Source organism: Nicotiana sylvestris, chromosome 2 (assembly GCF_000393655.2).
Source record: "Nicotiana sylvestris chromosome 2, ASM39365v2, whole genome shotgun sequence".
NCBI lineage: Eukaryota > Viridiplantae > Streptophyta > Magnoliopsida > Solanales > Solanaceae > Nicotiana > Nicotiana sylvestris.
In genome coordinates, this window is record NC_091058.1 from 48,736,326 (window position 1) to 48,808,414 (window position 72,089).

General features: G+C 40.4%; 2 protein-coding genes across 2 annotated transcripts in view; one reads left to right on the forward strand and one right to left on the reverse strand.

Annotated features, from left to right (window-relative positions):
* Positions 1-13,923: 13,923 nt before the first annotated feature.
* LOC138884893 (uncharacterized) lies at positions 13,924-45,588 on the reverse strand. Its single transcript, XM_070165757.1, has 2 exons — positions 44,951-45,588; positions 13,924-14,002 (listed from the first exon to the last, which is right to left on the reverse strand). The coding sequence occupies exons 1-2, from the start codon at positions 45,586-45,588 to the stop codon at positions 13,924-13,926; spliced, it is 717 nt and encodes a 238-aa protein (XP_070021858.1).
* Positions 45,589-64,718: 19,130 nt separating this feature from the next.
* Positions 64,719-72,089, forward strand: part of LOC138884894 (uncharacterized) — a 14,558-nt gene continuing 7,187 nt past the window's right edge. The window contains exons 1-7 of the mRNA XM_070165758.1: positions 64,719-64,947; positions 65,163-65,455; positions 65,711-65,874; positions 66,021-66,073; positions 66,122-66,302; positions 66,623-67,034; positions 67,843-68,208. Coding sequence (XP_070021859.1) covers positions 64,719-64,947; positions 65,163-65,455; positions 65,711-65,874; positions 66,021-66,073; positions 66,122-66,302; positions 66,623-67,034; positions 67,843-68,208 — 1,698 coding nt within the window. The remainder of the gene's footprint in view (positions 64,948-65,162; positions 65,456-65,710; positions 65,875-66,020; positions 66,074-66,121; positions 66,303-66,622; positions 67,035-67,842; positions 68,209-72,089) is intronic.

Genomic DNA, 72,089 nt, shown 5'->3' on the forward strand with positions numbered 1-72,089 from the left:
TCCACCAATAAGAGACGCACATCCTAAGTAAGTTTCACCAAGAGGAGACGCACATCCTAAGTTAGTTTCACCAAGAGGAGACGCACATCCTAAGTAAGTTTCACCAAGAGGAGACGCACATCCTAAGTAAGTTTCACCAACAGGAGACGCACATCCTAAGTTAGTTTCACCAACAGGAGACGCACATCCTAAGTAAGTTCCACTAAGAGGAGACGCACATCCTAAGTTAGTTTCACCAACAGGAGACGCACATCCTAAGTAAGTTTCACCAAGAGGAGACGCACATCCTAAGTTAGTTTCACCAAGAGGAGACGCACATCCTAAGTAAGCTTCACCAACAGGAGACGCACTTCCTAAGAATAGTTTCACCAAGAGGAGACGCACTTCCTAAGTAAGTTTCACCAAGAGGAGACGCACATCCTAAGTAAGTTTCACCAAGAGGAGACGCGCATCCTAAGTTAGTTTCACCAAGAGGAGACGCACATCCTAAGTTAGTTTCACCAAGAGGAGATGCACATCCTAAGTAAGTTTCACCAGTAGGAGACGCACTTTCTAAGAATAGTTTCACCAATAGGAGACGCACGTCCTAAGGAGACGCACTTCCTAAGATAAGTTTCACCAAGAGGAGACGCACTTCCTAAGAATAGTTTCACCAATAGGAGACGCACTTCCTAAGTTAAGTTTCGCCAACAGGAGACGCACGTCCTAAGGAGACACACTTCCTAAGTTAAGTTTCACCAATAGGAGACGCACTTCCTAAGATAGTTTTACCAATAGGAGACGCACTTCCTAAGTTTAGTTTTTCCCAATAGGAGACGCACTTCCTAAGTTTATTGTACCCAATAGGAGACGCACTTCCTTAAGTTTAGTTTTGCCCATAGGAGACGCACTTCCTAAGTTTACTTTTACCCCATAGGAGACGCACTTCCTAAATTAAGATTTCACCCATAGGAGACGCACTTCCTAAATTATTTTCATTCATAGGAGACGCACGTCCTAGTTCAAAATCATTAAGGTTTCACCCATAGGAGACGCACTTCCTAAGATTATTTTCCCCCTAGGAGACGCACTTCCTAAGTTTAATTTCATGCATAGGAAAAGCACTTCCTGAATTAAGTTTTCATTATTAGGAGACGCACTTCCTAGTCTGGTTCGCTTAGGTTATATTTTTGCTTTAGGAGACGCACTTCCTAGTCTGGTTCATTTAAGATTTCATTCGTAGGAGACGCATTTCCTGGTTTGAGTCATTGAGATTTTACGCATAAGAGGCACACTTCCTAATATTGATAGTTCATTTATAGGAGACTCACTTCCTAGTTTGGCTTTTTCAGGTTATATTTTATTTCAGGAGACGCACTTCCGGAATTGAGATTTCACCCTTAGGAGATGCACTTCCTAGTTTGATTCATTTTAAGTTCGACCATAGGAGACACAATTCCTAGTCCAGTTTTTGAAGTTTACCCGTAGGAGACGCACTTCCTAATCAAGGTCTTTCAAGTTTTTAGGAGACGCACTTCCTAAATCGAGTTCGACCATAGGAAACACAATTCCTAGTCTAGTTCTTTGAAGTTTTCACCCTTAGGAGACGCACTTCCTAGTTTAGCTCATTCCGATTCAACCATAGAAGAAGCACTTTCTAGTTTGAGTCATTGAGGTTTTTTTAGCAGACACATTTGCTAGCAAGAGTTTTGGTTTTACTCGTAGGAGATGCACATCCTAGCCTAGTCTTTAGTTTACTCTCATCATTGCATCAGTAGTATAAATAGGTTACAATTTTGCTAACGACTCACAAATCTTCCCAGTGCAAACTGGGTTAGGAAATTCTCGTTTGTTTTGTTTGTTTTGGTTGTAGGATCCCACCTGGAGAATAGAGGTTGTTAAATTCAAGATGATGAAGCCAGGCGCCCGCCCATAATAACAGAAGGAATACATTCCAGTCTTTACTTTTCAAGTGTTGAAGTTGGGAGCCCGCCCAGATAACAGAGGCATACATTTCAGTCTTTAATTTTCAAGTAGTGAAGTTGGGAGTCCGCCCAGATAACAGAGGCATACATTCCAGTCTTTACTTTTCAAGTGTTGAAGTTGGGAGCCCGCCCAGATAACAGAGGCATACATTCCAGTCTTTACTTTTCAAGTGTTGAAGTTGGGAGCCCGCCCATAATAACAGAGGCATACATTTCAAGATCAAGTCAGAAGACAATAAAACAGAGGGTTACAACAAGAATCTCCAGCAGGAAACAATAAAATCTCAGCACCGGAAACAGAAGGTTGCAACAAGAGGTCCCAGCACAAATTCAGGCGCATGACTCAAAAGGAAGAAAAGACGCGTCTTGAAAGAAGCAGCTGGTGAACATTAAATCATGCCCAGCATAACAAGTCTGATGAAGAAAGCCGTACCCACCAGAGGAACCGCCAAAAGCTTAATGAAGAAAGCCATGTCCCCAGCGGACCGAGCAAAATGATGAAAACTGGTATTCAGAAAAGCAGATGGCCAGTATCATTCCAAAATTCACGGAAGAAAAGCACCGGAGGAAACACAAGTCGACAAGAAAGCAAGGCAACAAGAACAAATTTCAATCTAGCCTAGCTTCTTGTTTTATTTTAAGCACGATGTGATAAGGAGATCAGTAAGCAGTGATAACAGCATGCAACAGCAGTAACATTGCAGTCCCACGGTAGTCCCAGCTACCAAAACTTCCCGAACTACATTAACCTGATTCCCCTTTAGCCAGGGATATGTAGGAAACCTTTGAAGCAAAGGTTCGGTTAAATCTTTTTCAAAAAATGCTTCACACGGAGTACTCGGATGGGCAAAAATCGCTCGCTTTATCTTTGCACGAAAACCCTTCGTGTCTCCGGGCAAAGAGGGGCAGCTGTAAGCACGTGATTTTTGCCCTATATGAGAAATACTCCCAAAAAATGCAAAATAAAATGATTTTCCTTGGTGTGCAATTTTGAGTACTTTTGTGATATTTTTAGATAATTATTTGTATTTGTCTGTGTTTGCTTATTTGTTAAATTAATAAAAAATACAAAAATATGTCGCATTTTGCATGTAGGATTTAATTCTACAATTGTTAGTAATTAAATTAGTTTTACAAAAATTAAAAATTACAAAAATAGGCATCTTTTGCATTTTTAGCATTTAATGTCCAAATATACAATTTTAGGCTTAATTATTACTTAATTATGCGTTAATTGTTATTGGGAGTTAATTTTCGCTTTTATAACTTAATTTAGTTCTAAATAATAATTTAAGTATTTTCATAATTTAGTTTTAGAAAATAAAAGAAGAAAAGAGAACAAAAATACAAAGAAAAATCGGATTGGGCCACTTCTTCAATTTTCAAACCATAGGCCCAAATAATTGCCCAATCTTTCCCATGACCCAGTCCACTTCAGACCGGATCGACCCGGTCCGCCCCATTAACCCATTAACCCAAGACCCACTCTTCATTTTTGTCCTAACACAAAACAAAACAAAACACAAACAAAAAACCCTAAAAACCTAAACTAAACTATCCGCCCCCACCCTCTCTTCTTCTTCTCCAAGATACCAAACACACCAAGCATCTATGGCAGCACTTCCGTCTAATCCGGCTCACAACCACCACCATCGTCCAGCCCCGTCGCTACTGCCCCATCTTCTTCGCGACGTCCTTCACCTCCGGCGATCATGGCTACCCGTTCCGTGCTTTGCTTTCGTCGGAATAGCCTCTTCTGTTTCACGTCCAAACATATGGCATTGCTATTGCGCTGCTTTCTGCTTCATCGTCCCTCCGTCACAGCCCCCACTCCCTCACGTCCAAACGCCATAACCAGCCCGACTCCCTCCATGGCTAACCCCTTCACCTCCATGGCTGACCCCGTCTTCATCGAGCTCTAACCCACGTTACTATCTTCCTCCTCACGTCGCACAAGCACCCTACCAATCGCCGCTGTTTCGTCTTCTTCGCTGCTGCGTACTGCCGTCGACGACCCCATGAGTCTGCTGTTTGGTTGCTCACCATCGTACTGTTGTTGACGACGCAAGGCAGTCCGGTTAAAGTCCGGCAAAGGTCGAGGGTTTTTCGTCGAGTCAAGATCCTGTACGTTGTGAGTTCATCGTCAAGTTTGTTGTTTGTTTGGTCGTTGATCGTCGTTTCGATCCGGTTAGTAGTTTTTGAGTTTTATTTTGTCCGTATTTTGTTTTGATATTTTCGAATCTAAAATCGGCAAATGTTTGTTTTGTTTATCGTTTGAATTAATTTTTAGTTCATGTTCATGTGTTGTTTGTTAAATTAATTTTTCAGATTCCAAATGAAAGATTAATTAATTGTTTTTCATGTTTATTTCATGTTCGTATTATTGTTCAAGTGAATATTTGTTAGTTTAATGTTTGTTAGATTCAAATTGGAATTTAATTAATTATCTCTTCAATTTGTCTCATGTTGTTATGAATTTTCCAGAAATTAGTAATGTTGTTTGAATCATTGAATCTGTCATGTTTTGTTGCTAAAAATAGATTTAATTCATGTATCTTTGTTTGAAGTTCATGTTTAAATCCAGTGATTTAATGTGAGTTTATGTTTGTCTTTGATTTGTTAGTTTAGTTTGAATCATGTGTTTTGTTGTTCGTATTGTTGTGTTCTTGCTCATACATTCATGGTCTAAATTAACCAGGATTGGTTCCCAATATGGTTAGTTCATTCCATTAATTTTGAGTTGTGTTGTTCATCGTGTTCATATAATTGTTGTTGAAGATTGTTGAGAAATTGGTCATCTTGATCATATTTTGGTCAAGTTATTATTAATTGAGTGTTTAAAGCTGATGGGGGTAATTTGGTAAATTGCATTGCATTTGGGGGTAATTTGGTAAATTGCATTGCATTCGGGGGTAGATTTGTAATTGCAATAAGGTCGGAGGGGTAGTTTGGTAATTGAACATTACTTTGATTCTTTATGTTAAGCATGGGGGACAAATATAATGGGGTGGGGTTTTTGATGTACTTGTTTAATATAATGGGGGACAAGACAAAACATAATGGGAGGAATCTTGTACTTATTTAATATAAGCATGAGAGACAAATTATAATGGGATTGGGTGGATGTACTTATTTAATGTAGGCATGGGGGACAAAGTTTAAAATAAAGAAAACATTAAGTAGTGGGACAAAGCATGCCATTGGGGGAATAATTTTGGGGTTGGGAATGGAAGACTTGTCTTGCTATATATAGAGTCATTCTTGACTTGAAATGGAGGATTTTTTTGGAGAGAAAAAGAAGAAGAGAGTTTTTAGAACTTGAATATTATTAAGAGAGATTTGGAGAGTTGACATACTTTGATACTTGAGAGAGTTTGTGATAGTAAAAGAGAAAGACAATTTGAACTTTCACTCGAACAATTCTGTTTGTTTTTCTTCGAGTGTTATTCAAAAATCCGAAGCTACTGCATCTCGTATCTTTTCTCTTCTCTGCTTTGATTGTGATTGCACTTTGGCACTGCTGATTTTTCAATCAGTTGTTGGGTTATTCTACTGGTTGTTACTGGTTTTGCGGTGTTGCTGAACCTGCTGTTGCCGCATTATTACTGTTGCTGACTCCTACTTCTTTTATTCTTGTACTGCTGTTTCCAGGTACACATTTGTACACTCTTGGCTTGAAGCAAAAAATGATATATTAATCAGGCTCCTGTTCCTGTTGAATTCTTTTGTTTGGATCTGTGTTTGAATATTAATTTTCCTCTCTTTGTATAAAAATGTAGTCGATTAATTAATGAATAATGAGGCTGCATATGTATGATTTCTTCATCTAATAATGCTAGTTTAAATTATTTGAAGAATAGTTAATCTGCTTTGATATTATTGTGTATCCCTCTCATGTTCTAGCATTAGTAAATAATAGAATATAAAAATGAAAGCAGTTTTTTCTTTGTACAAACTCGATCGCAATTTTCCAATCGCATTAGCCGTAAACTAATAACTAATAAGTTACGTTTTCAGCATGTAAATAATTAAGAGATTTTCTTTTATTTTAGAGACGAACTTAATAGAAAATATAGTCACTATAGGTTTATCCTTTAAAATAAAAATGAGACGAGCCTCGCCAAATAAATCACAAACCGCCGGGGCCCTCAATAAAATACATAACCATTGACTAGACTTTGGATTTGGCCGTTTAATGAACCTTCACGGCCTCTTCCTAAAATAACAATACGTTAGACTCTTTAGGACGCGCCTTAATAAATCTTACCTTCTTAAACTCGGGTGCACATTTATGTGACCCAAATCCAATTCTCAACGGAGTCGAAATGTGTTTCTAATCACGGGTACATTGATTGTGACGTGGTTCGAGATGCGTGTCCATGACGTTGCAAATTCATTTTAAAAAATAAGAATGAGATGAGCCTCGCCAAATAAAATACAAATTGCGGGGCCCTCAATAAATATTTGCTTTAAAAATTGTTTAGACTTCGGGATGGACCGTTTAGTAAAATTCCACGGTCTTACCCAAAATAAATACGCTAGTCGCTTTAGGCGCGCCTTTAATAATTTAATTTCCTTAAACTCGGGTGCACATTGATGTGACCCAAATCCAAATCTCAACGGAGTCAAAGTGTGTCGACGACCACGGGTACATTGATTGTAACGTGGTTCGAGATACATTTTTATAACGTTGCAATTCTTGATAAAAATAACAGTAAATGATAAAAGCGGTTGAAAGATAAAATTTGCACATAAGTTCATATTGTATTTAAAATCAGATAAATAAGCCAAATATAACAGTTGAGCGACCGTGCTAGAACCACGGAACTCGGGAATGCCTAACACCTTCTCCCGGGTTAACAGAATTCCTTATCCGGATTTCTGGTACGCAGAATGTAATATAGAGTCATTCTTTTCCTCGATTCGGGATTAAAATTGGTGACTTGGGACACCCTAAATCTCTCAAGTGGCGACTCTGAAATAAATAAATCAATCCCGTTTCGATTGTCCTTTAATTGGAAAAAACTCCCTTGTGCCCTCGCGGGTGCGAAAAAAGGAGGTGTGACAATGTCTGCTGATGCTTTGTGGAGGTTGGACAGGTTCACCAAGCTCTTCACTACTACTTATGGTGTTACATGTTCAGAGGATCCCTAAGACTATTTGGACAGTTGTCATGAGGTTCTTCGGAACATGGGGATAGTTGAGACCAATGGGGTCGACTTTGCTGCTTTTCTTCTGTCAGGTTCCACCAAGACTTGGTGGAGGGATTTTTGTTTGGCTAGACCATCTGGGTCACCAACTTTGACTTGGGATCAGTTCTCTCAGTTGTTTCTAGAGAAGTTTCTTCCAATCACTCAGAGGGAAGACTATAGGAGGCAGTTTGAGTGCCTCCAACAGAGTTCTATGACCGTCACTTAATACGAGACTAGATTCATTGTCTTGGCCCGTCATGCTCTTATCATACTTCCCACTGAGAGAGATAAGGTGAGGAGGTTCATTAAAGGACTCGCTCAACCGATTCAATTGCAGATGGCTAAGGAGACAGGGAGCGAGATTTCTTTTCAGGATGCAGCCAATGTGGCCATGAGAGTTGAAATAGTTGTATCACATGGGAGTGGTCAGGGGTCTGACAAGAGGCCCCATCATTCGGGCAGGTTCAGTGGTGCCTCATCTGGAGGCAGATTGTTTTGGTAGGGGCCTGATCGAGGCCTACCCTGTGCTACTATGAAGTAGCAAGAGAGGTCGAAGCAGCTTTTACCCGAGAAAGTCGGGATCGATTTCCACATGGAGCTAGATATTGGAGTTGAGTTTCTATCTAAATTGGTGTTGCGTATTTGTTCCTAATTGCACTTCTAAACATTGTTGGTTTTGATTTTACTTCTAATTTTATATTACTACAGTGCTAAATTAGGCTAAGTAAAGCTAAGATTAAACTATTGAGAGTTGTTCAAATAGATAAAAGGCACTAGGGCAGTGACTTTCTCCTAGGTGGTTAATTGACGGATTCTTGAGTCTAAGGCTAGATTGTCACAATTGAGGAGTACGGTATAACTATTGCACGATTCTACTCACTCTATACCTCTCGGTAGTTCGAGTGATTTTGCCCGAATTGACTTTCTCAAGACCAATTGGGTATGCAAATTTGTGCAAGCAATTGAGATTCAAGTCGGGTATTACTATCTCTAGGTTTAACCCTTTAACTGGGGCTATCAATCTCTTGAATACGCCCCAATTCCTTGTTGGACCAATTTCATGGATTTAGGCTCTCTTTCTCAAGAAGAGCCAAAGTCTACTAGGCATAAACTAGTATTTGCAATCACTAATTCAACATTAAAACCCCAAATTAGTCAAAATATCAAACACCCATAGACAATCAAGCATCAAAACACAAGACCCATCAATTACCCACACTAGGGTTGAGCCACAACCCTAGCTAATGGGTCTAGCTACTCATAATTATAGAAGAAAACAAAGAAATAGATGAACAAAAGCCCATAATAATTAATTACTAGATAAAACTTGAAGATCCAATGTTGAAACTAAGCTAAAATTACTCAAAATGGTAAAAGAGAGGAGTTCACGAGCGCAGCTCTGTCCCAAAATCTATATGATGACTAAAATAGGAAAATAAGCTATTTATACTAGGCTGAAAATTTTGGGCAAAAATACCCCTTCGGGGCTAGTGCAGACCGCACAAAATCGAGTGCGGCCGCACTTAGGCTCTTGGCTTGGCTAATCTGGTCTCTGAAGTTGGCTATGGTGGCTTTTACTGTGGTCCGCACAAAATGGACCGCGGACCGCATTGGGCATAATCCTCCAATTGTCACCTCTCTGAACTTTGGCTCTGTGGACCGCACGAAATTGAGTGTGACCGCAATGAAATCAATGAGGTCCGCACAAAATCCTCTGCAGCTGCATTGCCTGGCTGACTGAGAAGTATACTCTCTGATCCTCATCCTTGCGGATCGCACAAAATGGTGTGTGGCCACACTGGCCCTGTTTGACTGAGCTTGGTCTTGGTACTTGTGCATGTTTCACTCCTTTTTGAGCTGGTTCTTGACAAATTGTCATCTCTTTGATCAAATCCTGCAATCAAGTACAACTTGTGAGCCTTTGGGACTATTTTGTACACATTTCTAATCAAAACTTAAGCAAGAAGGAGTGTAAAATGCATTATAATCCCTAGTTATCAAACTCCCCCAAACTTAAGCTTTTGCTTGTCCTCAAGCAAACAAAATAAGACCCACCTTTTAAGAGTCAATCCAAGAAAATTCAGCCGACCTAAAGTGACCTCATCTAGCATCAATTGGGATTAACAATTGCCCTCAATTCAAATGAATCATTAACAACATTCACTCTTTTAGACACCTTGGATTCAGTGCGACACAAGAGCATCAAGAGTTGAATCAACACATCAATGAAACTCTTTCTATTACTTTGGTCATTGGGGAACCCAAACTCACATATCCTCAACTCTCCCTAAGCAAACCTCACCTTTAGGATAGTGGCACTCAGAATGAGGTTAATGGAACTACACTCATCTCTCTCAAGGAATAGTCGCAAGTCCGGCTCTAAGTACCATATGCTTGCCCTTTATGTAAGTCACCACTAATGAAAGTTTCATTCAACTCAAGATCATATAGGGCTTTTGTGGATACATAGTGAAGGCTTTTGGTTCAGGGTAGGAAATGTTTGGTCTAAGTAGGTTCCATCTTCCCTTTAGCACTTCCTTTGCTTCATTTTGGCACGCATTCACTTGACTTTTTGAGTCATTTCACTTCTTTCTAAGAGTCTAGAGAGGCACATTGTCACTCTTTCTTGTTCATTTCAAATCTTTTCTCCTTTTTCAACTTTCCACACCTTTCATTCTTTGCTTTTGTTGAATCCCTTTATTCATTTCTGCATTGAACATTCTTTTTCTCTTTTTGATTTTATTTCTTTTTCATTGCCTTTCATTTTCTTCATTTTGTACCTTTTTGCCACTTTATTGCAATCCTCGTCTCTCCCCCCAAACTTATACTTTTGCCATGTGCTAAGGAAAGATCGGGTGCCAAGAGAGGGTATCTTAAGAACGGGTAAATGCTTGTATCGTGGTTCTTAAAAGAAAAAGGTCTAAGGCTCAAAAGGGTTGACTAGGGATTTTATCATTGGTAGGCTATAGAAGTGTTCAAGATGTCATTTTAATCAAGGAGAGCCTATAATCATGTCTCAAGTCAAATTTACACTTAGGATTTCGCCTCGACAAACATTCAGGGCAAGTTCTAGACCAATGGCTCGGGACTTGGACTTGCATCTCACCACACAAGCTATGGGATTGCTTAAAGACATAGAGTCAGGGGCCCACAATAACCTTAGATAAGATTTGAGCATATAATGGTCCTGAAAGACCACTTGATAATTATCGTCCAACACAAGAGTCTCAAGGTCACAACTTTCAGCATCCTATACATAATGATTTGTTTTTGACCATAAGATCAAAGGAAAATGTGTTAGGCCCAAGTGAAACTTTTCTTGAGGCACCCTTACCAACTAACTATTATGAAGAAAAAAGAAAAACAGATTCAAACCCTTAAAAAGGTTGTCATGTCATCCATCATCGGGAAGAGCCACCCAGTTCACACAAATTCCACCTTTGAAAAAGAACCGTGGCATTAAGAAAACCAAAAGCTTATTGCAAAAACTCAAAACAAGAAGCTACAAATATAAAATAAGAAGCTAAGAAAAGAAAAAAAATGCGGAAAGTAGAATGAATATGTACAAGAGGGGATTTAATCGAATATACAATAGGAGAGATGAATATATACAATGAAACGTAACTTTTATATACAGACCCAAGGTAAAAAGTACGAAAAATGTAATGAAATGCTGAAATTATATACATACCAAAGATAAAAAGGCAAGAAAGAAATCATAAAATTTGTCATATATATACAATCATCCAAATCCAAATAGGGCCTACCCCTTCAAATGAAAGTTGGCATTGTCCTTAATGCCAACTAACCAAAATAAGCACAAAAGTAGAGGAAAAAGAAACTCCCTATGGGTCGTCCGTCTGCATGGGATCCTTTGTGGTCCTTGGGTCCCCTGTATGCTCGGGAACCTGAGACTGGCTCCCTGTAATCTGTGGCTCTACTGTTGGGACCTAGGCCTGGACTGGCTCCTGTCTTGCATCCTGAGGCTGACTGGAGAAAGTCTCCGGTGGGTCCGCCAACTGGATAACTGCATCATCAGACTGGGGGATCACCCTCTTCCTCTTGGGAGGCCTCTGGGACTCCTGCTCTAGCTGGGGCTGGGCTGCTAGTGTTGGGTCATGTAATAGCAAATCTAAAGGTAGGTGATCCACTTTCAATCTCTCAACCTCGACTCGCAACTCCTTCACCGACTCTTTGGAAGCCCTAGTTTTCCTCATCTTCTTGGCCTCCCTAGCAATATCCTTGAGAGCCTTTCCATGAGAATCGACAACGTCCGTAAGCAATTTCTGAGTCTCTAAGATCTTCTTCTAGTTGTCCAAAAGAGCCTTGAGAGTGTCCTCAATGGAATGTGGGACCTGTGGAGGAGGAGGTGTTGACTGAGCTGCCATAGTAGTAGATAGTACAAACAGCTTAGAAGTATCTGTCTGCATCTAGTTGTTGATGCTGGTGAGGGCCTGGCTCAAACTAGGGGTGTACATAGGTCGGGGTGGTTCTGATTTTACAATTACCAAATCAAACCAATTGTGTCGGGTTATTAAATCTAAAGACCAAATCAAACCAATAAAACTCGGGTTTTTCAATCTCGATTTTTCTCGGGTTTTCGGGTTATTCGAGTTTTTTTCGGAGTAAAATCTTCGTAGAAAAATAAAATAACTTGTGCTCAAAATATTTCTTTAATCCTAATAAGAAACAACTATATAAAGTATTTTTCAAGAAAATAATACAAAATATGATACGTGTCATGGCATTATCCTAAAATATTCAACAACAAAGACAATAAAATTATATAATATAAATATTGCTAATTAAAAAACCATATAAAAATAAACATGATCTAAAAGTACTAAGTCATGCTAAAATAAGTAGACTAATAAAAGAGTATTAATTACATGACTAAACGCTAAAGAAAAAATAAAAATAAGTTATGCGTTTTTATCTAAATTATTGTACAACAAATAATAGATATTCAATACATTCCCGTTCGTAGTATTGAATTGAATATATTTTGTTAGCATTAATATTGATTTGATTTGGTTTGGGCTTTTGTTAGTATTATTTAATTTACTAATATTAATGGCTATAAAACTTATTGGAACATTCAAAAGTTCTAAAGTCCAACTTTGAAATAATACCTTAAAAGATAAAATTATGAAAAAATTTAAGATATATTTATAAATTAAATCACAATAAATGTACTCTATATAATTCTCTGATTACTTAAATTTATATATATATATATATATATATATATATATATATATAATATGTCGGGTTGATTTGGTTTCGGTTTGACTTTCTTTAGTTAAAACAAAACCAAACCAATTATGGTCGGATTTTTTTTCCAACACCAAACCAAATCAAACCAAACCATAGTCGGATTTGTTTTCTCAGTTTGACTCGGATTATCGGGTTGGTGCGGTTTGTTAATTTCCTTTGTACACCCCTAGCTCAGATGGTGGGCAGTCAATGGATAGGCAGTGGTGGAGGGTATCTCTGGATCTGCTAAAGTGGATGGGCCTGGGGCCATGTCTGTTGAAGTGGAGGGAGGCTACGGAGTAGTCACTACCACTAATGGCTTTTCAGACTGGCCAGTTGAAGTAGTGAATTTTTCCTTGAAGTGCTTCCCCTTAGGGTTGTCATCACCCTGTAGGCTATACCACGAGAAAGGTTCCTCAGCCTTCACTTTCACGTCAAATCTGCGTTTCTCCACATTTTGGTCCTTCAGGTACATGGCCAGGAAGTTGGAGAATGGGTAAGACCTGTCACCCTCATTCACTACCTGTGTAATGATCCGGGACATCACATTCCCGATATTGATTGGGTACCCCGCCATGATGGATTCTACTAAGATCGCCCGATGAATTGGGTGTGAGTTGTAATGGGTGGTAGGATCTAGCCTGCTGCACATAAATGTCTCCCATCCCTTCGCCTCGAAGTTTAATGTCCTCCTCAATATCTTCACCCCAGCAGTCAACCACTCGGGGTGGTACCTGGTATTGCCAAGTACTCCTCCAACCACGGATGAGCTTCTTCACCCAACTTCATTTTGTCCAAGTATAGGGACCCATCCTCCTCCGTGAAGCCCAAATAGTCATTGATGGTCTTGCCATCAAACTTCACTTTCAAATTCTGCACTTTGGTGACCGTGGTACCCTTTTTGATGTGGGCCACATTGGTGTAGAATTCTTTCACCAAGTGCTCATTGGCGTCATCCATCTGCCCTATGAAGTAGTCCCATCCAGCTCTTTCTCTGAATTGCCTCAGCACATTGGGATTGTGAGGCAAAAGATCCCGGGTGATAATTTTTCTCTCAGGTATCAACCTCTTTTCTGGCCATCACTCTCTGAATTTGTGGTAGACAATCTCACTGACGAACCGGTCCTCCCATGCCTCCGGGTTCCTAGTCCGCTCTACCCCACCAACTTATGGATCACCCCCTTCTCCTTCTTCCCCTTCTTCTACTACTGCACCCTTTCCGGATAATGAAGCTGCAGGAGAGGTGGAGTACTCATCCCCACTGCCTTCAGCTGAGCCTTTAGATGACTCAAAAGATATATGAAATGAAGCTTGGGCATTGGGGGATTCTGGAGGTGTATCTCTCAATCGGTTCCTCTCCGGCCAGTCAGGAATAAACTCTGGTACGGAATCTGAAGATGCCTCCCGGGAGGGCTCATACTCACTCTCTGACTGGTCAATAGCCATGTCTGTAGCTTTTATGATCTTCCTTGTGTTCTTTATGTTTTGTCGGGCTTGTGGAATTAATTGTTTCATTGCTTGCTTCCCACCCCAGGAGGACTCTCCTCTTCCTGTTTGTTTACAACCTTTTCATCTTGATCCCACCATTGTCTGCAAACAACATTCATTCATGCTTTGTTAGTATCAATAGGAACACTGAATTTCAAAGTTCCAGAAAAATAAAGTTGCAGACAGTTTTATTGCAGAGTGCGGATCACACAAAATGCAGTGCGGCCGCAAAGAGGCCATTACAGACCGCACAAAATCCATTACGGTCCATACAAAGGTGGGATTTAGACTATCCACTCTCTGAATCTATGCACCGCGGACCGTACAAAATGACAATACGGTCCGCATTGAGGCACCGCAGATCGCAAAAATCCAATGCGGTCGCGGTCCTCAAATGATCAGCTTTCAGGACTTTGTCATTGCGGTCCGCATAAAATACCATTGCGGACCGCACAGGGGCACCGCGGACCGCACAAAATCCACCGCGGTCCGCACTGAATGTCTAACAGCAATACCAACCTAGGGTTCATGTTTTGATCAATTTTTGTCTAATTTTTACACCTATTGATGAGTCCCTAAGTGTTGGTTCATTGTATTAACTACCTAGTCCTACATTAAACAAAAATTGACTAGCCTAAGCTACAAAATTAAAAGAAATACAGACAGGGAAAGAAGAATATCTAAGGAAAATAAAAATTCAAAGAAAGTAAATAACTTAAACAACTAAGAAGAAGTTAATGTTACCAGAGATGAGATGAAATACTGAGTAATGAACTTGAGCAGTTAATTTCGTGCTGATTAAAGAGAGGAACAATAACTTTTATGTTCTAAGAGTAAAAGGGTCGAAAAGTTCGAATGTAGGGCCTCAGGTCCTATTTATAGAAAAAGGTTCTGGGGCCTAGTGTCACGACCCAAAATCCCACCCCGGTCGTGATGGCGCCTCTCGTGAGGACAAGGCCAGCCAATCAACAGAACAATACAACTCTTTATAATTACTTAGCAGGAATAAGTCTAAATCACGGGCAATATAATCTTAAATGCGAAATAAACATGATAAAACAAGGAAAACCCTCCCAACTCAACCCGAAATCGAGGTGTCACAAGTCATGAGCTACTACAGAGTTTACTAATATTTTACAAAGTCTGGAATTATCATAAATAACAAAGATAAGGGAGAAAACGGGGCTGCGGACGTCAACAACTACCTCGTTACTCCTAGTCACCGCCTGGTCTGGAAAGAATCAGCGCTCAGGAGCGAACTCAACTCTGCCTGTATCTGCACACATGGTGCAGGGTGTAATGTGAATACTCCGACCCAGTGAGTAATAAAAATAAATAACGATTGAAAACATGAAATCTCATAACGGCACAATATAGCGCTACCCAAGCAGTAAAATCAGTTATACAGTAAAATAGTGAGTATCCGATAATTCTTCTTTTAAAACAGTAAAGACAAATAATTTCCACAGTAGGGATAAATCAAAAACTTGCCCCTCGGGCTCACTCCCAACTCACCAGCACACAACATCAGCCCCTCGGGCTCACTCCCAACTCACCACACACAAACAACGGCCTCTCAGGCCCACTCCCAACTCACCTGGGTACCCTGCGCTCACTAGGGGTGTGTACAGACTCCGGAGGGGCTCCTACAGCCCAAGGGCAATATCAATAGGCCTGAAAGCCTTCACACATCACACACGAGGCCTGAAAGCCTCCTCATATAACAATCGAGGCCTGAAAGCCTCCTCACATCACTCAACATATCCTCACGTATGGCCCTCGGCCTCAATCAGTCCAGAAAATAATCATAACTCTCTTGGGCATCAGTAAAACAATAGTGCTCAGCTCAACAGCATTATAAATATCATTAAATCTCGAATTGAGTATAAATGTAGCTGAGTTCACAAAATAATATAATTCAATTGGACTGAGTTCAAATAATTTTTTAATTCATGAGGAAAATAGTGATGTAAATTCACAAAAGATTTTAGATAATTGGCACGAAGCCCAAATATGGCAATAAGCCCCAATCATAGTGAAAAACAATAAATCTTTATCAATTACGCGGTAAAAATATCAACTAGGATGGACCAAGTCACAATCCCCAATAGTAAATGACCCCGCGCTCTCATACAATGTGTGTCTCATCTCAACATAGCAGTATGTTGTGCAATCTGGGGTTTCAAACCCTCAGTGCATCATTTAAAATCATTACTCACCTCAAGACGGTCCAACGTCTACTCCGCTATGCCCTTACCTCTCGAATTTACCTCTTCGCCCGTCGAATCTGGTCAAAACCACAAAGAATACATTACAATAGGCTAAGAGAATATAACCCAATCGAAAAGACTCGAAAAATATCGAAAATCACGAAATTTGCAAAACCCGAGCCCCGGGCCCACTTCTCGAAAAATTACGAAATTCACATTACGACCCTTATCTCGCCACGAGTCTATACATACCAAATTCACAAAAATCGGAGTTCATTTGACCCCTCAAATCACCATTTAATTCTCTTAAGTTTCAAGCCCTAAACCACCATTTTTGTCCATAAATTACTTGAGTTTTCAGCTCTAATCCATGTATTTAACTTGGAAATAAGTAGAAACAACTCACCTTTGATGCTTGATGAAATACCCCTTGAAATCCTCTGTAAAATAATCCAAGCCAAATGAAAGAAATAAGCCAAATCTGTGTTTAAAGAATCTGTCTGCGCTTCGTCGAGTTGTACCTTGCACTTGTGCTATACAAGTTGTACATCCTATTAAAATTTTCCCTTGTCGGACACCTTCTGCTTAAACACCCATAACGTCTTGTATAAATATCCAAATGACAAATGGTTTGAATATTTAGAAACTAAACTCGAAGATCTTTAATTTGATAGGTTGTACACCATATAACTCCTTATATATCCTGAGATATGAGCTTCTAAAACGCATCCGTAAATTCTGTCGAAATCGCTTTACCAGCCATTTTCGATCCATCATAACTTTCTGAGATATTATCCAAGTCATGAATGGTTTAACTTTCTGAAAACTAGAATGTAAGGGCTACAACTTTCATGTTTTGCAATTTTTCTGATTTCTTATAGATTACAAGATATGAGCTTCCAAACTGGACACCTCGCGCCTGAAATTTTCTGGGCACAGCAGAAGCCTAAAAATTTCTGCAATTTTTTTCAAAGATGAAATAGTCCGTTTAACCACCCAAAACTCACCCGAGGCCAGTGGGACCTCAACCAATCATGCCAACATATCCCCTAACATCGTTCAAACTTGTTCCAACCTTCGTAACGCGCAAAACAATATCACAACACCAAATTCACATCGGATTCAAACCTATGAACTTTGAAACTTCTAACTTCCACATCCGATGCCGAAACACGTCAAAACTAGTCCGAATGACCTCAAATTTTGCAGACAAGTCCAAAATGACATAACGAAGCTACATAAACTCTCGGAATTCCATTCCGACCCTCGAATCAAAATCTCACCTATCAACCGGAATTCGCCAAAATACTAACTTTGCCAATTCAAGCTTAATTCTATACCGGTCATCACAAAAATATTCCGGACACACTCCTGAGTCCCAAATCACCTAACGACACTATCTGAACCATAAAATTTGCATTTCGAGCTCTCTAACACATAAGTCAATATCCAGTTGACTTTTCCAACTTAAGCTTCCTTAAAAGAGACTAAGTGTCTCAAACCTTACCAAAATCATTCCGGAATGACTTCAAATTTTGTACACAAGTCACATTCGACATTACAGACTTGCCCCAACTTTCGGAATCGCATTCCGACTCCGATATCAAAATTTTCACTTCCGGTCGAATTTTCTCAAAAACCTTCAAATTTCTATATTTAGCCAAATGACTTCAAAATGACCTCCGGACATCCAAATTCACTTCCGATCGCGCTCCCAACTTTAGAATCACCATACGGAGCTATTCCTAGACTCGGAATCCCAAACGGACATTTATAACTCTGAAATGCCTTCCAACCCAAATTTATGAAATTCTTCTAAAATATTAAATTCCACAATATATGCCGAAATGCTCTCGGGTTATCCAAAACCAAATCCGGACATACGCCCAAGTCCGAAATCATCATATGAACATGCTGGAACTTTCAGATCCCAATTTCGAGGTCGTTTACTCAAAATTCCAATCTTAGCCATTTTCTTCAACTTAAGGTTGCCGCAATGAAAAATTTCTTTCCAATTTGACTCCGAATTTCCCGAAATTCAACTCTGACCATACGTACAAGTCAATACACCTGAAATGAAGCTGTTCATGACTTCCAACTGCTGAACGACGCACTAGAGCTCAAAATGACCGGTCGGGTCGTTACATTCTCCCCCACTTAAATAGACGTTCGTCCTCGAACGTTCCAAGAACTGCTCTTAAGTTATCTGAAATCACTGTTTAAGACCTCGTGCACCTGCCCATGCTACCACAACTCATATGGATGCATTAGTTTGATCAAATCTGCAGATATCCTCTTTTATCCATACAATAAGCTTAGAACCCAATTCCAACACCTGAAATTCTCTGTCAGACTTGTTCCCTGTATATAAACAATGTATCAACTACCACACGAGGTACCAGAACACGACTGCGTACCTTTGTTGAATTAGCACCATACATCACATAATTCACCATCTAACCACAATGACACTCCATAAACCTTAATAGCCAAAATTCTACGACTCTGATGCTCCCAATGCGTATGATGATATACCTATACATTCTGTTATAATGCTGACGATACAACCACAACGGAGGAGATGTGCAGAAATTTCTAACCAATTGCAGAGTTAACCAAACATTAATTCTCTCCTTTTTGACTAAAATCATCACCTTATTACTACCCAAATACTGGTAACTGCCCTGTAATATACCTCACATAATCCCACTGCAATGGTCCCCGATACCAATAGTCTCGCCTCACCTAGTACGAGCTGCTCAGACAACCAATCACCACAGACAATGACCAACAGTCTCACATGATGCAAAAATACGCCAATAAGCCATAATGCGAACAAGATACATAAGGAAATGATTCAGGAATGGACTGCTCAACTCACACAACAAATATGGACTTTTCCCCAGAGAATAGGAATTTATCAAGCCGTTTCACAGCACACATGGCACAATCAAAATATTACATGAGTTGACGAACACGGAACAACATATGATATTCCAACACCCTTCCTTGAGGATCGCTATACTAAAATGAACACATCTGACTCACATGAAGCCCATAATCCTATTTAAATCCATTCACCCACTTCAGGTCGATTCTGCTCGCATTGAACTAGGCTGATAGCCTTTCCTGGACCCGTAATAAGTCATTTCTTCTCATAACATGAAAGAACTACCACCATAGCCGGGACAACACCCCACAATCCACAACCAAATGAACCGAACGACTTCATATAGATCTTAGATATTCTTCCAACATTTCAACTTTCTTAAGTCCCCAAAATTTGACTAACTCCCAGATTTTTCAAATATTTCGGCAGAGTCTCCCTTGTAATTGGGCCTATCCACTTGTCAGAGTAACACCAAAACAACTCCTAACAGCATGTCCACAACCCAACAAGTACCACAAGTATATCAATAACACTAATCACCGCATTACAAGCCCGACATTATCACAATGATATCTTGACATGAAACGCATCATTTGTATGATCATAACCACATTTCTGGTCTTAATAGTTGTTCATAAATAATTCCATCATTATCAATAAATCTCATATTAACCACCACCTCATTTTAAATTTTCACAATAATGACAACAGAATATGAGGCATGAAGACCTCATTATTACTTACTCGGATTAATAAGTAACATTTAACGCCACCTGGGAACTCATCTCATAAGCTAAAACTCAATGTTTATAGTACGAAAATGGCTGAATATGAACATAAAATATACAAGAATTATCAAATCAACCTAACTGGCATGACTCCCTTTAATATTATCGTACGAATTAAACTTTACAAAGGAAAACTTTAAACTCATAATTATTTACCACAAGGACCTTGTCCTTACATAACCTCCACCGTGGCTTGCAGCCCGGTTTAAATATTTCATATTGTGCCAACTGCAATTTTCAATTTCCTTTCTGTCTTCTTCTCAATAAATTTCGTAAATATTTTTTTTTCATAGCACATAACGAACCCTCATACCGGTAGGGCATTTAATTCATAAAAAAAAAGTTGGAACCAATTATTCCGAAACACATTAAACCCATTTTAGTGAATAATAAACATTACTTTAACCTTACCCCAAATCCTTGGAGCCTAATTTTTAACATCCAGAATTCTTTTCAAGACCCGAATCTTACATACACACACTGTATAAGTCCGAACAAACTGTGTCAAGCCATAACAATACCCTAGATATAATCGCATAACATACTACACAACTCGTATACTCGCAAAACCATTCTCGATCACCATAACCACTCAAACCAACCAAGTACTAGTAAGAAATCCCACATTAAACAGAACCTCGCTCCAAAACCTTCGTACCCCATCAATAATGAAGAAATATACAGGAACTCACAATACACAACACGTTCCCCATACCTGTAGAAAGTATCTATTTTAAACCATGGTAGAAACCATCAAGAACACTTGAAAATCCAAATTCTCCTAATCAAGCTATCATAACTAAATTCCTCTAATTCAACCAGACCACGCAGGTCATCAAACTCAGAAATATTGTCATATTACTACAACTAGTTCAACAAAAATTCTTCACAAGCTTAGGTAACACAGATCGTAAAATACCTCAATTCCACTACGAAGATCACCTTCATTCTCGTGACAATCAACTCAAATTTCTCAATTAGAGTCAAATTCAAATCTCAACACATACACCCTGTTAGTAGAAAAGAAACTATCTACTCAACATTATAAGGAACACACCTACGTAGATTATTCCGCATGAGATAACCCACCTACCTTGCCTCCAATTAACATTTTTGTATACCTTCCACCGTCATACACATTACACAATCACTTAGTCTTCTTGGGTCTAAAATCATACTGTAACATGAAATTTACTTCACTCCAAACAGGAGACTTGAAAAGATTCTTCACGCCCATAACTCGGAGCTACACCTCTAATCACAATGGAAATCATACACTTAATAGTTTGCCTATCATCCAGCAGATCTTCCGCGACACTTCCAAGTCATATAGAAACATCTCGCAGTACTAACATACCCCTCACACTGCTAATCAACCGTCATTCCCACTAATAGGGGCAATACCGGACATATAAGTTCAAAACACTTGATCACACAATCAGCACCTTGGTGCTTAAGCCGTAGGAAAAGATCCGGCCTCAAGTCCTTCAGACTGGCCCAACATCAACTCATAGAGATCACGTCTCGCCCCTCAATCAAGGAATCACAAGCCATCAAGGCACATCTGATACTGAGCGCTCATGCGCGTATGCGAACGCGTGGAAGGAATTTCAAGAGTTACTTTTCAAGCTAAATCAAGAACGCACGATAAGAATTCAAGAATGTGAAGTTTTCCTAAAGGTTCTGCAGCCTCTCGAGGATAGATACAGACGTCTCCGTACCGATCCGCGAGACTCTACTAAACCTGCTCATGACTCGTGAAACCTATGTAACCTAGGCTCTAATACCAACTTGTCACGACCCAAAATCCCAACCCGGTCGTGATGGCGCCTCTCGTAAGGACAAGGCCAGCCAATCAACAAAACAGTACATATCTTTATAATTACTTAGCAGGAATAAGTCTAAATCATGGGCAATATAATCTTAAATGCGAAATAAACATGATAGAATAAGGAAAACCCTCCCAACTCAGCCCGAAATCGGGGTGTCACAAGTCATGAACTACTATAGAGTTTACTAATATTTTACAAAGTCTGGAATTATCATAAATAACAAAGATATGGGAGAAAATGGGGTTGCGGACGTCAACAACTACCTAGTTACTCCTAGTCACCGCCTGGTCTGGAAAGAATCAGCGCTCAAGAGCGAACTCAGCTCTGCCTGTATCTGCACACATGGTGCAGGGAGTAATGTGAGTACTCCAACCTAGTGAGTAATAAAAACAAATAACGACTGAAAACATGAAATCTCATAACGGCACAATATAGCGCTATCCCAAGCAGTAAAATCAGTTATACAGTAAAATAATGAGTATCAGATAATTCTTCTTTTAAAATAGTAAAGACAAATAATTTCCACAGTAGGGATAAATCAAAAGCTTGCCCCTCGGGCTCAATATGTAAATCTCAATATAGTATCAGCCCCTCGGGCTCACTCCAACTCACCAGCACACAACATCAGCCCCTCGGGCTCACTCCCAAGTCACCACACACAAGAAACGGCCTCTCGGGCCCATTCCTAACTCACCTGGGTACCCTGCTCTCACTGGGGGTATGTACAGACTCCAGAGGGACTCCTACAACCCAAGCGCAATATCAATAGGCCTGAAAGCCTTCACACATCACACACGAGGCCTGAAAGCCTCCTTATATAACACTCGAGGCCTGAAAGCCTCCTCACATCACTTAACATATCCTCACGTATGGCCCTCGGCCTCAATCAGTCCAGAAAATAATCATAAGCCTCTTGGGCATCAGTAAAACAATAGTGCTCAGCTCAACAGCATTATAAATATCATTAAATCTCGAGTTGAGTATAAATGTAGCTGAGTTCACAAAATAATATAATTCAATTGGACTGAGTTCAAATAATATTTCAATTCGTGAGGAAAATAGTGATGTAAATTCACAAAAGATTTCAGATAATTGGCACGAAGCCCAAATATGGCAATAAGCCCCAATCATAGTGAAAAACAATAAATCTTTATCAATTACACGGTAAAAATATCAACTGGGATGGACCAAGTCACAATCCCCAATAGTAAATGACCCCGCGCTCGTCATATAATGCGTGTCTCATCTCAACATAGCTGTATGTTGTGCAATCCGGGGTCTCAAACCCTCAGTGCATCATTTAAATCATTACTCACCTCAAGACGGTCCAACGTCTACTCCGCTATGCCCTTGCCTCTCGAATTTACCTCTTCGCTCGTCGAATCTGGTTAATACCACAACGAATACACTACAATAGGCTAAGGGAATATAACCCAATCGAAAAGACTCGAAAAATATCGAAAATCACGAAATTTGCAAAACCCGAGCCCCGGGCCCACTTCTCGAAAAATTACGAAATTCACATCACCGGATTTCTCGAGTCCGTACATATTAAATTTACAAAAATCTGAGTTCAAATGACCCCTCAAATCTCTATTTAATTCTCTTAAGTTTCAAGCCCTAAACCACCATTTTTGTCCATAAATTACTTGAGTTTTCAGCTCTAATCCATGTATTTAACTTGGAAATAAGTAGAAACAACTCACCTTTGATGCTTGATTAAATCCCCCTTAAAATCCTCTACAAATTAATCCAAGCCAAATGAAAGAAATGAAAGAAATAAGCCAAATCCGTGTTTAAAGAATCTGTCCGTGCTTCGTCGAGTTGTACCTTGCACTTGTGCTATACAAGTTGTACATCCTATTAAAATTTTCTCTTGTCGGACACCTTCTGCTTAAACACCCATAACGTCTTGTATAAATATCCAAATGACAAATGGTTTGACGATTTAGAAACTAGACTCGAAGATCTTTAATTTGATAGGTTGTACACCATATAACTCTTTATATATCCCGAGATATGAGCTTCTAAAGCGCATCCATAAATTCTGTCAAAATCGCTCTACCAGCCATTTTCGATCCATCATAACTTTCTTAGATAATATCCAAATCACGAATGGTTTAACTTTCTGAAAACTAGAATGTAAGGGCTACAACTTTCGTGTTTTGTAAGTTTTCTGATTTCTTATAGATTACAAGATATGAGCTTCCAAACTGGACACCTCGCGCCCGAAATTTTCTGGGCACAGCAGAAGCCTAAAAATTTCTGCAATTTTTTTCAAAGATGAAATAGTTCATTTAACCACCCAAAACTCACCCGAGGCCAGTGGGACCTCAACCAATCATGCCAACATATCCCATAACATCGTTCGAACTTGTTCCAACCTTCGTAACGCTCAAAACAATATCACAACACCAAATTCGCATCGGATTCAAACCTATGAAGTTTGAAACTTCTAACTTCCACATCTGATGCCTGTCACACCTCCTTTTTGTGTGCCCGCCCCGAAGGGTAAAATGCGCGAGGGGAGTTTTTCCAATTTAAGTGACAATATTCGAAATGAGATTATTTATTTAATTCAGAGTCGCCACTTGGGAAAGGTTTGGCTTTTGGTGTCCCAAGTCACCGGTTTATCTTGAATCCCAAATCGAGGAAAATATTCGACTTTCCAAATGAAGTCTGTGAACCAGAAATTCTAAGTAAGGAATTCTGTTGACCCGAGGGAAGGTGTTAGGCACCCTCGAATCCCGTGGTTCTAGCACGGTCGCTTAAATTGTTATAATGGCTAAATATCCGATTTAAATACATGTTGTGACTTATGTGCTTTTATTAAGTTTAAACCGCTTTTATTATTATCATTTATTTTTTATAGAATTGCAACGTCGTGAAAATGCATCTCGAACTACGTCACAATCAATGCACCCATAGTTGTTAACACATTTCGATTCCGTTGAGATTTGAATTTGGGTCACATAAATGCGCACTCGAATTTAAGAATATAATTTAATTAAATCGTGCCTAAAGAGTCTAACGCGTTATTATTTTGGGGACGACAGTGAAATTCACTAAACGGCTCATCCCAGGAAATCTAAATATTTATTACAACCAATTTGTTGAGGGCCCCGCAATTTGCATTTATACTTGGCGAGGCTCGTCTCATTTTTGAAAGGATAAACCTACAGCGACTACATTTTTTCTATTTATGTTTGTCTCTAAAGATAGAAGGAAGAAAATATATGCTAATTAAATCACATGCTTGGCCAACTCCGGGTTCTTATTAATTATCGGATTAATTATCTACGAGGTGGGGAATTTTGTGCCTTATTGAACATGCTTTTAATTTGATAAAAGAAATTGCGTGCAAGGTAAATAGCATGCTAAACTCATGCTAAACATCCTTTGAGTTTGAATTTAAGCTAACTTATTTAACTAGATTAATAGAATTAAACTACTAGAAGCTGCTACTAATGAGATTCGAACGTGGTCCTATAAACTTCCTAACGGGATCCGATAAAGTTGAAACTCAAAAGATTAAAACTACATTGTATTTAGCAAGGTTAAAGCATTCTACCCTATACACACAACATATAGCTGAAAGGAAATCTAGTTATCACTATGTCAAATACTCGTGCATTCCACAAATTGCATGATCATATCATTTGTACAACCAAACAACTGTAAATCACAATACTTAAACAGACTAAGCTTCAGTTAAATACAAAAACTACCTATTGTATTATGCTATTGAGTTACAACCTAGCAAGTTACACAAATCTAACAACATCTAAAAAAAACTGTAATTACTGCAGCAAATGATTAAACTTCTTCAAATCTTTCATTTCATGCTTTCACTGTTACAACAATGTGAAATTCTAGTGTGTACCTGGATGTTGAAATGCAAAGAAGAAGAAGAAGGTAGAGAGGTCAGCAGCAGTAACAAAGAATAGCAGCAACAACAACAAATACAGCAGCAGTAGCACTCCTAGGCAGAATAAACCAACAGTAACTCAATGAAACAGTACCCAATGTCCAAGTAAAAGACTCAACAAGGCTCAGTTGAGACCCAGGAAACTCCAATGTTAATCAACAGGTAATAGATGAATCCGACACAATAATAGAACACAGTTTCTGATTTTTCAGACACTTAAAGGAAAGAAACCCAAGTTTCAGATAGAACAAAGCAGTTGATGCTGATTTCAAACAGAAAAAGTGAATAAAAGTAGAATTTTCAGCTTCTTCTTTTGTTCTCAAATCTCTTTTGGTCCCAAACCCCCTTTCCTTTCCAGTTTTTCTCTCTTCTCCCTTTCTGATTTCAGAACCCTCTCTCCACTATTTTCTGATCTCCTTTTCTTTTTCTCTCTTTCAACTCTTCCCCCCGAATGTCCTGAACCCTTCCCTTTTTTATAGAAGGAAGAACTGCCTTTAAAGACAGGCTGCCTAGGGCTTAAAATAAACCTTAAAGGTTGTCATCTCCACTTAGGATTGTCTAGGCATGGGGTTTCTTCTACTTTAAACTGCTGAAATTCAAAAAAGCAGTGGATACCCTGCTATACAGCAGGTTCCACTACCATTATCATGTGCATCTTCAGTCCTTTTATTATTAAACTGTTTACACCTGACTCCTCATCTGTAAAGATATCAACCAAGGTGTGTTTGCACTATGGATTATTCTAAAGGTTCAACCCACACTCAAACTGGCAGTCCACTTGACTTAAATTCTGAGATTTCATTAAAAATTACAGTTACACCCAATCCTACTGTGGTTTCTGATTCAACTTAAAAGGCCAACACACTATGTAATCAATTCTCAAATGATTCAAATAAAATTAAACCAACAGGAGTCCAATTACTATCATTCCAAACTGAAACTATTTGACGACATGTATCGAATCGACTGCGTGAATTACAATGCGCACATTCAATTCATACCAAATGAATCAGGATCGAATAGTACTAACAGGAGGTGCAAATTGTACTGTCAAAACAAACTTAAACCCGAAACTAACTAATCGACCAAATTCATTTTCAATCGATTGTATAGTTTAACACACATACACCGAATCAGTTAAAATAGAGAAAAACTTGACCAAATAAAAGGTCCGGGAAAGGTGGACAGAACAGTCGACACAAAACAAATCCACTACCATTTAAACACATGAACAAACATTAACAAAACACACAACATGAACTGGCAAGGAAAAGAAAAGGAAAATACCTTAAAGAGCTGAAAATCAGACGACCATGTTTCGGATTTTGAATCGAACCTCTTTTGGGGTTGAACAGACTTTAATCAAAGTGTTCTCAACTGAGAATACTTCTATTAAAGTCTATTAGACCTCAACCTTCTTGTTTAAATGGACAAAAAACTCGGATTTTGGATTTCTAGGGTTCTTAGGGCAGATTTGGGATTCAGGTTTTTCTGGTTAGATTCGGACCAAACCAAGCCTGGTTTGGTCACGAGGGAGGTCAGGGGAGTGCCTGGCATGGATTTGGGGGGGGGGGTTGGCATGGGTTGGGGTCCGACTCGAATCTTCAAATGAAGATTCGAGACAGTGGGGGAAGATTCGAGACCTACAGTTAGTAGATCTGTGTTCAGGGGGTCGAGGTGGCCTAGAGGTGTTAATCTGGGGGTCACCGGCGTTGTTGCCGCCGGGTTTACGGTGAGGGGAAAGGGGGGCGGCGCTAGGGTTCTAAGGGATTTGGGGTTTGGTGAGGGAGATGACCTAAGGGCGGGGGGGTCTGGCTTGGGGACTGCGGGCGAGGGATGAGGGATTATATACGGGGTGGGTTGTTTGATCCTAGCCGTTGAATCAAGTGCGATAAATGGCCAGGATCCTTTCGTCAATGGGAAACGGTGTCGTGTGGTTTAAAACGTGGGACTGGGTCGGTATGAAATGTGAATGGGTCGGGCTATGAGGTGCGTTTAAAACCGTGGGATCAAGGGAGATGAACGGCTCTGATTGTCTATCCTACACGGCGTCGTTTGGATTAATGAGAGACCTGAACTGGACCGTTGGATCTGTTTGACCAACGGTTCAGATGGAGGGTGCCAAAACGGCGTCGTTCTTTTTGTATCTGGGGACGGATTGGACTAAAGTGTTTGGGCCTGATATTTGGGTTTTAAAACGAGCCCAATTTCGATTTTGCCCCATTTAAACTTATTTCTTTTCTTTTCCTATTTCTAATTAAAATCCGAATTTCCAAAAAAAATCCTAAAAATTAAAATTATATCACAAGGCCTCAATTGATTTTTAGTAATAATTAACACACAATATCATATATTAATTAAACAAAAATCAACCTTTAAACGATAAAAATGACAATTACCAAAGATAATATTTTTTTATGATTTTTTTTATTCATTCAATACCAAATACGATTTAATTAAATCCTAATAGTAGAAACAAGATCCTAAATTTACACGCTGTAAGCACGTGATTTTTGCCCAATATGATAAATACTCCCAAAAAAGGCAAAATAAAATTATTTTCCTTGGTGTGCAATTTTGAGTATTTTTGTGACATTTTTGGATAATTATTTGTATTTGTCTGTGTTTGCTTATTTGTTAAATTAATAAAAAATACAAAAAATATGTCGCATTTTGCATGTAGGATTTAATTCTATAATTGTTAGTAATTAAGTTTGCTTACAAAAAAAATGAAAATTACAAAAATAGGCATCTTTTGCATTTTTAGCATTTAATGTCCAAATATACAATTTTAGGCTTAATTATTACTTAATTGTGCGTTAATTATTATTGGGAGTTAATTTGCGCTTTTATAACTTAATTTAGTTCTAAATAATAATTTAAGTATTTTCATAATTTAGTTTTAGAAAATAAAAGAAGAAAAGAGAACAAAAATACAAAGAAAAATCGGATTGGGCCACTTCTTCAATTTTCAAACCATAGGCCCAAATAATTGCCCAATTTTCCCCATGACTCAGTCCACTTCAGACCGGGTCGACCTGGTCCGCCCCATTAACCCAAATACCCAACACCCTTCTTCATTTTTCAAAACACAAAACAAAAACAAAAAAACAAAACAAAACAAAAACCCTAAAAACCTAAAACTACCCCATCCGCCACCCCTCCTATCTTCTTCTTCTTTCTCAAACCTTCATCCCAAGCCTTGGCCAACCATGGCTGCCTCCCTATACACAACACGCACATACGCAGTAGCCCATCCATGGCTGCTGCTTCTTCGTCTTCCTCGTCGCACAACTCGCCATGGCCAGTCGACGCTCGTCGAGGCTCGTCGACGCTGCTCCTCCTCCTAGCTCCATAAACCAGTCGTAAAACCAGCTCCAGTTGCACGAAAATGGTGGCTCAGACCCGTCGCACTTCATCTTCCTCACCCTCGTCGGAACTCGAGCAGCCGCTGCTGCGTTGTCCAAACTCAGTCACGTCCAAACAACCCCGTCGCGACCAGCTCTCATCGAACGCTGCCACCGCGTCCAGCCCGTTCCGCCATGGACGTCGTCGACCAGCTGCTCCTGTTTTGCGAGCTTCATCTTCTCCGAGCTTCATCTGCTCCGAGCTGCTGCTCCGTTCCATCGAGTCCGTCGTCGTTTGGTCGAAGCTTCATCTTCTCCGAGCTGCTGCCTCACTTCATCTTTTTCATGCAAACAAACCAAACGCACCCCCAGCTGCTTTTGTTTTGCTCGCTGCTGCCCGCACCCTTAAGTCGGCGTTGCTTCAGTTTGCTTCTTAGATGTGTTCCTCGTCGTTTGGTCGAGTTTTGGTCGAGGCTCGTCAAAACAGTCCGTACATATTCGTGTCGATCCGGTTAGTAGATTTTGAGTTTTATTTTGTCTGTATTTTGTTTTGATATGTTTGAATCTAAAATCGGCAAATGTTTGTTTTGTTCATGTTTAGATATTTGATTTTTGGTTTTGTTCATGTTTATGTGCTTTGTTAAATTAATTTTCAGATTTCAAAATAGAAGTTTAATTAGTTGTTTTCATATTCATTTCACGTTTGTATTATTGTTTAAGTGAATATTTGTTAGTTTGATGTTTGTTAGATTCAAATTGAAATTTAATTAACTATTTCTTCAATTTGTTTCATGTGTTTATGTATTGTTAGAAATTGTTAATATTGTTAAGTTCAAGCTTAAGTTCATAATTGTTTATTCGTCGATCTTGTTATTTGTCTAAAAAGAATTTAGTTGTGTTAAAGGAAATATATTGATTTAATCGTTTTAATCCGTCATGTTTGTTGTGTTAAAATAGATTCATTCATGTTCATACTTTGTTTGGATGATCTTGAATCCGAATTTTGTATAGTTTGATTTCTTGTTTATCATTTATGATTATTTCTTGAATTTGTCTCATAATCTTGTTTAAGTTTAATATAGGAATTGTTTGTTGTAATGTTGTTAGAGTAGTTGATTTTAAGTTCAATATTATTGAATTTAGAAATCTAAATATACTTGTTTGTTGTTGTTGTTGAATCCGAAAATAGGATTGTTTGTTGCTAAAATATTGTTCAATCAAATTTTAGTTGTTCTTTGTTGTTCAATTTGTGTTCATGTGATTTGTTGTTGAAATGTTGAAGAAATCATGTTCATGAAATTTGTTGTTTGAACATTGTTAGAAATTAATCATATTGTCTATATTTTGGTTAAGTTTGATTAATTGATGTGTTATAGCTGATGGGTAGTTTGGTAATTTGCAGTACGTTCAGGGGCAGTTTGGTAATTTCAGTAAGGTCAGAGGGGTAGTTTAGGAATTGTACATTTTGTAATTTTTTATGTGAAGCATGGGGGGACAAAATGAAATGGGGTGGGTTGTGATATAGTTGTTTAATATAAAGGGGGGACAAGACAAAATTTAGTGGGGGAATCTTGTATTTATTTATGTTAGGCATGGGGGACAAAATATAATGGGGTGGTGTGATATGTTTATTTAATGTAATGGGGATGAGTGGAAAGATAATGGGTTTGGTAGAGAAAAAGTATTGATTTTAATTGATTGAAAGATTTATGGGATGAGTTATATATAGGAAGTCTTGAAATCAGATTTAGGAGGACAGAAAGAAAAAAACACACACAGAGACAGATAGAGAAAAACACAGACAGATAGAGAAAAACACACAGATAAGAGAAACGAATCTGAGAAGAAAAATAGAAGAGAGAAAAAAGGGCTGAACATTTAAGAGAAAGAAAAATTTCGAAAAATATTTAAGCTTTCAAAATAAAAATAAAAACTAAAAAAATCTTCTGCTTTCTTTCTTTGTTTGAAATTAGTATTAATGGTTGTTGTTTCATTCAAAGCTTGAAGCTTTTGTTTTTGGGATTACTGTTCTACTGGTTTGCAAACTCTGTTCCTGGGTTGTTACTGCTGCTGGATTGTTGTTGTTGTATTGTTATTACTGCCGCTGATTCTCATCATCATTTTCTTTTGCTTCCAATATTAGGTACATATCTGTAAATTCATGTCATGAAAAGCTTCAACATGGCAAGTAAATGAAGTTTGGAATTATAAGGATGTCTTCTACTCATTTAAATTTTATTAGTTTAAGTTTCAATTTTGTTTTAGTTGGTTAATATAGTATTATACTTGACATGATAAACTGGTTAACTAATTAACCTTCTGGAGTAGTAAATTCCACGATAATCTTATATGTTTTGAGGACTAGTGATGACATTTACTGTTTGAATTGTTGAGATAGGGAACATGGCAGAAAGTTGGCCATTAATTACATTTTGTGATACTGTTGGTTAAGCGTAGGATAGTACGGAAATACCAAGAAACTATATTACTATCATATCTCGTCCAATATTTGATTTTGTTCAAAGCTAGATGATTGTTAGTTGTATTTTGATCATATATGGCGCAATAATGGTTATGTGTATAATAAATAGTTGAAAGGTGAATTGATATAATCCGTTACGATTACAATGTTGGAATATTGCAAACAGTTCATGATGTATGTTTGCGTTATATGTGATGTCGTCTTATTAAATCAATTGGTAGATTAGTTCTCTTTCTTAATAACAAATGACCATAGTTATTTTGAGAGTGCGATCAACTCAATTCTAAAAAAAAAAAAGTATAAAAAATAATGTCAATAATTTGTACAAAATATAGAGCTAGTGTTTGCAAATATTCGCATAGGCCGAGAATAAGAATTGGTTTGATTATATTTATCCTAAATTCAATCATCGTGAGCAAATTAACCAAATAATCATACATTTGGATTAAAAACAAATGGTGTAGAAGAAGATTGTATTTATAAATTGCAACATTTTAAGAATGTATAAATAGCATTCGCTACAAATAGAATAATGCAAATTCTTCGAAAAAATATTAATTTGTTTATCCGTTTAAATCTTTTCGAATTTTTGCGTGTAATTCACTTTTTATACTAATACCATATTAACTAACAAAATGGTAAGTGTAGCCGCACGTTATTTATTCTTTAACATTAATTTCTTAAATTTGAATAATCTTTGAGAGACATAACTCATACATGTAAAATATAACTCGCAGTCAACGCCTAATAAATTTTGAATTCTTTGTCAAGAAATTTGGTGGCATCCCAATCGGTGATTCTCCATGACGCTTACATTTAAAAATAGATGGATGCAATAAACATTTGTAGAGAATTTATATTACTGTCAAGAATATTTGCATAATTAGGGATGCGTTCGCGTGACTTGATTATACTTCTAAAGGCAATTCGGATTATGCGTTCGCGCAACTTCGAGCAAATTTTTAATAAAAAGAGATTCGTCGGAGGATCTTAAATTAATTTCATAAAACCCGAGATGTGCGGTTCACTACTTAATCATACAAAAAGTGCGAATGTTCTTGATTTTATTTAAAACACAATTTCGAAAAAAATAATTATTTTATAATAAATATATTATCAATATCATTGTGTACACGTACGCGTGACACGATTTTTCACGTTAAAAAATATATAATATATAAAACGAATACACGTATGCGTGATTCGATTCGAAGAAGGGTCTTTAATTATAAACAATCTAAACAGAAGCGATAACAAAATCATGCAATAAAAAATGTAAAATCGAGATAATTAAGCCAAGAATAAAAACAGTTAAGCGACCGTGCTAGAACCACGGAATTCGGAAATGCCTAACACCTTCTTCCGGATTAACAGAATTCCTTACTCAGGATTTCTGGTTCGCAGAATAATAAACAGAGTCATATTCTCCTCAATTTAGGGATTAAAATTGGTGACTTGGGACGCCTTAAAATTTCCAAGTGGCGACTCTGAAACAAACAAACAAATCCCGTTTCGACTATCCTTTAATTGGAGAAAACTCCCTTCTACCCTCGCGGGGGCGGAAAAAGGAGGTGCGACACACGCAACCATATTTTTTGTATTTTTAATCGATAAAACTAAACAATCACAAACAAAACTATAAATAACTACCAAAAGATGCCACGCAAATTCTAAAAATTTGTACAACAAGACAATTTGTTTTATTTTCGATTTCTTTTGGAGTAATTGTTGTGTAAACAAAAATCACGTGCTCACAGCTGCCCCTCTTTGTCCGAAAACACGAAGAGTTTTCGTGAAAAGATAAAGTGAGCGGATATGAGCGATTTTGCCCATTGGAATACTCCGTGTGAAGCACATTTTTGAAAGATTTGACCGAATCTTTGCTTCAAAGATTTCCTACATATCCTGGGCTAAACAGGAATCAGGTCAATGTAGTTCGGGAAACTTTGGTAGCTGGGACTACCATGAGATTGCAATGCTCGCTGTTACTGTTGTTGCTATTGCCACTGCTGCTTTAGTGACCGCCTTATTACAACCAAAGGGAAATTGAAACTGAACTAACTACTTATGCCTGCCAACCGCTAGTTACAAGATTCCTATCTATAATTCTTTCGCAACTTGATCTTGGGTCTTAGCTGATTCTGCTTGTAGACTTCGATCCGAATCTTGATGCTTGCAAGTTGTAGGCGCCTGTTTATTTCTGTGGTATTGAGTGAGATGGGATTGGCGGAGCTCGGGGATTTGATCAAGTTTTGAGCGACCTGCCCTTTGTTTGTTCCGATATTTGGGAACATCTTCTTTTTGTTCTTTTCTTCTTTTCTTTATTCTGGATTGAGACTCATCCCGTAGGTCGTCTCGATCCATGCGCCTCGAGGTCAGACCTGCTGAGCCAAACAAAACAAACGAACGAAATTTTTCTGCCCCAGTTTCACTAGGAAAATTTCGTGAGTTAATCGCCATAATAATCTATAGGATTGATGAGGGGATGGGACAACTTTAGTCTAAAAAGCGCAACTCAGGGATTGGAGCCCTAATGTCGCAAAAGGTAAAAATGCGCAACTCAGGGATTGGAGCCCTAATGCTGGCTAAATGGAAAAGGGCTCAACTCAGGGATTGGAGCCCTAATATCGGCTAACAAAAAAATGCTCAGTTCAGGGGATTGGAGCCCTAATGCTGGCTAAATGGAAAAGTGCTCAACTCAGGGATTGGAGCCCCAATGTCGGCTAACAGAAAAAACGCTCAGTTCAGGGATTGGAGCCCTAATGCTGGCTAAATGGAAAAGTGTTCAACTCAGGGATTGGAATCCTAATGTCGGCTTAACAGAAAAACGCTCAGTTCAGGGGTTGGAGCCCTAATGCTGGCTAACAGAAAAAATGCTCAGCTCAGGGGTTGGAGCCCTAATGCTGGCTAACAGAAAAATGCTCAGTTCAGGGATTGGAGCACTAATGCTGGCTAACAGAAAAATGCTCAGTTCAGGGATTGGAGCCCTAATGCTGGCTAATAGAAAAATGCTCAGTTCAGGGATTGGAGCCCTAATGCTAGCTACAAAATGCTCAGTTCAAGGGTTGGAGCCCTAATGCTGGCTAACAGAATGCTCAACTCAGGGAGTGGAGCCCTAATATCGGCTAACAGAAAAATGCTCAGTTCAGGGATTGGAGCCCTAATGCTGGCTAACAGAAAAATGCTCAGTTCAGGGGTTGGAACCCTAATGTCGGCTTAACAGAAAAACGCTAAGTTCAGGGGTTGGAGCCCTAATGCTGGCTAACAGAAAAATGCTCAGTTCAGGGATTGGAGCCCTAATGCTGGCTAACAGAAAAATGCTCAGTTCAGGGATTGGAGCCCTAATGCTGGCTAAATGGAAAAGTGCTCAACTTAGGGATTGGAACCCTAATGTCGGCTTAACAGAAAAACGCTCAGTTCAGGGGTTGGAGCCCTAATGCTGGCTAACAAAATGCTCAACTCAGGGATTGGAGCCCTAATGTCGGCTAACAGAAAAACGCTCAGTCCAGGGATTGGAGCCCTAATGCTGGCTAACAGAAAAAATGCTCAGTTCAGGGGTTGGAGCCCTAATGCTGGCTAACAAAATGCTCAACTCAGGGATTGGAGCCCTAATATCGGCTAACAGAAAAATGCTCAGTTCAGGGATTGGAGCCCTAATGCTGGCTAAATGGAAAAAATGCTCAGTTCAGGGGTTGGAGCCCTAATGCTGGCTAACAGAAAAATGCTCAGTTCAGGGATTGGAGCCCTAATGCTGGCTAACAGAAAAATGCTCAGTTCAGGGGTTGGAGCCCTAATGCTGGCTAAATGGAAAAGTGCTCAACTTAGGGGTTGGAGCCCTAATGTCGGCTTAACAGAAAAACGCTCAGTTCAGGGGTTGGAGCCCTAATGCTGGCTAACAGAAAATTGGGGATTCTAACTACCCCCCCCCCTTTTTGGGTTTTTCTTCTTACTTCCTTTTTTATTATTATTTTTTGTTTAGTAAAATGCAGGAGAGAATTTTGGGGAAACTTACCTTTCGGGTAGATTCCTTATTGCAAAGCTGTTTCTTGCACTCATGTATTTCTTTTCTTTTTGGGCGACACCTGCTCCTTGCACGGTTGCTTTGGATCACACCTGTTTCAATTTTCCAAACAAAGAACAATTGTCAGTTTGGAAATGGTGGTCGGTTCGATGGCCTTGATTGTTCCAATTGCTTTGTCCCGTCCTTATTCCTGTTGAGAAACTCTGCCATTGGTTGGATTCAACAGACGAAACCCCTTTTAAAACTGCTCAAACTCGCATTCCCGGATTTTGTGATGATTTGCCCGTGTAAGGCTTTGGTTCTTCCATCCCATTCTGCTTGGGGATTTTTACCGAGGCAGGCTCAGTGGGGATTTTTATTGGGTAGACTCTATGGGGATTTGTACAAGGCGGACTCGTTGGGGATTAGCTGGGGCAGACTCTTTGGGGGATTTTTACAAAGGAGACTCTGTGGGGATTTGTACAAAGGGAGACCCTGTTGGGATTTGTACAAAGGGAGACCCTGTGGAGATTTGTCATTTTTTTTGTGGGTGTGTGTGGCTTTACTTCGAAGGCAACCAACATCATGATCAATCTGGACCGGACAGACGTACCACTGAAGCGGGGTATTTACTTCTTACTAAACGGGGCTCCGTGAAACCGGTCCTGCCACCTATTCTTTCCAGTATATCTGGAACTTGGTGTAAAAAAAATGAAAGAGATTCAAAGAAAAGTAAGACAAAGAACAGAGGAAACAAATTTAAAAGAGAAGGGCCTCTTTCGGGACAAGAAAGACTTATCTGAGGAAAGCAATACTGACTTTAAATTGACATGACATGCTTTTTGGACTGGATGCCTGACCTTCACGAACTTGCATTTCCTCTTGAACCAGAAATGGATCTATGTTTCCAAACCGGTGGAACCTTGCCAAGACTTTCTGAGGTGGAATTACCTTTTCGGCCGACAGCGCCCTTTGCGGGTTTTCGCTAGTCGACCTCTCTCATTTCTCTTCTTGTTGTCGCTTGATAGCACTCTTTGCGAGTTTTTACTAAACAAGCTCTCTCATTTTCGATTTCTCTGCTCCCGTCGCCTCACGGTGCCCGAAGGTTTTCACCGGCGAGACTCTATCGTTTTATTTCTCTCAATTTGAATGTGCCGGCCTCCAATCATGATGCCTCTCAGCTTCCCCTGCCTTTGGCAATTGATCCGAAGGACTGGTGCTTGGTAAAGGAATGGTAGATGAAACTACAACTTTTAAGTCGTTTGGTGTGCCCCGGTTTCAATTTCAGGGTAAATTGGGTTTTATTTTGGTGTGACTGAACCCCAGAGAGAGGCTGCCTACGTATCCTTTCGGAATCAAGTCTGACGTAGTTCAGGCTCAATCAATGTTTGTTTGTTTTTTCTTTGATTTTTTTTTGAAAGGTAGCCAAAGAAATGTAACCGGCTCAAAGGGTTTGTGGAGAGAGTTGATAGTGTTTGGGGTAGTGGTAATAAAACCTTCATCATCTCAAACGTGCCAAGATCACTGAATAAAACTCAGACATAGTACCTTTTGACGGCATCCGCATTCACTGCTATTTCAGTATAATATCACCCAGATACAATGCTCCTCTCGGCAATATCTTCCAGATGATGTATGGGCCTTTCCAATTAGGTGCAAATTTTCTCCTCGCTTCCTGGTGATGTGGCAGAATGCGCCTCAGTACCAGTTGACCCACCTCAAAATTCCTGGGTCGGACTTTCTTGTTGTAAGCACAGGCCATTCTTTGTTGGTACAACTGCCCGTGACAAACCGCAGCCATTCGTTTCTCGTCAATCAAAGTCAACTGCTCCAATCGAGTCTTAACCCACTCGCTATCTTCAATTTCCACTTCGACAATGGTTCGGAGCGAAGGAATTTCTACCTCTGCTGGTATCACAGCCTCGGTCCCATAAACCAACAAATAAGGGGTTGCCCCTACTGACATGCGTACTGTGATGCGTTACCCCAGCAATGCAAATGGTAACTATTCATGCCATTGTCGGGAACTCTGGATCGTCTTCCTCAAAATCTTCTTGATGTTTTTGTTTGCTGCTTAAACAGCGCCATTGGCCTTGGGCCGATAAGGAGTGGAGTTCCTATGCGTTATTTTGAACTGTTCGCATACGTCCCCCATCAAGTGACTATTCAGGTTTGCCGCGTTATCTGTGATGATAGTTGCAGGAATACCAAAACGACAAATGAGATTTGAATGCACAAAATCCACCACAGCCTTCTTAGTTACTGATTTGAGAGTGACAACTTCTACCCATTTCGTGAAGTAGTCGATAGCAACCAATATGAATCTGTGTCCATTTGAAGCCTTCGGCTCAATCGGACCAATGACGTCCATGCCCCAAGCAACAAATGGCCAAGGTGCAGACATGGGATGCAGTTCTGTGGGAGGCGCATGAATCAGATCGCCGTGCACTTGACACTGATGACACTTTCGAATGAAGCTAAAACAGTCCTTTTCCATGGTCATCCAGTAATAACCAGCTCGAAGGATTTTCTTTGCCAAAACATACCCGTTCATGTGGGGCCCGCACACTCCTGCGTGTACTTCATGCATGATTCTTCCCTCCTCCTCGGTGTCAACACATCTTAACAAATTGAGGTCCAGGGTCCTTTTATACAATACCTCGCCGCTCAAAAAGAAACCCCCTGCATGCCGCCTGATAGTCCTCTTTTGATCTCCAGTAGCATGTTCGGGGTATTCTTGTGTCTTCAAGAACCTCCTGATATCATGGTACCATGGTTGTGTATGCAATCCTGCCTCGATTACATTACAGTAACCGTACCTTTCCCTGATTTGGATTTCCAAGGGATCGACGTGGGCGTTGCCTGGGTAGGGTAACATTGAAGCTAAGGTAGTAAGTGCATCCGCTAGTTCATTGTGACACCGCGGGATATACCTGAACTCTGTTGATTTGAAACACTTGCTGAGGTCCTCCATGTGCTGTCGGTAAGGAATAAGCTTGACATCCCGAGTTTCCCATTCACCTTGGGCTTGTCGGATAATTAGGTCAGAATCCCCTATAATCAATAAATCTTCAACGTCCTGATCGATCGCCATATGCATGCCCATGATGTAGGCTTCATATTCAGCTGTATTGTTTGTGCAAAAGAAGCTCAGTCTAGCTGTAACAGGATAGTGCTGACCAGAGGGTGAGATCAAGATTGCCCCAATTCCTACACCTTTAGCGTTTACGGCCCCATCAAAGAACATCTTCCAAACATGAGCGTTTTCCGAGACTACTTCTATGGTGTTTATTTATTCATCCGGAAAATAAGTAATCAATGGTTGGTATTCCTCATCAACCGGGTTTTCGGCCAAATGATCTGCTAACGCCTGGGCTTTCATTGCCGTGCGGGTGACATAAATTATGTCAAATTCGGTAAGCAAGATTTGCCATTTGGCCAGTCTTCCAGTAGGCATTGGCTTCTGAAATATGTATTTCAAAGGATCCAACCTACTTATGAGGTAGGTAGTGTGATCTTGGAGATAATGTCTCAATTTTTGAGCAACCCACGTCAAAGCACAACACGTTCTTTCCAGCAAAGTGTACTTGGCCTCGTAGCCGGTGAATTTTTTGCTCAAGTAATAGATCGCCTGCTCCTTCTTTCCGATTATGTCATGTTGCCCGAGGACGCAACCGAAAGAATTTTCCAAGACTGTCAGATACAAAAACAGGGGTCTCTCTGGCTCTGGCGGGACCAAAACTGGGGGATTTGAAAGATATTCTTTGATCTTGTCAAAAGCTTCTTGACACTTAGCCGTCCATTTGATCGTCGCATCCTTCCTTAATAGCTTGAATATGGGCTCACATGTGCTAGTCAGCTGGGCAATGAATCGACTGATATAGTTTAACCTGCCCAATAGACTCATCACGTCTTTCTTCGTTCTTGGGGGAGGTAGATCTCTGATAGACTTTATCTTTGTTGGATCTAACTCGATACCTCTCCTGCTTACTATGAAACCCAAAAGCTTTCCTGATGGGACTCCGAAGGCGCATTTGGCCGGGTTCAAGCTTCAAGTCATATTTTCTCAGTCTCTCAAAGAATTTCCTCAAGTCTTGGATATGATTGTCCCGAGTCCTGGACTTGACTATCACGTCGTCCACATACACCTCTATCTCTTGATGCATCATGTCATGAAAAATGGCAGTCATGACTCTCATGTAAGTTGCCCCAGCATTCTTCAGACCGAATGGCATAACCCTATAATAGTAAGTGCCCCAAGGTGTAGTGAAGGCAGTCTTCTCGGCGTCTTCTTCATCCATCAACACCTGATGATATCCAGCGTAACAATCTACGAAAGACTGTATCTCATGTTTGGCGCAATTATCAACAAGGATGTGGATGTTGGGCAATGGGAAATTGTCTTTGGGACTCGCCCTGTTCAAATCTCGATAATCCACACATACCCGAGTCTTCCCGTCTTTTTTCGGCACTGGAACTACATTCGCCAACCACGTGGTGTACTGGACTACCCGAATTACTCCCGTTTTCAACTGCTTGGTGATTTCTTCTTTAATCTTGTCACTGACATCAGTTTTGAACTTTCTCTGTTTTTGTTGAACTAGAGGACAATCAGGGTGAATTGGCAATTTATGCACCACTAGATCAACACCTAATCCTGGAATGTCATCGTATGACCAAGCAAATACATCTTTAAATTCAAAAAGGAGTTGAATTATCGCGTCTCGCATTTTCTCGTCTATGTGAATGCTTATTTTGGTCTCTCGGATTTCCTCAGGAGTTCCCAAATTAACAGGTTCAGTGTCATTCAGATTCAGCTTAGGTTTATTCTCAAAGTGTTCCAGTTCTCGATTTATTTCCCTAAAAGCCTCTTCTTCGTCATATTCCGATTCTTGGTTCATTATTTCGCAATTAAACAGCTCGTTGTGATCTGGGTGTGAAGTTCGCAAGCATGTCATATTATTTAAATCCACATAATTATAACTGAAAGAAAAGATAAAGGAAAAATAACAAAAAATCAGAATAAAGGAAAAATAAGACAACACTGATTTTTATTTCTTGGAATTTGGAAGATAACAAGGTTTATATTTCAGGAATTCAAAAACAAGAAACTGAAGGAAAAACATCCGAGTTACATCTTGGGGATAACTCGTGATGCAGGAAAGGTGGCAGGACAGGTCTACCCGGACTCCTGTCTAGTTGGGAACGGTGTGGCCTCCCAGTTTCGAAGCTTGGCATTTGGCCCCACATATAGCATCTCAGCGGTGCTTGTTCCTTCTCCTGGTTGAACCATGTGAGCTTCGTAGAGCATTCCTCTCATTGCCCCACATATCTCCTCGATCTCTTCAGCCGTGAAAACCTCATTGTCTTCTTATTCGATGTATCTCGGTCTGACGAAAGTCTCGTATAAATCGGGCAACGACCGAGGCAATTTCCAACCCTCATTTTTCCTTTTCCTTGCCCACTCTTCATCTTTTGGAGTGGGTTGAAAACCTATCCCAAAAAGTTTCTTGGTGGAAGGCAAGGTGATGGGTTCCGTTATTCCTTGCAACGTTCGTCCAAGCCCTTTCCCTGGCCTGAATCCGTGTCGGATCATTTCTTTAGCCACCATGATCGAGGCGTTGGACAAGAAAGGTTGGGGGCAAGGTCTTCCTTCTTCATACTACTCTGCTAGCACAACTTCGAAAGCCTGATAAACCGTGTGCTCGCTCCCTTCCCTCGCTTCAAGATATGGGATGGATGGGTCCCGATAAATAGACTGTTCGTCTTCTCTGTGGACCACAATTTCCTGATCTTCGTATTCAAACTTCACCATCTGGTGAAGAGTGGAAGGCACAGCCCCTGCCGCATGAATCCAAGGTCTGTCGAGGAGAAAATTGTAAGACGTATCCATGTCAAGCACCTGGAAAGTTATTTCAAACTCCACTGGTCCTATAGTTAACACCAAGTCTATTTACCCCAGGGTGTCCCTCTTGACGCCATCAAAAGCCCTTACGCATACATTATTGGGGCGGATTCTTCCAGTCCCAATTTCCATTCTCTGCAGCATGGAGAGCGGACAAATGTCAACACCTGAACCTCCATCCAACATTATCTGCTTGACGTAGTAGTCTTCGCATTTAACTGTCAGATGTAAGGCTTTGTTGTGAGCTGCTCCCTCTGGAGGTAAGTCGTTCTTGCTTAAAAAAACCTGGTTAATTGCGAAGAACCTCTCCGTCATTCGTTCCAGTTGTTCGACTGAGGTCTCAGCCGGTATATATGCTTCGTTCAGGGTTTTGAGCAAGATTTTTTGATGTTTGGCCGACCTCATCAGAAGAGATAGCATAGATACTTGCTCGGGGCACTTGCGTAACTGATCCACTACCTCGTAGTCGGGCATTTTCATCTTTTGGAAGAAAGATTCCGCTTCTTCAACGCTTACAGGCTTCTTTGGTGGGAAGTGTTTTCGTGTGGCGTTATTTAACTCTTGAGTGTTCGAATACCTCCCAATGAAAGTATTCTCCGAAAGTTCTCCCGTGAATTCTCTGCCTTTGTACGTAACCAATGTTCTTTGATAGTTCCACGGTACTATGGACGGGTCCGTCATCGGCTTCTGTGGCACGCGTCCGATAACCACTGGCTCATTCAGCCGAGGTGGTTGAATCGTCCCCCGGACCACATAGGCCCCCTTCGATACGTACATTGGTTTTCCCCTTTTGACTTCGAATCTCTGAGGCTTCTCTGCTTGACCTCGTGGAACGTAGAGAACTTCATTCCACACAGGCAACATCGTTAATGTCTTTGTCTCGACCTTCTCTTCGGGCTCAAACTTGACTGCACTAGCCCTCTTTTCCCCTTTCTCTAGCTTCGGGGTGGTTTTAGGCTTTTTCCTTGCATCGACGATGGCGATTATAGCTTTTAAAGCAGGATCAAATTCTTTGTCCTCACAAATCATTCCAATCAACGTCCCGTTATTGTGAGCGGGCAACGGATTATTTGTCACATTTGGGACCTCCTCGTCCCTCAGTACTATTTTCCCCTGCTCTATTAAGTTCTCAACCACCCTCCTCAAAGTCCAACAATCATTTGTATCGTGCCCTTCTGCTCCCGAATGGTAAGCGCACCTAACGCCGGCTTTGTAAGCAGGTGATGCCGGATTGTGCCTTGTCTGAGGGACTGGCTGCAGGAAACCCATCTGGACTAGCTTTGGGAACAAGGTAGAATATGGTTCACCAATGGGTGTGAAAGTCCGTCTTCTAGGTGGTTCCTGAGGGCGGAAGTTATTTTGAGGGGGTTGTGGATTATAGTGGTTCCGGTAGGGAGGCTGATTTCTAGGAGGTGGAGCTTGGCCTCGATTGGCTTGCTGTGGTGGATGGACATAGGGCTGGGTATTCATGACCATGTAGGGTTGAGGAGAATAAGTCATATTTGGGTGGGGGTAGTAATGCTGTGGGGTTCTTTCTGGAAAACGGGGCCTAGGATTATGATATTCCCTCGCTTCTGATGCTGCCATAGATGTTTCTTCCTTTTTCTTTCCTCTTGCCATTCCTCTGGACCCGCTTTGGATGGCTTGGTAGGTTGCCCTTATGGCTGCTTGACTTAAGATTCTACCCGTTTTCAAGCCATTCTCTACCATCTCCCTGATCTTGATTGCTTCCGCGAAAGGCTTTCCCATGGCTGACATCATATTCTGGAAATAGTCTGATTCTTGAGCCTGGAGGAAAGTAGTGACCATTTCTATCTCGTCCATGGGAGGTTTTACCCTTGATGCCTGCTCACGCCATTTAATAGCATATTCTCTGAAACTTTCCGAGGGTTTCTTCTTCAAGTTTGACAGGGAATTTCTGTTTGGTGCAATGTCAATATTATACTGAAATTGTCTCACAAAATCTCTGGCGAGATCATCCCATATATGCCATCGAGATATGTCTTGGTCCATATACCACTCTGAGGCTATTCCTATCAGGCTTTCCCCGAAGTATGCCATTAATAATTCTTCTTTGCCGCCGGCTCCCCTCAATTGGTTGCAATACTTCTTGAGATGAGCAATGGGGTCGTCGTGGCCATCATACTTTTCAAACTTTGGTGTTTTGAAACCCACAGGTAGGTGCATGTGAGGGAACATGCATAGATCGGTATAGGAAACACTCTTTTGCCCGCTTAAACCTTTCATGTTTTTCAAACTCTGCTCAAGGCTCCTCATTCTTTTTGCCATCTCATCTTGTTCAGCAGTTTTGGGGTTTTGATCCTGCCCAGGTGCAAACTCGTATTGAGGTTGTTGAGGATGAGTGCTGGTGGTGAACCGAGTTGGTTCCAGTGAGAAGGATGGTGCTTGAAATGTGAATGAGGACGAGTCAAAATTCGGCCTGTGTGTAGCGGGTTGTGCCACGATTGGACAGGGAGGTGCAGTGAATATGTTCGTAGATACATCTGTTGTTGACATCCGAGGATAAGAATCAGAGGGTGATCCAGCAGAGTGGGCTGAAATAGCTGGGTACCCGAACGGGGTGGTTGGATAGCTTATGGGGACGTTGGAAGTCCCACTTGTCCTGGAGAACAACTCAGGGAACCCAGGGATTACACTCGGTGGCTCTTTTCCGTTATTCCAATCATCCAACATTTCCAACATGTGGAGCCGTAGGATTTTGTTTTCCTCAGCAGTTGCTGACTCGGGCGTCAGGACGGTCGAGATTGAACTCTCCTCGGAGACAGGAATTGTCGGCAAAGGGATTTCTGAAGACATCTCTATGCTTCCCTTTGATCTTGTGAAGTAAGTGTGAATACTCCCTCTCGACTTAACAACGGGTAACTGAACACTCCCTTTTGACCTCGTGAAGTATGAATGTGAGGCCAGACCTCCACCGAACCAAACCACCTTTTCTAAAAACCTGGACGACTCAGTACCAAGCAAACGGTTAGCGTGAAACAAATAACAGATAGGTAATCGCACGTTGAGGCGTGATGCACCTATACAGTTAAGTGAATTTCTACATGTTTGCAACAAGGACATGCGTCATTCCGGCTTCTCTTAGGCTTTTCTTTCATTTATCATCATTTTTTTTGTTTTTGGTGTTTTTATTTTTATTTTATTTTATTATTTCCTATTATTATTGTTTTCATTATTTGCTGTTAAAAAATGTGACCGGATCCGATGAGGATTGCCTACGTATCACGATGCCGCGTGAATAAGATCTTGCGTAGTTCGGGACAGATGTAAAAAAAGCACACATTTTATTACTGAAACAATCTATTACAACTAATATTTTTGAAAAGGGGAAAATAACAAACCTCGAAATAAGTACATACTTCAAACGGACTAATACACCCTGATGCGAAAAGACGGACAGAAGATGCTAAGATACAGACTCGACCTATGAATACATTAAGGTTTCGAGAATTGGTGCCCGCGGGGCATCGTTCGGCCTCGCCGCGGTCCTAGGGGTGAGATCCCTTTCAAGTTGTTCCAGCTCATGCATGGTCTGCTTGACATAAACCATCACTGCCGAGAGAACGGTAATGCTGGTCATGTTTTCACACCGTAGACACCTTCTGATGATGGCATGGGCAATGGTCCTAATCTTATCCCTGGTTTGCCTCTTTTCTATAAGCAGACGTTTTATCTGATCACTGCATGTTTTTAACGCCTGAGAATCCTGCATATATTGATTCTTTAGTTGCCGCACTTTTATCTCCATTTGGGCCAACGAGTCGTAACAGTGTCCGCTTTTAATTTGGAAATCCTCAGTCTGCTTAACTGCTTTACCCTCAAGTGTAGCCACCTTTCTCTTCATGTTGGCAATAGTTTTCTCGTGGTTGCGTTTCAATTGAATCAAGTATCGGCTATGCTTATCTGCTCTTGTACCCCACTGTACTTTGAGCTCTGGCATGACGTTTTCAGACTCTTCTAAACCATCTCGCCATTCCCTGACTTCATTTTTCAGCCCTCTTATCAACTGCTCATCTGATCGACTCCTTGGTTGTTTATTAGGAGCCATTCTCAATTTCTGGATTTGGGCCCTAAGTTCTTCATTTTCTTGGGCCAATCTATTCTTTTCGCCTCGATCCGCAGCAACTTGCATACTGTTATTGAATTTCAGACTTTCGACCTGTTGCTTCAACTCACCGATCTCCGCCCGATAACCCTTTTCCTTTGCTAACCAGTTCCATTGCTCCTGGGATGACTCGGCGAAATCTTTGAGATGAGGTCTTTTAGCTGGTCTCCCGCATGACATGTCACCTCTAAACCAAGTGTGATACCTTGGGGAAACTTCTCCTTTAGCCGTATCCAACACACAAGTATTTGCCGTCAGATGTTGACACTCACTCCAGATTTGGCAAACCTCTTCTTTGGGGAACCGACCGTCCGGACTGATTTCAACCACTTGGGTACTCAAGTCTTCATCTTTCGGCACTACTTGATACCTCCCAAGTTGCCTCAAAACCCGATACGGTGCATAGGGTTGGATACTTTTAAGTCCCATCAACAGAAAGTGGGGCCTGGTTGCCGGCATGTATATGATTTCCTCAACAGGCAACCATCCGAGCGTCCACTGGATTTGGTTGGCAGTGACAGTTCGGAAGAATGACGTCCAAGCTGTGACTCCCTCGGGTAAACTAACCCCTTTGATTCTTGTGTAGAATTCTCCAATACAAGTCTTCTCGGGCAAACCGTAACCCAAGAGCGGGGCGGTGGCATAAATGATCGGTCATCCATATTTGCAACAATAGGTTACATCCTTCGAAAAAGTTGCCCCCGGCTCGGCAAACAGTGAGAGCCCGGAAGATGTCAGCCATAATCATAGGCGCCAAAGTACTTTTATCCTGGGTGAGCAAGGTACTGACGACCCCAACTACTTTCAGATCAATGTTTCTGTCTTTCCTTGGGGATACTATAAGACCCAAAAAAGCTATCATAAAAGCTACCAGCCTGTGTTCATCCCACTTTTGTCGGTTACCTCTACTGCATAGTTTGAAGTCTGGCTTATTGAACCCGCCCACGTGGCCGTATCTAGCATATATGAGGCGGAGACTGCAGAAACCTTTTGCAAAATCTGGATGGTGAAATGTTCGGGGTATTTTTAGGAAATCCAAAAACCGGTGTATAGTGACGGCCCTAGGTGCAATCAAGTACTTGAACCTTAACGGAGCTTCATTACTTCCGATGTATCCCGCTCTTTCTTCCAATGTTGGGGTGAGCTCAAAGTCCGAGAAATGAAATACATTGTGTGCTGAATCCCAGCAAGTGACCAATGATCTGATAACATCACCCCGAGGCTGAATGCCTAGTAGATCCGGGAGATCTTTCAGATGCTTCTTTACTTTGTCTTGCCCTTCCTTGCCTAGGTCATTCCACTATAATCGCAACTCAAAAGAGATCTTGGTCATTATTGAAAAGGGTTTGTTTTGTATCGTGCTCATCCTGCACATTTATTAAGGTGACCTTAAGCAAAAAGGATTTGACTAAAAAAAAATATTTTGACGATATTTTAAAAAGGAAGATCCGATTTTTGAACACGGCCTTTCAGCACTTCGGGGATGAAGATTTTAAGGCTGTGAGGGTCAACCGATCAAAACTCTAAAAGATGATCGAAAGTGGCCGTTTATGCAAAGTCAACCTTCCGTCGTCCCTTTCGGGAACATTTGGCTGTTTTTGACAAAATAACATCACTTGATTTATTTATAACTCTTTTTTTCAGAATGGTGACCCAACATTGGGAAACATGGTCTCCCAGAGCCTTGGGGACGAGGATCCTAAGGCCATTGGGCAATTGGATCAGAATTTTAAAAATGACCAAAAATGGCTGTTTATGCAAAGTCAGCCTTCCGGCGTCCCTTTCGGGAACATTCGGCTATTCTTGACAAAACGGCATCGCCTGACTCATAAATTAAAATTCTGACATTTTGGCTATTTCTGAAAAAGGGAAGGTTGGACCCGATGAGGGTTGCCTACGTATCTCGCACCCTGTGAGAATCAAACCGGCGTAGTTCGGTTCGATCAGGAATAGGGAAATAAACTAAACCCCTTTTTGAATACAATCTTTTAAGGAAAAGGAGAAAAATATTTCTTTTTTTTTGGATTTCTATATTTTTATATTTTTGTTTTGTTTTGTTTTTTTAATTATTTTTTGAAAAGAGATGAAGACTAAAGAAATATTTTTGTTTTGAATTCAAAACTTTTTTTTTGTTTTTTTGTTTTTTTTTTACTCCTTTTTTTTTTGAAATTTCGAAAAATCTTTTAAGAAAGTATTTGGACTATTAGTATGCATTTATGAAAGAGATACTACAAAAGAAAAAATATTTTTTTTGAATTTTGAATTTTGAATTTTCCTTTTTTTATATTTTTAAACAAATACTTTTTTGGATTTTTAATAAATCAAACTAAAAGACAAATTTTGTTTTCATTTTTTTTTAAGAAAATTTCGGCGAGGTTTTGACACTACTTGGACATTGGTTTTATTTTTCCAAAATAAGTAATTATCCCCCTACGCTGCTATTTTTCTTTCCTTTTTGAATATTTTTTTTAGAAACTGGTCAACATGCAGATCTGAAGCAAATAAATGCGCAAAACAAACGGGATGCAGCAGGATGGTCTTTTCATTTCAGGTTGCCTGTTCTAGACGGACCCAACCCCTGTGTTGAGTCCCCTATGTCGAATGCAACATGATGCAAATAAGCGTTCCTACTAGGGATCCGACATGAAGTCATGTTATTTTATGTTCAAAACCTGAGTCGGTGTTCTAGACTGTGTACCCGAGTGGACAACTCAAGTCGAGGAGGGGGCAACTTACCGGGAACCAAAAGGCCATCCGGCTTCGTAACTTGTCCGAGCCTCTTTTTTTATTTCAGGGTATGACACTAACAGAATAGGGAGTCTCAACCAGTAAGCACATCCCCGGAGGTGAAGAGAGAAGGGTTTCGGCACAGTTTATATACGATTCAGATAATATCAAAGCGGTAAACATTTAGCACATTAAGCATGAAACATGTAGGAAAATCAGATATAACTAAATACAACAATTTATCTAAGCTCGAATTCTGAACCCTGAACAAAATGTTCTGGGTATTCCCCAGTAGAGTTGCCAGAGCTGTCACACCTCCTTCTTGCGCGCCCGCCCCGAAGGGTAAAATGCGCGATGGGAGTTTTTCCAATTTAAGTGACAATATTCGAAATGGAATTATTTATTTAATTCAGAGTCGCCACTTGGGAAAGGTTTGGCTTTTGGTGTCCCAAGTCACCGGTTTATCTTGAATCCCAAATCGAGGAAAATATTCGACTTTCCAAATGAAGTCTGCGAACCAGAAATTCTAAGTAAGGAATTCTGTTGACCCGAGGGAAGGTGTTAGGCACCCTCGAATCCCGTGGTTCTAGCACGGTCGCTTAAATTGTTATAATGGCTAAATATCTGATTTAAATACATGTTGTGACTTATGTGCTTTTATTAAGTTTAAACCGCTTTTATTATTATCATTTATTTTTTATAGAATTGCAACGTTGTGAAAATGCATCTCGAACCACGTCACAATCAATGCACCCGTAGTTGTTAACACATTTCGATTCCGTTGAGATTTGAATTTGGGTCACATAAATGCGCACTCGAATTTAAGAATGTAATTTAATTAAATCGCGCCTAAAGAGTCTAACGCGTTATTATTTTGGGGATGACAGTGAAATTCACTAAACGGCTCATCCCAGGAAATCTAAATATTTATTACAACCAATTTGTTGAGGGCCCAGCAATTTGCATCTATACTTGGCGAGGCTCGTCTCATTTTTGAAAGGATAAACCTACAGCGACTACATTTTTTCTATTTATGTTTGTCTCTAAAGATAGAAGGAAGAAATATATGCTAATTAAATCACATGCTTGGTCAACTCCGGGTTCTTATTAATTATCGGATTAATTATCTGCGAGGTGGAGAATTTTGTGCCTTATTGAACATGCTTTTAATTTGATAAAAGAAACTACGTGCAAGGTAAATAGCATGCTAAACTCATGCTAAACATCCTTCGAGTTTGAATTTAAGCTAACTTATTTAACTAGATTAATAGAATTAAACTACTAGAAGCTGCTACTAATTGGATTCGAACGTGGTCCTATAAACTGCCTAACGGTATCCGATAAAGTTGAAACTCAAAAGATTAAAACTACATTGTATTTAGCAAGGTTAAAGCATTCTACCCTATACACACAACATATAGCTGAAAGGAAATCTAGTTATCACTATGTCAAATACTCGTGCATTCCACAAATTGCATGATCATATCATTCGTACAACCAAACAACTGTAAATCACAATACTTAAACAGACTAAGCTTCAGTTAAATACAAAAACTACATATTGTATTATGCTATTGAGTTACAACCTAGCAAGTTACACAAATCTAACAACATCTAAAAAAAACTGTAATTACTGCAGCAAATGATTAAACTTCTTCAAATCTTTCATTTCATGCTTTCACTGTTACAACAATGTGAAATTCTAGTGTGTACCTGGATGTTGAAATGCAAAGAAGAAGAAGAAGAAGAACGTAGAGAGGTCAACAGCAGTAACAAAGAATAGCAGCAGCAACAACAAATACAGCAGCAGTAGCACTCCCAGGCAGAATAAACCAGCAGTAACTCAATGAAACAGTACCCAATGTCCAAGTAAAAGACTCAACAAGGCTCAGTTGAGACCCAGGAAACTCCAATGTTAATCAATCGGTAATATATGAATATGACACAATAATAGAACACAGTTTCTGATTTTTCAGACACTCAAAAGAAAGAAACCCAAGTTTCAGATAGAACAAAGCAGTTGATGCTGATTTCAAACAGAAAAAGTGAATAAAAGTACAATTTTCAGCTTCTTCTTTTGTTCTCAAATCTCTTTTGGTCCCAAACCCCCTTTCCTTTCCAGTTTTTCTCTCTTCTCCCTTTTTGATTTCAGAACCCTCTCTCCACTATTTTCTGATCTCCTTTTCTTTTTCTCTCTTTCAACTCTTCCCCCCGAATGTCCTGAACCCTTCCCTTTTTTATAGAAGGAAGAACTGCCTTTAAAGACATGTTGCCTAGGGCTTAAATAAACCTTAAAGGTTGTCATCTCCACTTAGGATTGTCTAGGCATGGGGTTTCTTCTACTTTAAACTGCTGAAATTCAGAAAAGCAGTGGATACCCTGTTGTACAGCAGGTTCCACTACCATTCTCATGTGCATCTTCAGCCCTTTTATTATTAAACTGTTTACACCTGACTCCTCATCTGTAAAGATGTCAGCCAAGGTGTGTTTGCACTATGGATTATTCTAAAGGTTCAACCCACACTCAAACTGGCAGTCCACTTGACTTAAATTCTGAGATTTCATTAAAAATTACAGTTACACCCAATCCTACTGTGGTTTCTGATTCAACTTAAAAGGCCAACACACTATGTAATCAATTCTCAAATGATTCAAATAAAATTAAACCAACAGGGGTCCAATTACTATCATTCCAAACTGAAACTATTTGACGACATGTATCAAATCGACTGCGTGAATTACAATGCGCACATTCAATTCATACCAAATAAATCAGGATCGAATAGTACTAACAGGAGGTGCAAATTGTACTGTCAAAACAAACTTAAACCCGAAACTAACTAATCGACCAAATTCATTTTCAATCGATTGTATAGTTTAACACACATACACCGAATCAGTTAAAATAGAGAAAAACTTGACCAAATAAAAGGTCCGGGCAAGGTGGACAGAACAGTCGACAAAAAACAAATTCACTACCATTTAAACACATGAACAAACATTAACAAAACACACAACATGAACTGGCAAGGAAAAGAAAAGGAAAATACCTTAAAGAGCTGAAAATCAGACGACCATGTTTCGGATTTTGAATCGAACCTCTTTTGGGGTTGAACGGACTTTAATCGAAGTGTTCTCAACTGAGAATACTTCGATTAAAGTCTATTAGACCTCAACCTTCTTGTTTAAACGGACAAAAAACTCGGATTTTGGATTTCTAGGGTTCTTAGGGCAGATTTGGGATTCAGGTTTTTCTGGTTAGATTCGGACCAAACCAAGCCTAGTTTGGTCACGAGGGAGGTCAGGGGAGTGCCTGACATGGATTTGGGGGGTTTGGCATGGGTTGGGGTCCGGCTCGAATCTTCAAATGAAGATTCGAGACGGTGGGGGAAGATTCGAGACCTACGGTTAGTAGATCTGTGTTAAGGGGGTCGAGGTGGCCTAGAGATGTTAATCTGGGGGTCACCGGCGTTGTTGTCGCCGGGTTTACGGTGAGGGGAAAGGGGGGAGGCGCTAGGGTTCTAAGGGATTTGGGGTTTGGTGAGGGAGACGACCTAAGGGCAGGGGGGTCTGGCTTGGGGGGTGCGGGCGAGGGATGAGGGATTATGTACGGGGTGGGTTGTTTGATCTTGGCCGTTGAATCAAGTGGGATAAATGGCCAGGATCCTTTCGTCAATGGGAAACGGTGTCGTGTGGTTTAAAACGTGGGACTGGGTCGGTATGAAATGGGAATGGGTCGGGCTATGAGGTGTGTTTAAAACCGTGGGATCAAGGGAGATGAACGACTCTGATTGTCTATCCTACACGGCATCGTTTGGATTAATGAGAGACCTGAACTGGACCGTTGGATCTGTTTGACCAACGTTTCAGATGGAGGGTGCCAAAACGGCGTCGTTCTTTTTGTATCTGGGGACGGATTGGACTAAAGTGTTTGGGCCTGATCTTTGGGTTTTAAAACGAGCCCAATTCCGATTTTGCCCCATTTAAACTTATTTCTTTTCTTTTCCTATTTCTAATTAAAATCCGAATTGCCAAAAAAATCCTAAAAATTAAAATTATATCACAAGGCCTCAATTGATTTTTAGTAATAATTAACACACAATATCATATATTAATTAAACAAAAATCAACCTTTGAACGATAAAAATGATAATTCCCAAAGATAATATTTTTTGTGATTTTTTTTATTCATTCAAAACCAAATACGATTTAATTAAATCTTAATAGTAGAAACAAGATCCTAAATTTACACACAACAATATTTTTTTGTATTTTTAATCGATAAAACTAAACAATCACAAACAAAACTATAAATAACTACCAAAAGATGCCACGCAAATTCTAAAAATTTGTACAACAAGACAATTTGTTTTATTTTCGATTTCTTTTGGAGTAATTGTTGTGTAAACAAAAATCACGTGCTCACAATGCCGAAACACGTCAAAACTAGTCCGAATGACCTCAAATTTTGCAGACAAGTCCAAAATGACATAACGAAGCTACAACAACTCTCGGAATTCCATTCCGACCCTCGAATCAAAATCTCACCTATCAACCGGAATTCGCCAAAATACTAACTTTGCCAATTCAAGCTTAATTTTATACCGGTCATCACAAAAATATTCCGGACACACTCCTGAGTCCCAAATCACCTAACGACGCTATCCGAACCATAAAATTCGCATTTCGAGCTCTCTAACATATAAGTCAATATCTGGTTGACTTTTCCAACTTAAGCTTCCTTAAAAGAGACTAAGTGTCTCAAACCTTACCAAAATCATTCCGGAATGACTTTAAATTTTGCACACAAGTCACATTCGACATTACGGACTTGCCCCAACTTTCGGAATCGCATTCCGACTCTGATATCAAAATTTCCACATCCGGTCGAATTTTCTCAAAAACCTTCAAATTTCTATATTTAGCCAAATGACTTCAAAATGACCTCCGGACATCATAATTCACTTTCGATCGCGCTCCCAACTCCAGAATCACCATATGAAGCTATTCCCAGACTCGGAATCCCAAACGGACATCTATAACTCTGAAATGCCTTCCAACCCAAATTTATGAAATTCTTCTAAAATACTAACTTCCACAATATACGCCGAAATGCTCTCGGGTTATCCAAAACCAAATCCGGACATACGCCCAAGTCCGAAATCATCATACGAACATGTTGGAACTTTCAAATCCCAATTCCGAGGTCGTTTACTCAAAATTCCAATCTTAGCCATTTTCTTCAACTTAAGGTTGCTGCAAAGAAAAGTTTCTTTCCAATTTGACTCCGAATTTCCCGAAATTCAACTCTGACCATACGTACCAGTCAATACACCTGAAATGAAGTTGTTCATGACTTCCAACTGTTGAACAACGTGCTAGAGCTCAAAACGACTGGTCGGGTCATTACACCCAACTTACCTACCCACCGCGAACCGCATAAAATGGCACCGCGGTCCGCGGTGCTCAAAGCCACAGGGCATTGACCAATTGACCACCGCGGACCGCACAAATGTAATACGGCCGCACTGGACCACCGCAGACCACACAAAATGCAATGCGGCCGCGGTGGTAAACTTCAAAGAACCCCAATTTTTGTCAAATCACTAGCGCGATCCGCACTGATTTCTTGCCCCCGCACAAAGGTCTTTGCGGCCGCACAAAATGAGTGTGGTCCGCGTTGACAACTTCAGAGAGTGATCATTTCCCAGCTTTTTCCTGCACTGCATCAACACAATCCTACAGCATCTCACAACCAGTCAGTCCAAAAATAAATCCGACACTACAATAAAAACCAAAGAAAAACAAGAAGAAAAACACATGGGTTGCCTCCCAAGAAGCACCTGATTTAACGTCGCGACACGATCCAGGTTACCATCAAATCATTTGAGATAAAGAAGTGCCACCACGTGGTCGTCATCAATTTTTCCCAAGTAATGCTTGACCCTGTGCCCATTCACTCTGAAAACTTCCCCATTTTTGTTCTTCAAGTCAAGTGCACCAAACAGGGTCACAAACACCACTTCAAAAGGTCCACTACATTTTGACTTAAGCTTTCCCAAAAACAGAAGTAACCGAGAGTTAAACAAGAGAACCAAATCATCCACTTTGAACTCCTTGCCGCGAGCATATTTATCATGAAGGTATTTCATCTTGTCCTTGTACAAGGATGAACTGGAGTAGGTATGGAATCGGAATTCATCAAGTTCATTAAGCTGCTCCACATGAAGATTTGCTGCCACATCCCATTCAAGATTTAAATTCCTCAAAGCCCACACGGACTTGTGCCCTAACTCAACCGGTAGATGGAAAGCCTTCCCAAACACCAACCGATACGGATACATATTAATCGGAGTCTTGTAAGCAGTCCCATAAGCCCATAGAGCATCATCCAACTTGTTTGACCAATCGGTCCTATTTGCATTGACCGTCTTTGACTATATACTCTTGATGGTTTGAGACTTCAACTTGGCCACTTGCTTGAGAATGATAAGGAGTAGAAACTTTGTGGTTGACACCATATTTTGCAAGCAAAGTATCGAAAGCTCTATTACAAAAATGAGAACCCCCATCACTTATGATTGCACGAGGAGTGCCAAACCTTGTAAAAATGCTCTTCTTGAGAAATTCAACACCACTCCGGCCTCATTGTTGGGTAAAGCCATGGCCTCAACCCACTTTGAAACATAGTCGACTGCCACAAGAATGTGTGTGTTCCCATATGAGCTAACAAACGGGCCCATAAAATCAATGCCATATACATCAAAAATATCAACCTCGAGAATGGTATTGAGAGGCATCTCATCTTTCTTCGAAATTCCACCCGCTCTTTGACATTCGTCACACCTCTTCACAAGTTCACTTGCATCTTTGTACAAAGTTGGCCAATAAAACCCACAACTAAGAACTTTGGAAGCCGTCCTCACCCCGCCATGATGGCCACCATAGGGAGAGGAATGACAAGCCTCCAAGATACTCAATTGTTCTTCCTCCGGGACACACATTCGGATCACACCATCCGTGCAAATCTTGAACAAGTAGGGCTCATCCCAATAGAAATCCAAACTATCCCATTTGAGTTTCTTCCTTTGGTTAGAAGAGAGCTCACACGGGATTATACCAGTCACAAGGAAATTAGCAACGTCCGCAAACCATGGCATATCATTCACCGACACCAAAAGGAGTTGTTCATCGGGAAATGAGTCATTGATCTATAGGCCATCACGAGGTCTCCCCTCCTCCTTCAAGCGGGACAACTGGTCCGCCACTTAGTTTTCACTACCCTTTCGGTACAGAATCTCCAAATCGCACTCTTGAAGTAACAAGACCCATTGCATCAGTCTAGCTTTGGAATCCTTCTTCGTCATCAAGTACCGGAGTGCGGCATGATCGGTATGGACTATGACCTTGGCACCCATAAGATACGGCCGAAATTTCTCCATTGCAAACACAATAGCCAAAAGTTCTTTCTCGGTCACCGTGTTGTTCACTTGAGCATCATTCATTGTCTTGCTCGCATAGTATACCAGATGAAACATTTTGTTCACTATGACCCAAAACCGCCCTAACCGCAACATAGCTCGCATCACACATGAGCTCAAAAGGCAAGCTCCAATTAGGTGCGGTGATGATAGGAATGGTGGTTAACTTGTGCTTGAGAAGTTAAAAGGCTTGCATACATCTCTCATCAAACACAAACTTGGCATCTTTTTCCAATAGCTTGCATAAGGGGTTCACTACCTTCGAAAATTCTTTGATAAATCTCCGGTAGAACCCTGCATGCCCAAGAAAACTTCTAACTCCCTTGATAGAGGTAGGGGAGGGAGCCTTGAAATCACATCAATTTTTGCTTTGTCTACCTCAATACCATGCTTTGAAATTTTATGCCCAAGAACTATGCCCTCTTCCACCATGAAGTGGCATTTCTCCCAATTAAGAACAAGATTGGTTTCTTCACAATGGGCCAAAACTCTATCAAGATTTTTCAAATACTCATCAAATGAATCACCCGCAACAATGAAGTCGTCCATGAACACCTCCAAAATATCTTCCACCATATCGGTGAAAATGGCCATCATACACCGCTAAAATGTAGTTGGTGCATTACACAACCCAAAAGGCATCCGATAAAAGGCAAAGGTGCCATATGGACAAGTGAATGTGGTATTCTCCTGATCTTCTGGAGCAATCAAGATTTAATTGTACCCAGAATACCCATCCAAGAAACATTAGAAGGCACACCCAGCAAGTCGCTCTAGCATCTGATCAAGAAAAGGCAATGGAAAGTGGTCCTTGCGGGTCACTTTATTCAACTTGTAGTAGTCCATGCATACCCTCCAATAGGTGACGGTTCTGGTAGGAATCAACTTATTTTGTGAATTTGCAACCACAGTCATGCCACCCTTCTTCGGTACGCATTGCACTGGCAAAGTCCAAGAGCTATAAGAGATGGGGTACACAACCCCGACATCCAACCAGTTGATCACCTCCTTTTTCACAACTTTTTGCATTGCCTCGTTCAACCTCATTTGATGTTCCAAGGAGGGATTTGCATCATCTTCCAAAATAATCTTGTTCATATAGAATGCGGGGCTTATTCCCCGAATATCAGCTAAAGTCCATCCATTTGCCTTTTTCCGCTTTGAAGCACCGCCAATGTGGCATCAACCTGACAAGAGGAAAGAATAACTGGCAAAGTAGAAATAGGGCCTAAGAACTCATACCTGAGGTGTGGAGGCAACGGTTTCAACTTCAACACCGGAGGCTCCTCAATTGAAGGTTTTATTGGTGGAGTCTTCCTATTCTCAAGGTCCAAAAATATTTTTATAGGCTCATAAGAGTAAGAGCCCATCCCATGTAAAGCATTCACACACTCCACTCAGCTTTCATCTTCATTGACATCAAGATTCAATAATACGGCCTCTAGAGGGTCCTCCACATTGATCATTACACTGGTATCACCAACTATCACTGCTATGCCAAGGTCCACAAAAGAGCACACCTCGGAACTGTTGGGCTGCTTCATTGACTTGCACATATGAAAGACCATTTTTTTATCACCCACCCAGAAGGTGAGTTCCCCTGCTTCCACATCAACTAAGGCCTTCCCAGTAGCAAGGAAAGGTCTCCCTAATATGATTTGAACTTCATAATCCACCTCACAATCCAAGATCACAAAATCAGCTGGCAAGATAAATTTGTCCACCCGGACAAGCACATCATCAATAATACCCAATGGTCTCTTCATCGTTCTATCCGCCATTTGAAATCTCATGGAAGTCGGCCTCGGTTGCCAATTACCAAAAGTCTTGAAAACTGAGTAGGGCATCAATTTGATACTTGCCCCCAAATCACATAGAGCCTTAGCAAAGTCCGCACTCCCAATAGTGCAAGGAATGGTGAAAACACCGGGATCTTCAAGCTTCGGGGCCATTGAATGCACTATTGCACTAACTTGGTGGGTCATCTTTATAGTTTCACAATCCATGGATCGTTTCTTTGTCACCAAGTCCTTCATGAATTTAGTATAGCCCGGCATTATTCAAGAGCCTCCACCGACGGCACATTAATGTATAAGCTCTTCATCATATGAATGAACTTTTTAAACAGATTCTCATTTTTCTGCTTCTCAAGCCTTTGAGGATAAGGTGGAGGTGGCCTTGGCAAAGGAGCTTTGGCTTTAGGCACAACCGGCTTCGGCATGTCTATTACGTGTTCCCTAGACGGGTTCACGTTATTTTGGGTTTCCACCTCGGCATCTTGAATATCAATCCTCACTTCTTCATTCACATTCTCGTTAATCACATTTTCAACCACCAAAGGAACTTCATCTTCTTTCAACTCAACTTCATCACTCAAAATTCGATTTTGTTTGGAGGTATTCACATCTCCGCCTCGTCCACTTCTTGTAGTTCCCGCCATAACATGATTGTTCCCACCCTTCGGGTTTACTACAGTATCACTTGGTAGAGCCTCCTTAGGGCGAGTATTCAAGGACTGTGAGATTTGGCCTAATAGCATCTCCAAATTTCTAATTGAAGTATTGTGGGAAGATAACTGAGCATCAGAATCCGCATTCTTCTTCATCATCTGTTCGAACATCATTTTAATTCTACCCATATCAGGGTTAGAAGAACTAGGACCTTAGGATGGAAATGAGAGGGGATTGTTCGGTTGTTGGTACATTGGGGGCCTTTGAAAGCCTTGCCCCCAGTTTCCTTGATTGCCATTGTTCCACCCACCTTGATTGTTGTTACCACCCCAGTTGTTGTTGTTACTATTCCAATTACCCTGATTGTTCTGATTATTATTCAGATTGCTCCAATTGGAATTTTAGTTGTTGTTCCCCCAATTACCATTGCCTTGTTGTTGTTGATTACCCCAATTGCCTTGGGGTCTCCATTGTTGTTGGTTGGAAGAATGCCCATTTGACTTGATAATTGTTTATGTATTGCACCTCTTCATTTTGCCCATCATAACTATCATCTTGGAATCCACTACAATCATTATCAAATTGCTCTGAATTCCCTTGGTTCTGTTGACCACTTTGTCTTCTTTTGTTGACTAGCATGTTGACACCCTCCATAGCATTCACTTGGCGAAAATTTTGAACTTGTTGCAAAAGTGTCTTTGCTAGTTGGTTCATTGTAGTTGTCAACTCAGCTATAGCCTGCCCATGATCATGCATAAATCGGCTCTGGTCTCAAAACCACTAAGATCAAACAAACACAACCGATAAATGCGGTCCATAACAAGAGAATCTCCTACAGGAGTAGAAACATAAATAAGGGAACTCAAAGAATCCTGAGGTACACCCAAATGCGGAGCAAAATAAGAAGATACATAAGAATAAGTGGAGCTTGGATCGAATAGAACTAATGCATCTCTGTGACAAACCAGGACAATACCTGTGATGATAGAATCGGAGGCAACAGCCTCGGCACGGGCAGGAAGGGCATAGTATTTGGTCAGGCCTCCCCCACTAGGTTAACCTCTATCTCCCCGAACTCTACCTCTAGCTGGTTGAGCAGGTGGGATAGCAACTGGAGCTGTAACCATAGCTTGAGAACTCTGCGGGCATGCTGTGGCTGAGAAGTCTGTGGAGGTGCAGCCCTCCTATGTCTGGGGAAATCCCTCACCATATGGCGTGTATCACCACACTCAAAACAAGCTCTGAGAGGATGTGGCGGCTGTGACTGGCTCGGGCCAAGTCTGCCGGACTGACTACTGAAAGGAGGCGCACTATGGGGTCACCCTAGGGCACATTGGCTCTACTCTACCAAGCAGAAGAAGTGTCAGCAATCTCATCAAGAATGTCACAAGCCTCATCATAAGTCAGCTTCATGAAGTTGCCCCCAACAAGTTGGTTCACTATGCAATAGTTTGTTGTGTTAATGCCCTGGTATAAAGTCTATTAGATCATCACCTTAGTCATATCATTATTGGGGCATTCCTTTACCATTGTTCTATAGCGCTCTCAAATCTCATGCAATGGTTCAGTGGGCTTCTGCTTGAAAGCCAACATCTTATCTCTCAATGCTTCCATATGCCCTAGTGAGAAAAATTTTGCAATGAACTTGTCCACCAACTCATCCCACATAGTGATGGAATGGTTGGGAATTCGCTCGAGCCAATCCAATGCCTTCCCTCTAAGTGAGAATGGGAAGAGTCTCAACTGAAGTGCATCCTCGGACACGTTAGTTTGATTGCTCCCCCAACAGGTATCCACGAACCCCTTGAGATGTTTGTAAGCATTTTGATTGGCAGCGCTAGTGAAATACCCACACTGCTCCAGCAATTTCAGCATCACATTGGTAATTTGAAAATTGCTCACCCGAATCCGGGGCGGGACAATTGCACTTGCATAGCCTTGGTTTGGATGCACTCGAGGAGCCACTCTTGGAGGTGGTGGGGGAGGGTCTGGAATATTATCATTGGCCTGGTGGCCTCTCCTTTTTCCTTGAGGCACAATAGGGACCTCATCATCAACATTGTCATCTACCTCCTCTCCCAGTGGAAGATCTCCAAGAGGTGTATTGTCTAAGTTTGCTGCCATTTTGTACCTGAAGTTGTGACACACACAAATTAGTAACAGGGAAGGAAAGAAGAACAATACACAAAACTATTTAGATAGCTAGCCAAAATTGTTAGCCCCCGGTCAACGGCACCAAAAATTTATCGAGGCCAACCCTGTACTACTATGAAGTAGCAAGAGAGGTCGAAACAGCTTTTACCCGAGAAGGTCGGGATCGATTTGCACATAGAGCTAGATATTGGAGTTAAGTTTCTATCTAAATTGGTGTTGTGTATTTGTTCCTAATTGCACTTCTAAACATTATTGGTTTTGATTTTACTTCTAATTGTATATTACTACAATGCTAAATTAGGCTAAGTAAAGCTGAGATTAAACTATTGAGAGTTGTTCAAATAGATAAAAGGCACTAGGGTAGTGACTTTCTTCTAGGTGGTTAATTGACGGATTCTTGAGTCTAAGGATAGATTGTCACAATTGAGGAGTATGATATAACCATCGTACGATTCTACTCACTCTATACCTTTCGGTAGTTCGAGTGATTTTGCCCGAATTGACTTTCTCAAGACCAATTGGGTATGCAAATTTGTGCAAGCAATTGAGATTCAAGTCGGGCATTACTATATCTAGGTTTAACCCTTTAATTGGGGCTATCAATCTCTTGAATACGCCTCAATTCATTGTTGGACCAATTTCATGGACTTAGGTTCTCTTTCTCAAGAAGAGCCAAAGTCTACTAGGCATAAACTAGTGTTTGCAACCACTAATTCAACATTAAAACCCTAAATTAGTTCAAATATCAAACACCCATAGACAATCAAGCATCAAAACACAAGACCCATCAATTACCCACACTAGGGTTGAGCCACAACCCTAGCTAATGGGTCTAGCTACTCATAATTATAGAAGAAAATAAAGAAATAGATGAAAAGAGCCCATAATAATTAATTACTAGATAAAATTTGAAGATCCAATGTTGAAACTAAGCTAAAAGTACTCAAAATGGTAAAAGAGAGGAGTTCACGAGCGCAACTCTGTCCCAAAATCTATCTGATCACCTAAAAATGGGAAAAACCTATTTATACTAGGCTGAAAATTCTGGACAAAAATACCTCTGCGGGGCTAGTGCGGACCGCACAAAATTGAGTGCGGCCGCACTAAGGCTCTTGGATTGGCTAATTTGCTCTCTGAAGTTGGCCACCGCGGACCGCACAAAATGCACCGCGACCGCGGTGGCTTCTACCGCGGTCCGCACAAAATGGACCGCAGACCGGATTGGGCATAATCCTCCAATTGTCACCTCTCTGAACTTTGGCTCTATGGACCGCACGAAATTGAGTGAGACCGCAATGAAATTAATGCGGTCCGTACAAAATCCTTTGCGGCCGCATTGCCTGGCTGACTGAGAAGCATACTCTCTGATTTTCATCTTTGTGGACCGCACAAAATGGTGTGCAGCCTCACTGGCCCTATTTGACTGAGCTTGGTCTTGGTACTTGTGCATGTTTCACTCTTTTTTGAACTAATTTTTGACAAATCGTCGTCTTGTTGATCAAACCCTGCAATCAAGTACAACTTGTGAGCCTTTGGGACTATTTTGTACACATTTCTAATCAAAACTTAGGCAAGCAGCCCGTTTCACTCAGCACTTCGGGCTTCTCACGGTGCGCTAGGTGGCCATGGTTCTCATATGCAGTATTCAGATCAGTTGCCCTACATTGCACCACCAACTCCTATCAGTGCATTGCCGCTCCAGAGTTTTCAGGGTGGTTACTCAGGTCGTCAGGGTCAGCAGTCTCAGTAGCAGAGGGCTTGTTACTATGGCAATATGAGGCATATTGCTAGATTTTGCCCTCGAGCACCAAGTAGTTCTCAGCTGTTATGCCCCAAACCTGGGGAGGCATAGCTGACACTCGGTGTCGTGCTGGCCCAAGCGAACCACTCTATAACTCGTGATTGTTCGACCAAAACAAGAACATACATAGGTCGAGTAAGCTGAACTCATTCCTTTTGTAACTATCATGGACCAACATGGTCACAACTCATAATGTACAATTGTAGGTGGTCAATACTGTATCAATAAACTAACGTTCTTAAAACATGAATACATATGGGCCGGCAAGGCCTCTGACATACTGTACAAAATAAACTTTTATCTACAAAGCCTCTAAGATTGTTCGACATAAAATGGGACAGGGTACCAGCCTACCCATAAGTGTGTAGAAAAACTCTGACACAATGACTCACAGACTTGGCTGCACTCCGAATGAGGTGGAGTCTTACCGATCCTTCACTGAATGCAAACCCCGTCTACTGTGAGGTCTCGGAAATTTGATTATCTATACCTACAGGCATGAATGCAGCGTCCTCAACAAAAGGATGTTAGTACAAATAATATACTGAGTACGTAAGGCAGAACTGAAATATAACCGTAATTCAATATTAATTAAAGACATATAAGAATCAACTTGAATCTCTAAAGTATCATCGTATATGCGTACTTATTATACTTACATATATATAATGCTTCTCTTTGAGACTGTTATCCATATTGTATGATGCATGACTGCCCAACTAATCAGTGGTAACTGCCCGACCGGCTGTCGCACAGTGGTAAATACATAACTGCCCGATCGGCAGTAGCTTAGTGGTAAATGTGTAATTACCCAACCGGCTGTAGCTCAGTGGTAAATGCATGACTGCCCGATCGGCTGTAGCTCGATGGTAAATGAATATGCATGACTACTCAACCGGTGGTAAATAATGATACATAACTGCCCAACCGGTGGTAACTGCCCGACCGATCGTAGCACGGTGGTAAATACATGAAGATGCATGTACATGTATCACTATATTATAAACATTAACTTCTTCATCATATACCATACACAACTTCATTCAACATTTTGATCATATACCTTAATAGAGACTTAGAACATACTTAGACATGCTTGAATATCATTTTATAGGAATGGATAATGTAGATATCCTTAACTACTAAGGGTCCACTTATGGAATAGCATTACGTTTACGTATCGTTACTTGAATCATGGCAAAAGAAAGAAGGGATAACCTTAATATACCTGAGCCCGACGTCAAAACATAAAATACACCACCCTGAACATGCGAAAACAACTTCTTCATGCAAAGGTAACATAACCATCAAAATTTGCTTAAACCGTCTGATCATGACCTTAATATACTTTACTGGAATCATCAACTTTTATTTAATTTCGAAAACCTCATAGCACCAGAGTAAGCTCTCAATCTCTTGTGATAGCTTTATCTTTCTTGATTCGAAGTATCCCCTTTGATGAATAGAGGTGTAATCTTCGGTAGAAAACAGAACAAATGAATAGAGAATTAAGTTTCCGTTTTTAATTAGTTTGACTCAAAAGGGTAGTTCTCCATTTTTGTTATCTTACTTAAAGAGCATTGCAGGAGAAAATAAAGTTAGTTTGATATATTTTCTTCTCCATATGTTCTACTAGTTAAGTGTGAGTGTTGATGCATGTATAGTGTTAAAGTAGTTTGTATGACCAGAATCAGACACGTGACCATGAGTCACAATTTTTTATTGTGGCTAAATTCCACGTTTGAGACTATCAAACTTTACCCAATTACACTAATTAATTAATTAGTTAGTATTCCGCTGCCCGGTAACTAACCAATTACCTGCATAATTAAGAATTATCTCAAATTGCTTAAAATTTTACTTATTATTAATACACTTTATGTATCATACTAACACAGTCACATGGTACATTATTAGCCCTAAATACGAGGTATTATAGTTTGGATCGTATTTTATTCCAAATTGTTAAAGTTCGACGAAACTCATTTTCTCTGATTTGCTTACCCTCTCACCTCCACGAGTTTACTTATCACTTGTTTGTAATACCATAAATACTTATAATCTCGAAAATAGTCTTGTCCTCACCCTAAAGTACTATTATTAAATATTAAAATATTAATAAATTATGGTACAATATAAAAATCAATACATACACTATTATTTCATTAAAACATCCATGTAAAAATACATATATTTTCTCAATTTCTAATTTTCCTGATCCCATATAAAGAGTACAAATTTTCGTACACTTAATTCTTAAAATGGTAAAAAGATAATCTTCTATTCTTGTGAGAAAATAATTTTATCTTTACAATAAAGAAATTCTTTTTGTACTATAAATTCTCAAAACGTAAAAATGATAGCTTTTCTTATGATAAAATACTATCTACTCTTATAATAAATAAAACCTCATTTATAAACTCCCACATATCATGTATATAATTAAAACTTATCACAACCATATAAAATCATATCTATCAACTTTTACCAAAAATGGTTTACTTTAAAGAAAATACATATCAAACCAATATATAGTAGTTCCGAAATTCTTCAAACTTACAGGGTCATATAATAATAATGTCTTAAACCCTATATAATCTCCTAATAGACATAATTCCTTCAAACTCATATAGATTACTATGACTCATCCTAATATTAAAGTACAGGATATAACATCAGCATCAGGGTTCCCGTGCCATGGTCCAGGCACCGAGTGTTCCACCACCCGCGCAGCTAGCTAGAGGTAGGGGTCGAGGTGTTAGAGGTGGAGGTCAGGCCGTTAGAGGTGGAGGTCAGTCAACTAGAGGTGGAGTCCAGCCACCAGGAGGCCGTCCTCGGAATGTAGTTCAAAGTGGTGGGGCCCAGCCTCGATGTTATGCTATCCCAGCCAGACCTGAGGCTGAGGCCTCCGATGCATTCATAACAGGTACGGTTTGAGTATGCAGTAGAGATGCTTCAGTTTTATTTGATCCAGGGTCTACATATTCCTATGTGTCATCTTATTTTGCCCCTTATCTGGTTGTGCCTCGTGATTCTTTGAGTGCACCTGTATATGTTCTACACCGGTAGGTGATTCTATTGTTGTAGATAGAGTCTATCGCTCGTGTGTGGTTATCATTGGGGGTCTTGAAACCCATGTAGATCTCTTACTTCTCGATATGGTAGACTTTGATGTCATTTTAGGGATGGACTGGTTATCTCCTTATCTTGCTGTATTGGACTGTCACGCTAAGACCGTGACCTTAGACTTGTTGGGTTTTCCTCAATTGGAGTGGAGAGGGACCCCTAGTCATTCTGTCAGTAGGGTTGTTTCTTATATAAAGTCTCAGCGTATGGTTGAAAAAGGGGTTTTGACTTATTTGGCGTATGTTCGTGATTCTAGTGTTGAGGTTCATTCTATGGATTCTGTGCCCGTTGTTCATGAGTTTCCAGAGGTATTTCCTTCAGACCTATCGGGGATGCCACTCAACAGGGATATTAACTTTTTCATTGATTTGGCTTCGGGCACTCAGCACATCTCTATCCCACCATAACGTATGGCCCCACCAGAGTTGAAAGAATTGAAAGAACAGTTGCAAGACCTGCTTGATAAAGGCTTTATTTGACCTAGTGTCTCGCCTTGGGGTGCGCCAGTGTTGTTTGTTAAGAAGAAGGATGGATCGATGAGGATGTGCATATGTTATCGGCAGCTGAACAAGGTTATTATCAAGAACAAGTATCCATTGCCGAGGATCGATGATTTGTTTGATCAGCTTCAGGGTGCCAAAGTGTTTCCGAAGATTGATTTAAGATCTGGCTCCCATCAGTTGAGGATTAGGGCATCCGATGTCCCTAAGACAGCTTTCCGCACTCAGTACGAGCGTTATGAGTTCCTGGTGATGTCATTTGGGTGGACAATGCCCCAGCAGCTTTTATGGATTTGATGAACTGAGTGTTCAATCATTATTTGGATTCCTTCGTGATTGTCTTTATTGATGATATTTTGATCTATTCCCGCAGCTGGGAGGATCATGAGCAGCATCTTCGAGTCGTTCTTCGGACTTTGAGAGACAGTTAGTTATATGTTAAGTTTTCAAAATGTGAGTTTTGGTTGAGTCCAGTTGCGTTCTTGGATCATGTTATATCAGCAGAGGGTATTCAGGTGGATCCTAAGAAGATTGCAGCAGTCAAAGACTGGCCTAGACCCATATCAGCTACAAAGATCCGGAGTTTCTTGGGTTTGGCAGGCTATTACCGTCAGTTTGTGGAGGGGTTTTCATCTATTGCAGCCTTGATGACCATGTTGATCTAGAAGGGTGCCCAGTTCAGGTGGTCGGACGAGTGTGAGACGAGCTTTCAGAAGCTCAAGACAGCTTTGACTACGGTGCTTGTGTTGGTTTTGCCCACGGGCTCAGGGCCATATACGGCATATTGTGACACATCTCGTATTGGACTTGGTGTAGTGTTGATGCAGAATGGCAAGGTTATTGCATATGCTTCGCGGCAGTTGAAAATCTACAAGAAGAATTATTCAGTTCATGATTTGGAGCTAGCAGCCATTGTTCACGCGTTGAAAATTTGGAGGCATTATTTATACGGCGTGTCATGTGAGTTGTTCACAGATCACAAGAGTTTGCAATACTTGTTCAAGAGAAGAAGCTAAATTTGAGGAAGAGGAGGTGGTTGGAGCTGTTGAAAGACTATGATATCACCATCTTGTATCATCCGGGGAAGGCCAATGTTGTGGCTGATGCTTTAAGTAAGAAGTCAGCCAGTATGGGTAGTCTTGCGTATATTCCGGTTGGTGAGAAACCTCTTGCTTTGGATGTCCAGGCTTTAGCCAATCAGTTCGTGAGGTTGGATGTTTTTGAGCCCAGCCGTGTGCTAGCTTGCACAGTCACTCGTTCTTCATTATTTGAGTGTATCCGAGATCGGCAGTATGATGATCCTTATTTGCTTGTCCTTAGGGATACGGTGCGGCATGGGGGTGCCAAGCAGGTTATAGTCGGAGATGATGGAGTTTTGAGAATGCAGGTTGTGTTTTTGTGCCTAATGTGGATGCACTTCATGAGTTGATTCTAGAGGAGGCCTATAGTTCTCGGTATTCTATTCATCCGGGCGCCGCTAAGATGTATCAGGACTTGCAGTAGCATTATTGATGGAGGAGGATGAAGAAGAATATTGCGGCATATGTAGCTCGGTGTTTGAATTGTCAACAGGTAAAGTACGAGCATCAGAGACCTGGCGGTTTGTTCCAGAGGATTGAGATTCTTGAGTGGAAGTGGGAGCGTATCATTATGGACTTTGTTGTTGGACTTCCACGGACTCAGAGGAAGTTCGATGCAGTGTGGGTTATTGTGGATAGACTAACTAAGTCAGCACATTTCATTCCTATGACAGTCTCCTATTCTTCTGAGCGGTTGGCAGAGATTTATATCTGGGAGATCGTTTGTCTTCATGGTGTGCCCGTTTTTATCATTTCTGATCGAGGTACACAGTTTACCTTGCATTTCTGGAGAGCAGTTCAGCGTGAGTTGGGCATACGGGTCGAGTTGAGCACAACATTTCATCCTCAAACGGACGGACAGTCCGAGCATACCATTCAAATTTTGGAGGATATGCTCCAAGAATGTGTTATTGACTTTGGAGGTTCATGGGATCAGTTCTTTCCATTAGTAGAGTTTGCTCATAGCAACAGTAGCCGAGCATCCAGATGGCTCCCTATAAGGCATTATATGGTAGGCGGTGTCGGTCGACGATTGGGTAGTTTGAGCCGGGAGAGGCTCGGTTGTTGGGTACAGATCTAGTACAAGATGTCTTGGATAAGGTTAAGATCATTCAGGATAGGCTTCGTACAGCTAAGTCCAGGCAAAAGAGTTATGCCGACCGTAAAGTTTGCGAAGTGGCATTCATGATCAGAGAGCGAGTGTTTCTTCGTGTGTCGCCCATGAAGGGTGTGATGAGATTTGGGAAGAAGGGCAAGCTAAGCCCTAGATTCATTGGTCCTTTTGAGATTCTTGATCGAGTGGGAAAAGTGGCTTACAGACTTGCATTTCCGCCGAGTTTGTCAGCTGTGAACCTAGTGTTTCATGTGTCCATGCTTCAGAAGTATCACGGCGATCCATCCCACGTGTTAAACTTCAGCACTATCCAGTTGGACAAGGAGTTGACATATGAGAAGGAGCCGGTAGCTATTCTAGACCGGCAGGTTCGTCAGTTGAGATCGAAGAATTTCCCTTCAGTTCATGTGCAGTGGAGAGGTCAGCCTGTTGAGGCAGCGACCTGGGAGTCCGAGTCTGATATGCAGAGCCGTTATCCTCATCTTTTCACCGACTCAGGTACTTTTCTATGTCCGTTTGAGGACGAAAGGTTGTTTTAGAGGTGGAGAATGTGATGATCCTAAAGGTCATCTTTTGTTTTAGAAGTCAAATCTGCGTCCCGAGGCCTTGAAAACCTCTTTTTGGTCATAAAAAAAATTGGTTAAAGTTGATTTGGTCAACATTCTTGGAAAACAGACCCGGACCCGTAATTTGACGGTCCCTTAGGGTCCGTAATAAAATATGGAACTTGGACGTATGTCTGAAATCGAATTCCGAGGTCCCAAGCCCGAGAAAAGAAATTTTTTTAAAGAAAATTATTTGCTGGAAAATATAAAGGCTTGTAGAAGTGAATTGATACATTTTCTTGATGGTATCGGTCCTGTATCTTGGTTCCGAAGCGCGATACAAGTTTAAAATAATAATTAAGTTGAATCTGTAAAAGTTGGTAAGAATCGGAAGTGGTTTGGTATAAAACGGCCCTATAGCTGAGAAAATGAAAATTTCAATGTTCTTGGATAATTTCATGAATTTGAGGTTAAATTTGTAGTTGTTAATGTTATTTTGATGATTTGATCGCACGAGCAAGTCCATATGATATTTTTAGACTTGTGTGCATGATGGGTTTGGAGCCCCAAGGGCTCGGGTGACTTTTGGATAGGCCACAAAGTGAATTTAGACTTAGAAAAATAGTTGTTGCACGTTCAGTGAAGTTGCAGGTCTCTGAATCGGGGTTCGCGGTCCGCGGTGACATTTCGCGACCGCGCTGGGGTCTTTGCTGCTGCGGTGGGATTTTCGCGGCCAGCGGTGGACAAGGCCAAACTTCCGCGGCCGTGCTCGATATTTTGCGGTCCGGGGTGGAGCTTCACGACCGTGGTCAGCGGTGAGGATCTGAGAAGGGTATATATAAACGAGACTTTTCAGCCATTTTTTATTTTTCAAAACCCTAAAACATAGGAGGCGATTTTTCAAACACTTTTTCTTTCCCAAAACACAAGTAAGTGATTTTAAACTCATTTCTTTCACTCCTTAACTTCTTTTTACAAGATTTCATCCTAGAATCTAGGTTTTCATGGTGGCATTGGGAATTTTAGGTAGAACTTACGAATATTGAAATTTGGGATTTATACCTCAAATTGGGGTCGGATTCCAAAACCAATTGTATATCCGGGCTCGGAGGTGAATGGATAATCGGGTTTTGGTCCGAATTTCGGGTTTGGACCAAGTGGTCTCGGGGTCGATTTTTTACTTTTTGTGGAAAACAATGAAAAATCTATTTTCATGCATTGGAATTGATTTATTTAGCAATTATTAACGTTATTAAGTAAATTGTGACTAAATACAAGCGAATTGGAAGTGGAACCGAGAGGTAAAGTAGTAGTTGAGGCTTAATCTTATCCCTGGATTCGAAGTAAGTGTTTGGCCTAACCTTAGCTTGAGAGAATAGGAGTTGTGGTCTATTTGCTATATGTTTGTATCGAGTACGACGTATAGGTGTGGTGACGAGTATCTATACGTTGGTGTCAAACATGCCCGTGGGTCTTATATCATGATTTCGTGAATCTATTATGTACCAATCATGCTCAATTGATGATTAGTGATGTTGAACAAAGCTTATGAAAGTTTCTTGGTAATTTGACTGTTGTTGAATATTGACTCAAATTGAAGTTTCATTTTGTAAAGAAATTGTTGAAACGAGATTGGTTATAGTTGAATCCCTTGCCGGGACATTATTGTTGATATTGTTGCTTCCCTTGTTGGGACGTATTGTTTCTATTGTTTGGTGAGGAAGAGTGTAAAGCATGAAGGGTGATGTCGTGTGAGAGAGTGTAAAGCACGAAGGGTGATGACGTGCCGATATGTGAGGAATAATGCACGAAAGGTGATGTCGTGCCATGATTATGTGAGGTAATGCACGAAGGGTGATGCCGTGTCGTTTCTATTGTTTCATATGGTGAGGACGAGAGTAAAAGCACGAGGGTGATGTCGTGCACGTGTTACCGTTTCATTACTTTTGTTGACTTAGATATGATGTTCACTATGCTCCTTATTAATGCTTCTTTATTGGCTTATTGTTAGAATCTGTTGTTTCCCCGCAGCATGTCCCCTTCCCACTTTATTCTGTTGATTTCTGTGACTATGTTTCTGTTTGTACATGATTTAACTGCACATGTATATATGATTGTCGTGTCCTAGTCTCGTCACTACTTCGCCGAAGTTAGGCTCGACACTTACTCAGTACATGGGGTCGGTTGTACTGATACTACACTCTGCATTCTTTTGTGCAGATTTCGGTACCGGACCCGGTGAGTAGTTGAGGTAGCTGCCTTCACTCCAGGGAGGCCAAGGTAGATCTGCTGGCGTCCGCAGAGCCTAGAGTCCCCCTTCCCTGCTTTAGTTTTTCTGCTGTCTCTTTCATTCTGAGCACAATTGTATCTTTCTTCCCAGACTAATGGTTGTAGTAAAAATCATAGATGTTCGTAATATTATGACACCGGATTCATGGGTAGACATGTATTGAAGTAGTTGGATTTAATTTACACTTCCGCGCTTTTCTTTTGTTTAGCTATAATTACTGTTTATCACTGTTTGGGAATGATTGTTACTGTGTAGAACCCTAATAATTGATTTGCCTAGTTTTTACGAATATGCGTCATCACGACTCCTGAAAGTGGAAAATCCGGGTCGTGACAGAAATAATATCTAAATAATGGGTCACGTTGGTTAGTGAAACGGTGGAAGTTTCATCATTAAAATATATACCTATAACATGCCAAAAATGGGAGCTTTATTTTCTTTCGGTGTCAAATCATTTCTCTTCAGGCTGCAATCTCTACTCTCAAGGTCCTTTTTTCGAAAGAGGTTGTAACGTTTAGAGAAAAAAAGAAGAAATTGAGTTGAGATTGAATTATACTGTGTTCAATCTCACAGTAGCAGTAAATGGTGTAATCGATGATCAAGTCTGACACTAGCATATAAACTGATTATAGACGAAGAATATAAATAACAATGTGTGCTCGATATTGTGTCTGTAATCTAAAATTTACGATAAAGGCAAAGGGTGGTTGGCCTTGCTCTTAATTTATTCTTATGAATAGACTAAACTTTAATTCAAACAGCATAAGGGAACTTTAAAAAAAAAAAAGAAAAAAGAAAAAAGGAATCTAAAGGTAGGAATAAACCAAATCTTTGTTCATAATTTAGTCAATCACTAGGTATTTATTCCAATTGAACGGTCCTCATTAATATGTACTTGGCCTATTCTTGACTTAGAGATGCTCTTAGCTTTTTCCAACAATTGAAGATATGTAATTTTTTTTTCCTCACTATTTTCAGGCAGACAGTAGTGCCCAGGACTCGCACTGACCCTCTTTTTGTCTCTCTTTCTAATCTAATCCTCATTATATCTAAATTGTTTAATAGTCATGTTTAGTTCTCATTTTCCGAAAGGCAAATAAAAATTAAGTATTCTTGACAAAAACTTTGAAGCAAAAAAGCTCCGTATGTATTGATTTTTTTTTCCAGAGAAATTAATTTTCAAACTATTGATAGGAAATTTGAATTATCTCATTTGAAATTACAATACACATAATTTTCTAACCACAAACCTCCATTGTAAAGGATGACATCATTATCGTTTTGATGGAATGTGCATGGTAGTGCCATTCAAAGATTCCAGTTAGGTTAAAAGCATATTCTTCTATACTTAGCACCCTAAACTATTCGTATTCATTTAAATATCCACATAATACTGTTTAACCAAAAAATGTAT

What these genes read in the sequence shown, in the direction of transcription:
- LOC138884893 (XM_070165757.1), bottom strand. Translation starts at nt 45,588, where the DNA reads ATGTCATGCGGGAGACCAGCTAAAAGACCTCATCTCAAAGATTTCGCC. An exon ending in CGTCTGCTTATAGAAAAGAG is followed by an intron (nt 14,003 to 44,950) that starts GCAAACCAGGGA and finishes TGTTGTTTGCAG; the next exon opens with ACAATGGTGGGATCAAGATG.